This window comes from Leucopleurus acutus (assembly GCF_964270905.1).
Source record: "Leucopleurus acutus genome assembly, chromosome: 3".
Lineage (NCBI taxonomy): Eukaryota > Metazoa > Chordata > Mammalia > Artiodactyla > Delphinidae > Leucopleurus > Leucopleurus acutus.
Genome location: NC_139145.1, coordinates 58,349,838 through 58,409,057, shown reverse-complemented (window position 1 = coordinate 58,409,057; position 59,220 = coordinate 58,349,838). Strand labels below are relative to the sequence as shown.

The 59,220-nt window shown below is 41.2% G+C and overlaps 4 protein-coding genes across 4 annotated transcripts; all 4 read left to right on the top strand.

The window, feature by feature from the left end:
* Positions 1 to 9,551: 9,551 nt before the first annotated feature.
* Positions 9,552 to 16,953, top strand: LOC309958905 (uncharacterized protein; the record flags this gene model as incomplete). Its single annotated transcript, XM_082835032.1, has 2 exons — positions 9,552 to 11,935; positions 14,547 to 16,953. The coding sequence occupies 2 exons, from the start codon at positions 9,552 to 9,554 to the stop codon at positions 16,951 to 16,953; spliced, it is 4,791 nt and encodes a 1,596-aa protein (XP_082691158.1).
* Positions 16,954 to 33,116: 16,163 nt separating this feature from the next.
* Positions 33,117 to 35,501, top strand: LOC309960218 (protocadherin beta-7-like; the record flags this gene model as incomplete). The annotated part of the gene is given in 8 exon segments (XM_082836877.1): positions 33,117 to 33,383; positions 33,387 to 33,752; positions 33,756 to 34,014; positions 34,017 to 34,321; positions 34,323 to 34,574; positions 34,578 to 35,391; positions 35,394 to 35,455; positions 35,457 to 35,501. Coding segments are annotated over 8 exon segments (2,370 nt in total).
* Positions 35,502 to 38,375: 2,874 nt separating this feature from the next.
* On the top strand, positions 38,376 to 58,956 carry LOC309958904 (uncharacterized protein; the record flags this gene model as incomplete). Its single annotated transcript, XM_082835031.1, has 2 exons — positions 38,376 to 40,764; positions 56,552 to 58,956. The coding sequence occupies 2 exons, from the start codon at positions 38,376 to 38,378 to the stop codon at positions 58,954 to 58,956; spliced, it is 4,794 nt and encodes a 1,597-aa protein (XP_082691157.1).
* On the top strand, positions 44,757 to 47,156 carry PCDHB16 (protocadherin beta 16; the record flags this gene model as incomplete). Its single annotated transcript, XM_082836874.1, has 1 exon — positions 44,757 to 47,156. The coding sequence occupies one exon, from the start codon at positions 44,757 to 44,759 to the stop codon at positions 47,154 to 47,156; it is 2,400 nt and encodes a 799-aa protein (XP_082693000.1).
* Positions 58,957 to 59,220: the final 264 nt, after the last annotated feature.

Genomic DNA, 59,220 nt, shown 5'->3' with positions numbered 1-59,220 from the left:
TTTTCCTCTATATCCTAACTTAGAGTTAGTCCCTCACTTTATTTTGAGTATTTTTATTGAATTTTTAATTTTAGTGGCATATTTAAATCCCGAAGAGTCTTCTTATTATCTGATTGTGTCTTTTCCATAGTAGCACTTGGGATTTTCAAAGTTCACTTTATTTCCTGAATGATCTGTTTCCTGGAGGTTGCATTTCTCTTTTTGTGTTTCTGTGTCATTTGTGGTTTTCATATGTCTGGTGATAGATTATCTGTTCATATGTAAGAAAAAGAAACTGAGTAGCTGGTATGTAGCAATTGCTGTTTTCTCTTCTCTGCTTTGTTTTTATTCAAGATTTTTTTTGATGTGGACCATTTTTAAGTTCTTTATTGAATTTGTTACAGTATTGCTTCTGTTTTATGTTTTGGTTTCTCAGCTGTGAGGCATGTGGGTTCTTAGCTCCCTGACAAGGGATCAAACCTGCATCCCCTGCATTGGAAGGTGAAGTGTTAACCACTGGACTACCAGGGAAGTCCCAAGTCTTCTCTGCTTTTGTGTGATAAGGTGGTCTGCACCCAAGTTTCTGTCCTGAGTGGAAATTTTGACATGGTGCTCCATGTGAGGTAGTGCAGAGCCAGGTTTATAAAATATCAGACTTTACTTTAAGGGGCATTGTGATGAATGGGCAAAGAACTCTTTTCAGGATGTGGCCTGGCAAGTGTCAGGAATAAATATCCTAGTGTTCTCCAAAAAATTTTCTTTTATTTCTTTAGAAATGAGCCTTAATGTTTTTGAAGGAAGGTTTGGAGGGAAACTAATAATTATTAAAATTATATGTTACATACAATGTATTATTATTATTACTATTATACAATTTCTATGCACCTTACTGTTTTCTAAATTCTTTACCCATATCTCATTTAATCCTCAAAATAATGGTACAGTTGGTATGCCAATTTTAGAGATGAACAAACTGGACATACAGAATTAAAGTAACTTGCCCAAGGCTACCTAGCTAGTAAGTGGTGGAATCAGGATTTGAGTCCAGGCAGCCTGACCCTAAAGACATTACTTTTTTGTTTTTATTTTTTTCTATTTTGAAATCTATTAAACATTCCAAAAAGTGTATACAATGTATATGTGCAGTTTAAAATAAAAATAATAAAATGTTCATCACCGCAGCTTAAGAATTAGAACAATACCAAGACCTTGGAAATCCCTGTGTGCCTCCATGATAACATCTTCCACCCTCATTATAATCAACCACTATCCTGAATTTTTAATTAATTACTTGTTATTCTTTGTAATTATATCAGATATGCATATATAGCTAAATAATACATTGTTTGATTTTTGTCTGTCTTTGAAATTTATATAAATGGATTCATGTAGTATGGATCATCTGTGGGCTTGCTTTTTTCAATCATTATGGTATTGAATTCATCCATGTTAATGCAGTTCATTCATTTACACCACTCTACAGTATTCCACTATATAAATACACCTTCACCTTTAAATTCATTTTAATGTTGATTGACTTTTGGGTTGCTCCAAGAGTTTTGTTACCATAATAATACCGCTATAAGCATTCTTGAATACATCTCCTCATGCACTTGAGCAAGAGTTCCTTTTGGGTACAGGCACATCTAGGAAGGTACTACCTGGGTCATAACAACAACTAGAAAAATATCGAAGTGTATAAAATAGACTATTAAAAGATGCCAACACCAAGATGAAAGAGATGTTGGAAATACCTGAGAATGATTTTTAAGTGGACTGAAAAATGCCTCAATGAGCAATTATAAACATGCTTGAAACAAAAGAAAAAATATTCTCAGAAAAGAAATGTAAAGTGGCAGCAAGGAAATAAAGAAATATAAAGGAATACCAATGGAATTTTTACAAATTAAAAATACAATCATTGAAATGAAAAACAGTAGATGAGCTCAACAACAGGAAGACAAAGAGTCAGGGAACTAGAAGATAGAACAATAGCAATTATGTACCCAATTTGAGCAAAAGAGAGAAAACAGAGTGTAAAAATTAACAGAGCCTCAGGGACCTGTTGGACAATACCAAGAGATCTAATATTTGTGTCACTGGAATTCCAGAAGGAGAGGAGAAGACTTTCCAAATGTGGCAAAAGATAGAGACCCAGAGATTCAAGAAGTCAAACAAATCCAAAGCAAGATAAACAAGCAAACAAAAAATTTATACCAAAAGACACAGTCAAATTTCTGAAAACTAAAAAGAAGGAAAAGATCTTAAAAGCAGCAAGAAAGAAATGACACATTACCCATAGGGCAATAACTATCTGAATGAGAGTAGATTTCTCATCAGAAACCATGGATGTCAGAAGAAAATGGCGTATTTTCCAAGTGGTGAAAGAAAAGAAAAATTAACCCAGAATTCTATGTCCAGTGAAAATATCCTCCTGGAAGAAATTGGTTGCCAGTAGGCCTACCCTAAAAAAAAAAATTAAAAAAAAAAAGCCTAAAGGGAGTTCTCCAAACAGAAAGGAATCAATAAAAAAAGGAATCTTGGAACATCAGGACAGAAGGAAGAACACAGTAAACAAAAATATGGGTAAACACAATAGACTTTCCTTCTCCTTTTTAGAATTTAGTTTTCTAAATTATGTTTCACGGTTGAATCCAAAATTATAATACTGTCTGATATAGTTCAAAATGTATGTAGAGGAAATATTTAAGACAATTATAAATGGGGGAGAGTAAAGGGAGGAAGGTTTTCAACCCTTCTCTTGAACTGGTAAAATGACAACCAGTAAACTGTGATAAGTTATGTGTGGGCCAACCACTATAAAAGCTATACAAAGTGATACACTAAAACCCACTATAGAGAAATCAAAGTAGAATTCTAAAAAACATTCTAATAACCCACAAGAAGACAGGAAAAAGAAAATGGAGAAAGAAAAGATAGACAAATAAAAAATAAAATGGCAGACTTAAGCTTTAACATATCAGTAATTATATTAAATGTAAGTGGTCTGAACACACCAATTAAAACAGAGATGGGCAGAATGGGTTTTTAAAAATGACCAACCATATGCTGTCTATAGGAAACTTCACTTCAAATATAATGATACAGGGGCTTCCCTGGTGGCACAGTAGTTAAGAATCCTCCTGCCAGTGCAGGGGACACAGCGTCGAGCCCTGATCTGGGAAGATCCCACAGGCTGTGGAGCAACTAAGCCCGTGAACCACAACTATTGAACCTGCGCTCTAGAGCCCATGAGCCACAACTACTGAAGCCTGCTCACCTAGAGCCCATGCTCTGCAACAAGAGAAGCCACTGCAGTGAGAAGCCCACACACCACAACAAAGAGTAGCCCCCACTTGCCGCAACTAGAGAAAACCCATGCGCAGCAATGAAGACCCAATGCAGCCAAAAATTAATTAATTAATTAATTAGAAAATATATATAATGATACAGGCAGATTGAAAATAAAAAGATAGAAAAATATATTATGCAAAGAAAATGACATTGGAGATATAGTAGGACATTATATAATGATAAAAGAAGACATAGAAAGCCTAAATATGTACACACCAAACAACAGAGTTGAAAAATATGTGAAGCAGGGCTTCCCTGGTGGCGCAGTGGTTGGGAGTCCGCCTGCCAATGCAGGGGACATGGGTTCGAGCCCTGGTCTGGGAGGATCCCACCTGCCACGGAGCAACTAAGCCCGTGAGCCACAACTACTGAGCCTGCGCGTCTGGAGCCTGTGCTCCGCAATGGGAGAGGCCGTGACAGTGAGAGGCCCGCGCACTGCGATGAAGAGCGGCCCCCGCTCTCCGCAACTGGAGAAAGCCCTCGCACAGAAACGAAGACCCAACACAGCCAAAAATAAATAAATAAATTAAAAAAAAATATGTGAAGCAAAACCTGATAGAACTGAAAGGAGAAATAGATCCACAATTAAAGTTGGAGACTTAAACACCCTCTCTCAACCCTATCTCAACTGACAGAACTAGGCAGAAAATCTGCGAGAGTACAGAAAACTCAATACCATCAACCAACATATTTATAGAACACCCACCCAAGAACTCCAGAATACACATCCTTTTCAAATGCTCAGAGAACATATACAAGACAGACCATTTAAACAAGTCCATAATATAAACTTCAACCAATTTTTAAAAATTGAAATCATACAGCATGGGTTCTCCAACCACAATGGAATCAAACTAAAAATCAACAGAAAAATAACAGGAAAATCTTCAAACACTTGGAAACTAAACAACACACTTCTAACTAATCCATGGGTCAAACACAAAGTCTCAAGGGAAAATTTTCAAATATATTGAAGTGAATGATCTTCCCCAACCATTTCAGATTTCAAATGTGTTTAGCATCAAACTGTTTATATTTTAAAACTTTTCTGCTGCATATATCACATCAGTTGAAAGGTTTTCATAAGTTATTGGCTTATATATCATTTCTGTCTTTTCCCTGAATAATTGTGTTTTTCCTTGCACATAAGTAAATTTAGAAAGATTTCCAAGAGGTTCAATCCATCCTTGAAGTTTAGTCTTTATCTTTCATTTTTAATAACTTGAAGATTTTTTAAATGTTATAATGGAATGAAAGGAAAACAAACACACGTGGCATATAAATGGAAATCAGCTTGATCAGCTATGCAACAGTTATAAGTTAACTAAATAAAATTAAGTTTAACACACTTTACAATGTTTCATCAGTTAAAGTACTATTGCAACTCACTGGTAATAATACAACTAAATTAATCTTGAAATGGTCACTTCAAATTAGCATACATAAGCAAGAAAGAGCATGGGACACAGTGATTTTTTACATTGTTTACCTTTCTGTGTTGTGTCCAGAGGAGACCAATATTTTGCCACCTAATTATTAAAATTAACCTGGAAAATATAATTAAGACAGTTCCCAGTGAATCATGGAAACTTTCATTATCTTTAACACTGATGGATCCATTTGTTAAAAATGATACAGTTAAGATTGGTGCATTTCAATTTGTGTAAACATTATCTTAAGAAAAGAACTATACAGTACTGGCACAAAAACAGAAATATAGATCAATGGAACAGGATAGAAAACCCAGAGATAAACCCATGCACATATGGTCACCTTATCTTTGATAAAGGAGGCAAGAATATACAGTGGAGAAAAGACAGCTTCTTCAATAAGTGGTGCTGGGGAAACTGGACAGCAACATGTAAAAGAATGAAATTAGAACACTCCCTAACACCATACACAAAAATAAACTCAAAATAGATTGAAGACCTAAATGTAAGGCCAGACACTATAAAACTCTTAGAGGAAAACATAGGCAGAACACTCTATAACATAAATCACAGCAAGATCCTTTTTGACCCACCTCCTAGAGAAATGGAAATAAAAACAAAAATAAAGAAATGGGACCTAATGAACGTTAAAAGCTTTTGCACAGCAAAGAAAAACCATAAACAAGATGAAAAGACCCTCAGAATGGGAGAAAATATTTGCAAATGAAGCAACTGACAAAGGATTAATCTCCAAAATTTACAAGCAGCTCATGAAGCTCAATATGAAAAAAACAAAAAGCCCAATCCGAAATTGGGCAGACATTTCTCCAAAGAAGATATGCAGATTGCCAACAAACACATGAAAGAATGCTCAACATCATTAATCATTAGAGAAATGCAAATCAAAACTACAATGAGATATCATCTCACACCGGTCAGAATGGCCATCATCAAAAAATCTACAAACAATAAATGCTGGAGAGGGTGTGGAGAAAAGGGAACACTCTTGCACTGCTGGTGGGAATGTGAATTGGTACAGCCAGTATGGAGAACAGTATGGAGGTTCCTTAAAAAACTAAAAATAGAACTACCCTATGACCCAGCAATCCTACTACTGGGCATATACCCTGAGAAAACCACAATTCAAAAAGAGTCATGTACCATAATGTTCATTGCAGCTCTATTTACAATAGCCAGGACATGGAAGCAACCTAAGTGTCCGTCAACAGATGAATGGATAAAGAAGATATGGCACATATATACAATGGAATATTACTCAGCCATAAAAAGAAACGAAATTGAGATTTGTAGTGAGGTGAATGGACCTAGAGTCTGTCATACAGAGTGAAGTAAGTCAGAAAGAGAAAAACAAATACCATATGCTAACACATATATATGGAATCTAAAAAACAAACAAAAAAATGGTCATGAAGAACCTAGGGGCAAGATGGGAATAAAGACACAGACCTACTAGAGAATGGACTTGAGGATATGGGGAGGGGGAAGGGTAAGCTGGGACAAAGTGAGAGAGTGGCATGGACATATATACACTACCAAACGTAAAATAGATAGCTAATGGGAAGCAGCCGCATAGCACAGGGAGATCAGCTTGGTGCTTTGTGACCACCTAAAGGGGTGGGATAGGGAGGGTGGGAGGGAGGGAGATGCAAGAGGGAAGAGATATGGGGACATATGTATATGTATAGGTGATCCACTTTGTTATAAAGCAGAAACTAACACACCATTGTAAAGCAATTATACTCCAATAAAGATGTTAAAAAAAGAAAAAAGAAAAGAACTATACAAAAAAAAAACACTGAGTGGGAGGCATAAAGTGGAGGAAAAAGTACAGATGAAACAAGACAGAATGTTGTGAAGCTGGGTGATGTGTACATGCAAGTTTATGCTGTTTACTTTGTATATGTTGAACTTTTTCCATAATAAAGACTTGAAATGAATTATTCCTTGTGAGACGTTTGTAAAAGCAAAGTCAATTCAACTCTAGCCGATCAAATCAAAGCAACTGAGAAGCATTTTCCTGATGGAATCTAATGTAATCCACTTTCCAAAAAGGCAGTTTCTTCACATACCCAACTGATATCTTTTGGGGTTACATTAAGATACTATCTTCTTGGGGCTTCCCTGGTGGTGCAGTGGTTAAGAATCCGCCTGCCAATGCAGGGGACATGGGTTCAAGCCCTGGTCTGGGAAGATCCCACATGCCGCGGAGCAACAAAGCCTGTGCGCCACAGATACTGAGCTTGCACTCTAGAGCCCGTGAGCCACAACTACTGAGCCCTCGTGCCACAACTACTGAAGCCCGCAGGCCTGAGAGCCCGTGCTCTGCAACAAGAGAAGCCACTGCAATGAGAAGCGGGCGCACCGCAATGAAGAGTAGCCCCTGCTCGCGACAACTAGAGAAAGCCCGTGCACAGCAACAAAGACCCAATGTAGCCAAAAAAAAAAAAAAAAGTTTTTTTTTTTTTAAAAAGAGGGGCTTCCCTGGTGGCGCAGTGGTTAAGAATCCACCTGCCAATGCAGGGCACATGGGTTCGAGCCCTGGTCCAGGAAGATCCCACATGCCTCAGAGCAACTAAGCCTGTGCACCACAATTATTGAACCTGCGCTCTAGAGCCCACGAGCCACAACTACTGAAGACCCCGCGCCTAGAGCCCGTGCTCTGCAACAAGAGAAGCCACCGCAATGAGAAGCTCACGCACGGCAACGAAGAGTAGCCCCCGCTTGCCACAACTAGAGAAAGCCCGCGTGCAGCAACGAAGATCCAACGCAGCCAAAAATAAATAAATTTTTAAAAAAAGAGGAAACCAAAGAAGATAACAAAAAGATACTATCTTCTTTCTCTCTATCATAACAGGTAATGCTCTCACAGACATTTCAATGATCTAACTTGATTTTTTACACATACTGTACTAATAATTAAGATTTGCTTTAAAATGAAAAAATAATTTAATAAGCTGCATTTGAGGATGCCTGCAGGCAAAGAGAGTGAATAAAGGACACTGTGGATGCCAGCGATGCCATTAAGTTGGAATCAGAACTCAGACTGCCCACTGAAAGGAGGAAGCATTTAGGATCGAGCTAGAAATAATTTTGTTTCAGAGAAGAAACTAAACCCATCCAAGATGTTTATGATTGTTGGTTTTACTCCATCAGTGTATTTTGTTATTCAGATCCTCAAGGAAGTCTGTTCTCAGTAACATTTATCAAGTGAAACAAAATGATCTTAATTTTATCCTTCTGGGTAGATAGAGGTGCTTTTCAACTACAAAATGACATCATCTGTTCAGAGTTTAGATTTATTTACCTTTATTTATTTTAGCTAGAGTTGAAGTATTTTGAAAAATATCATTTTTAATCCTCCATATTCACTCCTTACCTGAAGTGAATTTTGCTTGAACTCGATTGATTTCACCTCTCAATAAATATGAAATCATTCTTAAATGAATTATGTTTGGTGTATTTTGTGTACTCAGATATGCACTGACCCATTTAATGTATTCTCAGGAAGTTTAGAGATACATTTTCCAATTTATCTGAGCAGAAATTGGTGAGCTGTGAATGAATATAGCCATGATGAACCATCATTGAATTCCAGGGTATCCACTCAAATATAATTCACGTTTCACACTACCTTATTTGGTCTATATTTATAGGACCTAGTGTCATCCTTGTTGTGAGAGACTGGTAGAGGTGATTCTTGAATGTTTGTTTTCTGCATTGCATATGCTCTTACAACAGGGCAATATATTTGGACCTTGATTAATTACTTAATATAGCAGGGAAGTTTAACCCAAAAGTTACAATAAAATGAAGACCACTAATAAAATCATGACCATTTCTACCCATACAAAAATGAAGGGAATCCTAAAATGCTTACTTATGACAGATACCTGATTGCTCCTAGTCCCTCTTTTAAATACTTTAATTTGATTAGATACTTCTATCATAAGTATTTCTTGGCCTCAATTTTCCTAATAGCCTAATTGTTCCCTGTACTGTGCAGGTGTGCCCACAAAACAAAGTAAGTATGTTGTTCATATCATATTATTAGCCATATAATTTAGAGAATGATTGTGTATTTTAAGATTGGTCTTGCTAACCAACTTTTACATTTTGTATAGTTTGTTGATGGGACAATTAAATAGTATACTTGGATTCAGAAATTACACTGCTCCTCAGAGATAAACTGCACTGCCAATGAATAAAAGTTGGTTATACGAAGTTTACATTACCTGAGGGAATGATTCTTAAATGTGTTAGTTCGCATCAGAATCACTTAAGAAGTAAGACTGAAGTGCAAATTTCTGTTAGTACTGCCAGAGAATTTGATTCAAGTTCTAGAGGGGAGCTCAGGAATTGACTTTGAAAAAACACCCCGAGACTCCCAGGTAAGTCTTTATGCATGTGTTTCACACACTACAGTTTGAGAAACACTGACTTTTAAAAAAACCTTTTAATGCTCAGATTTTGGATGTGGTGTTGACCTGCAGCACCCCACGAAGTTATTAATTTGAACGCATGGTGGCAGTGCAGGCTAAGAGAGTGGATAAAAGCTCTGCATTCAGTGGACTCCATTTCACGGAGAAACCCAAGAAAAAAATACAGAACACATAGCTAAAGCTAAGATAGAAGTGTTCGGGGAGTGGACGCCACCAGAGAAATTATAAGAACGAATTTGAAATTTTATAGCAGACATTTTGGAGGGTCAACGGCGGACGTGGTGATTGGGATTGGAAAAGGATTTTTCCTCTGGAACTAGACATAACAATGGAGATGGTGCAAACAAAAGTACATCATAAGAAAAGGCAAGTGGTGATCTTTATTATATTGATTCTTTTGTGGGAGGCAGGTTCAGAATCGATTCAGTATTCTATACTGGAGGAGACAGAAAGTGGCACATTTGTGGCCAACCTGACAAAGGACCTGGGACTCACGATGGGAGAGCTGGCTGCCCGGGCCGCCCGAGTTGTTTTTAAAGGGAATAGGCAGTATTTGCAGTTTGATCCAGAGACCTATGATTTGCTGCTAAATGAAAAACTGGACCGGGAGGAGCTTTGCGGCTCTACTGAGCCCTGTGTGCTACCCTTCCAAGTGTTACTGGAAAATCCCTTGCAGTTTTTTCAGGCTGCCTTGCTAATTAGAGATATAAATGACCACGCCCCAGAGTTCCCCTCTAGAGAAATGCTACTAAAAATATCAGAAATTACTATGCCAGGAAAGGTATTTCCTTTGAAAATGGCACAGGATTTAGACGCTGGTAGCAACAGCCTTCAGAGCTACAAAATCAGCTCCAATCCTCACTTCCACGTTCTCACTCGGAACCGCAAGGACGGCAGGAAGTCCCCAGAGCTGGTACTGGACAAGGCGTTGGACCGTGAGGAGCAGCCCGAGCTCAGGCTAATCCTCACAGCGCTGGATGGCGGGTCTCCGCCCCGGTCTGGGACCACAAAAATTCAGATCGTGGTCTTGGACAGCAATGACAACGCCCCCGAGTTTGCTCAGGAATTCTATGAGGCCCAAGTCCCTGAAAATAGCTCCCTGGGCTCTCTGGTTCTCACCGTCTCAGCGAGAGATTTAGACGCAGGATCCTTTGGGCAGGTATCTTATGCCCTATTTCAAGTCGATGATGTTAATCAACCCTTCGAAATAAACGCAAATACGGGAGAAATTCGACTGAGAAAGACATTGGATTTTGAGGAATTTCAATCATATCAGGTGGATGTTGAGGCCACAGATGGTGGGGGACTATCAGGAAAATGCAGTTTAGTCATCAAGGTCCTGGACGTGAATGACAATGCTCCCGAACTGACTATGTCGTCACTTACCAACCCCATCCCTGAAAACCTGCCTGAGATCATAGTGGCAGTTTTCAGTGTATCAGATGCAGATTCTGGACATAACCAACAGGTTACTTGTTCTATAGATGACAATCTCCCCTTTCTTCTAAGAACATCCGTTGAAAATTTCTACACCTTGGTAACAGAAGGAGCGCTGGACAGAGAGAGCAGAGCCGAGTACAACATCACCATCACCGTCACTGACATGGGAACCCCCAGGCTGAAAACCGAGCACAACATAACCGTGCTGGTGTCCGACGTCAACGACAACGCCCCCGCCTTCACCCAGACCTCCTACACCCTGTCCGTCCGCGAGAACAACAGCCCCGCCCTGCACATCGGCAGCGTACGCGCCACAGACAGAGACGCGGGCGCCAACGCCCAGGTCACCTACTCGCTGCTGCCGCCCCTCGACGCGCACGTGCCCCTGGCCTCCCTGGTGTCCATCAACCCGGACAACGGCCACCTGTTCGCCCTGAGGTCCCTGGACTACGAGGCCCTGCGGGCGTTCGAGTTCCGCGTGGGCGCCGCCGACCGCGGTTCGCCCGCGCTCAGCAGCCAGGCGCTGGTGCGCGTGCTCGTGGCGGACGACAACGACAACGCGCCCTTCGTGCTGTACCCGCTGCAGAACGCCTCGGCGCCCTGCACCGAGCTGGTGCCCAGGGCGGCCGAGGCGGGTTACCTGGTGACCAAGGTGGTGGCGGTGGACGGCGACTCGGGCCAGAACGCCTGGCTGTCGTACCAGCTGCTCAAGGCCACGGAGCCCGGCCTCTTCGGCGTGTGGGCGCACAACGGCGAGGTGCGCACGGCCCGGCTGCTGAGCGAGCGCGACGCGGCCAAGCACAGGCTGGTGGTGCTGGTCAAGGACAACGGCGAGCCGCCGCTCTCGGCCAGCGTCACGCTGCACGTGCTGCTGGTGGACGGCTTCTCGCAGCCCTACCTGCCGGTCCCGGAAGCGGAAGCGGCGGACGCGGCCCCGACCGCCCCGCTCACCGTCTACCTGGTGGTCGCCTTGGCGTCGGTGTCGTCGCTTTTCCTCTTCTCGGTGCTGGTGTTCGTCGCAGTGCGGCTGTGCAGGAGGGGCGGGGCGGCCTCGGTGGGTCGCTGCTCGGTGCCCGAGGGCCCCTTTCCGGGCCACCTGGTGGACGTCAGCGGCACGGGGACCCTGTCCCAGAGCTACCAGTACGAGGTGTGTCTGACGGGAGGCCCTGGGACCAGCGAGTTCAAGTTTCTGAAACCTATACACCCTAACTTCCCTCCCCAGGGCACTAGGAGGGAAATGGAGGAAAACCCCACCGTTCGGAATAGTTTCCTGTTCAGTTAAGTATCGGATTATTCTATTAAACCCTACTTAATAAGTTAGAAATCTCTTTTAAGTTAAACCTACATGTTATTAATGCATATTATTGACGGTCCGTTTTCCTGATTATTTTATTACTGTTCCTTAGGGTGAAATTTTAAAAAATCAGGTACTGGGTATGCACAGTATTTTCCCTATATTATCGTTAGTAGTTTTTAAAAATTACTCTCACTCAAGTATATTTGAAAATTTGAACAAAAGTAAATTTTTATTTGCATTATTTAAAAAATTTTTAATTGAATAATCTATCCTTTTTACAAAAATTATATTCCAAAGTCCTTAAGATTGTATTTCTAAGTAGTGGTGACAATTGTCATCACTACTGCCATGTAGGGAAAAAGTTTTAATGTATTTAATATTATTTAATCAAATATTTAAAATTTTAATGTGATTGATATTATTGAATGTATTTGATATTATTTAAAATGGAACTGGGCTTAAGTAAATTATATTTAGCTGTGTTCTGTGTCCAAATAAGTGAACTATCATGGCTCTTTTGTCAGGGATGATTACCAATCAATTCAATAAGTGTAGGGAACACTTACTGTTTTGTATTCCCAGTATAAGTTTAGGGTAACTAAAGTGTGGAAAACTAAAGATAAACACTAAAGATGACTAAATGCTAAAATAGCCATTCATATTTATGTGTATTTCAGTATACCACAATAGCCAATACATATTTTCTATGAATATAGACTTAACAAAATTGTCAACACATTAAATTAGTTTGTGAGCTTCATATAAGAATATGCTGGCCTTTTTAAAACAACACCAAGCCAATTATAAATGCTTAATAAATATTTGCTAAATGTTATTAACATACCAATAGTGAATTTAAAAAAATAATTTTCAAGGAATTAGTAATACTAATATTCTCTTTACAATATAGTATCCTTGCCAATAAGTGAAATTATTAAATATCACTGTTTTAACTTTCCTTCTAAACAGAAAACATCCTTGTTCACCCTAATCTCTATTACAGAATATAAAGTGCTTGAGAGTACATTTTATCTCCTTGTCTTTGTCTAACAGTTTGCAAGTTCAGAGGTATTTTTGGTAAAATCCAAATTATACTTTTCAAACTCCTCCTCCTTCTATATGTGTTGACACCTGCCAAGCCCTAAGTAAGTTATGAGCAGCAGGTTACTAGCTTATGTCAGATTTTCCCTTCCAGCCCTGTGTATGCACCATTTATCTTTATTAACCACAAAATCATTTACTTTCACAGTTTAACCCATATTTGATTTTATTTTTGTTGGTTATATTTGTAGTATTTTATGAAATATCCCTCTTTACAAGGTCCCGTCAAAGTCTGGCAGTGACAATTGAGTGAATATTTTCTTTTTATCCTTAATTAAAATGGAACTGGGCTTAACTAAATTATATTTAGCTGTGTTCTGTGTCCAAATAAATGAACTATCATGGCTCTTTTGTCAGGGATGATTACTGATCAATTCAATGAGTGTAGGGAACCCTTACTGTGTTGTATTCCCAGATATTTCCCCTCTCCTCCTCCATTCTTCTTTGGGGGAACTGCTTCTTCTGCTATTCTTACACCAACCACATGGCTTTACTTGTTGCAGTGGATTTTTTCAGTAACCCCATCTGCACAGTTCCAGAGGGTGTACACTGGGATGGGCCCTGTCCAATGCTGACAGGTCAAAACCCTTCCCTAGAAAGTATGTTTGACTTCATTGGCTTTATTGCCTTCTTCATGTTTGCAGAAAGACATTGCCTGAATTCAGAACTTACTGATTTCCAATAAAACAAATGGGCATTTCTTCTCAACTTTAGTGAGCTATGCACACAATGAGTTTATGAAGGAAAAAAAACTCCCCAAGGTTATGTATACAGAGACTGAAAAGAAATCACATTTTTCAGAAGTTACAGGCACACTGCAATTTGACTGGGAGTAGAAACTGGATTTAAAATTTTATAACTTCTTCTAACACGATAGAACAAATTCGTATTTTTGTAATAGAATGTAAGCTCCTGAAAGCAAGAATTTTTGTGTTTAATTTACCGCTTTATCCTGAGAAGCTAGAAAAATTCCTGCACAGAGAAATACTTATTAAATAAATAAATAAAATTATCTTGAGCCCAGTTTTGCCTACTGAACTTGTACCTTTATAGAGAAGATGAATACATAGATAAATAGGTATTACTTTGCTCTCACAACTGTTGTCAGATACTTGAACAAAACTGCATCACAGGTGAGGGGGAAAGGAGTTTATAACACTCTATGACCCAAAAGGTGTTCAATGCAGTTTAGCTATTATTACGTTACTCTTTGAAATAAAGACTACCTGAAGTTGTGAAGCAGAACGCTTGGTGGCGCTGCAGGTTAAGAGAGTGAAAAACTGTCGCTGCATGCTCCCAGACTCCATAAAAACCGATCCGTTTCTGGCAGCTCACAAAGGAAACATTCACACTGATGGGTAAAGAAGATTTCAGAGAGGCAGCTATCCCCCTGTCAACGTTAAGAGCTAACTCAAGATTACTGAACCAAGATAGCAGAGTTGGCTGCAAAACAATTATTTTGTGATTAAATACTGCATCTTTTAGACCCGAAGGAACCATGGAGACGCCGCTACCCAAAGCGACGCAAAAAAGGCAAGTGACTGCCATTATTATTCTATTACTATTGTGGGAGGTGGGTGGTGCTGTCATTAAGTATTCCGTTCTAGAAGAGAGACACAGCGGCTCATTTGTGGCCAACCTAGCAAAAGATCTGGGGTTGGGCTTAGGAGAGCTGGCCTCGCGGGGCGCCCGGATTCTTTCCAAAGGGAATAAACAGCATTTGCAGGTCGAGCACAAGAGTGGGAATTTGCTCCTAAAAGAAAAACTGGACCGGGAAGAGTTGTGCGGTGACATGGATCCATGTATACTGCATTTCCAGGTGTTACTGAAAAACCCGGTGCAGTTTATTCAAGGTGAATTACAGCTCCAAGACGTAAATGACCATGCCCCTGAGTTCCTGGAAAATGAAATCCTACTGAAAATCTCAGAAAGTAGCCATACAGGAACCGCATTTCCTTTGAAAATAGCTCAAGATTTAGATGTGGGCAGTAACACAGTTCAGAACTACACAATTAGCACCAACTTCCATTTCCACCTTTTCACTCGAAATCGCAGCGACGGCAGGAAATACCCGGAGCTGGTGCTGGCCAAAGAGCTGGACCGTGAGGAGCAGCCAGAGCTCAGGTTAACCCTCACGGCGCGGGATGGTGGGTCACCGCCAAAGACTGGGACTTCCCAGGTTCTCATCATGGTTCTGGACATAAATGACAACGCCCCTGAATTTGCTCAGCAGCTCTACGAGGTGCAGGTCCCAGAGAACAGCCCTATAGGCTCCCTTGTCATCACTGTCTCTGCCAGAGATTTGGATGCTGGGACCCACGGAGAGCTCTCCTACTCATTTTTCCAATCATCAAATCAAGTCATTCAGGCCTTTGAAATCAACACAGTAACGGGGGATATTCGATTAAAAAAAATGTTGGATTTTGAGGAAATTCGATCTTACCGTATGGAAATTGAGGCCTCAGACGGCGGGGGTCTTTCAGGAAAATGCACTGTAGCCATAGAAGTGACGGATGTAAACGACAACGCCCCTGAATTGACCATGTCATTACTCATGAATGATATCCCAGAAAACACCCCTGACACTGTGGTCGCTATTTTCGGAATTTCAGATCCAGACGCCGGGGACAATGGCAAAATGATGTGTTACATCCAAGACCATCTCCCATTCCTTCTGAAAATTTCTGTAGAAAATTTCTACACCTTGGTAACAGAAGGAGCGCTGGACAGAGAGAGCAGAGCCGAGTACAACATCACCATCACCGTCACAGATATGGGAACCCCCAGGTTGAAAACCGAGCACAGCATAACCGTGCTGGTGTCCGACGTCAACGACAACGCCCCCGCCTTCACCCAGACCTCCTACACCCTGTCCGTCCGCGAGAACAACAGCCCCGCCCTGCACATCGGCAGCGTCCGCGCCACAGACAGAGACGCGGGCGCCAACGCCCAGGTCACCTACTCGCTGCTGCCGCCCCTCGACGCGCACGTGCCCCTGGCCTCCCTGGTGTCCATCAACCCGGACAACGGCCACCTGTTCGCCCTGAGGTCCCTGGACTACGAGGCCCTGCGGGCGTTCGAGTTCCGCGTGGGCGCCGCCGACCGCGGCTCGCCCGCGCTCAGCAGCCAGGCGCTGGTGCGCGTGCTCGTGGCGGACGACAACGACAACGCGCCCTTCGTGCTGTACCCGCTGCAGAACGCCTCGGCGCCCTGCACCGAGCTGGTGCCCAGGGCGGCCGAGGCGGGTTACCTGGTGACCAAGGTGGTGGCGGTGGACGGCGACTCGGGCCAGAACGCCTGGCTGTCGTACCAGCTGCTCAAGGCCACGGAGCCCGGCCTGTTTGGCGTGTGGGCGCACAACGGCGAGGTGCGCACGGCCCGGCTGCTGAGCGAGCGCGACGCGGCCAAGCACAGGCTGGTGGTGCTGGTCAAGGACAACGGCGAGCCGCCACTCTCGGCCAGCGTCACGCTGCACGTGCTGCTGGTGGACGGCTTCTCGCAGCCCTACCTGCCGGCCCCTGAAGCGGAAGCGGTGGACGCGGCCCCGGCCGCCCCTCTCACCGTCTACTTAGTGGTCGCCTTGGCGTCCGTGTCGTCGCTCTTCCTCTTCTCGGTGCTGGTGTTCGTCGCGGTGTGGCTGTGCAGGAGGGGCGGGGCGGCCTCGGTGGGTCGCTGCTCGGTGCCCGAGGGCCCCTTTCCGGACCACCTCTTGGGCGTCAGCGGCACGGGGACCCTGTCCCAGAGCTACCAGTACGAGGTGTGTCTGACGGGAGGCTCCGGGACCAGGGTGTTCAAGTGTCTGAAACCTCTTGTCCCCAACATCATGGGTGAAGGGGTTGGTACGGACACCGAGGAAAACTCGAACTTTAGAAACCATTTGGGGTTCAATTAAGAATCTCACTTGACAAGACGTGATAAATGATCATATTCACTAATGTATTAATTTCCAACCCTTTCATTCACATAGAGCTTACATATTCACTCATTCGTAAGTTTTGTCATATTTATAGTTTGAAGTATTTTACATTCAGAATCTCTAGGTGTTTTTTATTGTTGCTGTCTTTTTTTTTTTTTTAAGCCCTTCACATTTTGCATGTGAGATGAGACATTAAATGGTGAAATGGTCTCAGGTTTTTGGTGGTCAGATTTTCGGAAGTCACAAATGTTTTCAGATTCCTGATATTTGAGCTTGTTCGTTGATATCTTGTTATGACTAAGAGAATTATGTTTTACGATTATCATAGCATGTCAGGCTATTGTAAATGATGGCTTTTAGGTTTAAAAATAATTTTCACCTATGCAAAAAATTTTGTGACCTCGAATATCGCTGGATTTCTGTAGTGTTGTTTTGAAAACACTATTGTCTTTCCTCAAATGAACTAATATTTTATCTGGATGTTTTCTGAGTATTCTCTTTTACAAAATTGATATTATTTAGACCGTCTGCCATAATTTAAAAGGACTTAATCCCAGTTAAATAGAAAAAATGTTGGTAGAGTTATGATTTCTTTTTCATAATAAATGGTTTTTAGTATGCAAATAATGATTTTCATTCTTTTAAAATAATATGTAGTCACATGATTCAAACATATTCAATAAGACCAAAAGAGAAAGTGAATTAACACCATGATTCTCCCACTCATGAATAATTATCAATGTCATCATCATTCTAAAATATTTCTATGATGCTTATAAGTTACTAGCTGGATGGAAATAATTTTATAAAACGAATGTGTAAGAAACTGCTTCTTTATAATTAAAACCATCAGATTTTACTGAAATATAATAAAAATAATATGAAACTACAGAACTTGGTTAAGCTTAGGTAAATATTCCCTATAAGGTTAACAAACAGGAGTATGGTGCATATTAAGATATTAGCAATAATCAACTGCCTGCTGAAAGACAAGCAAATAAACATTCTTACACTTCCTCCTCTCCTCACCTTACTTTATACTTTTGTTATATGTAGTTACCTTAACAATGTTTATAACACTTACAATGTGTTTTAAAAGGATAATCTTCATAATTGTTTAGACATTTTATGTTTCAAATATTTAGGTCGTCATATAACGCTACTTTTGTCAAGCTTATTCAAGTCTGTCCAGAGGTAACAACTTTTGAACCTTTTGTTTTTTTCCCCCATTATATTTGCCTCCATATTTCTAAATAATATGCTTACAAAATGCTTTTTCTCAAATTTAAGTTTTAGATATTATCCATTTACTTCCAAAGGGCACACACACAAACTTGAACATTTCTTCTACCCCATCCTCTCTCATACCTGTATCATTATTCTGTTTAAATAGTGTTTAAATAATTATGACTATGTAAATATCACTTAGACCCAAAACTCATATTGCTCTAAGATTTTGTTTCTATTTCTTTACTCTTAAGTTAATAATTGCCTCATTTTCCACTTTACTTTAAAACCCTTAGAAGAAAACATAGGTGTAAATTTTTCTATGTACATATTTTAAAGTTATCCCCATACTTTCTAAAGTCTAAAGCTCCTCATTGTATTATTAAGCCCATAAAGAAAACCTCTCAGTTCCATTATTTTTTCTTGGAGCTATTGTGGAGCCACCCAGACTCCTGCTCAATTGTACACTATTTTCTCTCTAGACCTACTCCACAGCTGGCAGTTTGGGGTTTGCTATACCCTTCATCCTGGAAATTTATTTTCTCTCTCTCATGTGTTTGATTTCATTTTCTGCATTTATTATGTCTTCCTCTTTATTGGTTTACCCCCCTAAATTCCTGAAAAATATTTGGTGACAAATTTATTCAGAACTTGAACATCTGAAAATTTTGGATGCTATAAAATCAAATGTTGATTTGTTGATTTTGTTGGATGTGGAATTATAGGTGAGGAATTATTTGCTACTAGTATTTTGAAGGCATTGCTTCATTGTCTTCTAATCTCCAATGTTGAGATATTCAACATTCTGATTACCCATTTTTTCTGAGACCTATTTTTTTCCTAGATCCCTGGTTCTCAACTGGGGGCAAATTTGCCACCCAGCAACATCTGGTAATGTGTGGAAACGTTTTTGATTGTCACAAGTGGAGGAGATGGTGCTAGTGGCATCTGGTGGGTAGAGGCCAGGGATGCTGCTAAACATTCTACAATGCACTGGACAGCCCCCTGCCCACAAAGAAGTATATGGCCCCAAATGCCAATAGTGTTGTAGCTGAGAAACCTCGCTCAAGATGAAATTAGGTCATATATTATCTCCATTGTTGTAGAATTTCTTATGTGTCATAGTGTAAGAATTTTGTCGTTTATTGTGATAAATACCCAATGAGATTTGTCAATCTTGTGTAATGTGTTCTTTAGACTAAGACAGGATTTGGGATATGTGTGTGTGTGTGTGTGTGTGTAATTTAAAAAATGATTTCCTCTATTCAGTGTTCTTTGTTTTCTTATTCTGTAACTCTTGTTAGTTGTATAGTGACCTCCTTGGTTGATATTTAATTTTTCTTAACATTTCTCTATTTACTATTTTTGTCTTTATTTCCCTGGATTCTAATAGATTTTCTCAACCTATTTTTTAACACTTCTGATTGAGTTTTAAGCTTTTGCTAGTATAGTTTTCCTCTCAAAAAGCTCTCTTGTTCTCTGAAGGTTCTTTCTATAGCTTTTTAGTTTTTAATTTTTAAATTGAGATGTAATTTACATACCCTAACAGTCACATTTTAAAGCTGTTCAGTGGTTTTTAGCATATTCAAACAGTTGTACAATCATTACCGCTGTCTAATTCCAGAACATTTTCATCACCCTGAAAAGAAACCTGGTTCCCATTAGTGGTTACTTTCCCTTCTCTCCTCCCTCTAGCCTTCGGCAACCACTAATCAACTTTATGTCTCTATGGATTTGTCTGTTCTGGACATTTTATATAAATGGAATCATACAACATGTAGCCTTTTGGGTCTGTCTTCATTCGCTTAGCATGTTTCCAAGGTTCATCCATGTCGTGGCACATATCAATACTTCATTCCTTTTTATGGCCAAATAATATTGATGTGGTATTGTACCACATTTTATCAGCTGATGGACGTTTGGGTTTGTTTCCACTTTTTCACTATTATGAATAATGCTGCTGTGAACATTCATGTACAAGTTTTTATGTGGATGTATGTTTTTGATCCTCTTGGGCATATACCCAGAATTAGAATTGCTAGGTCATAAATACAGTTACTCTGTTTAACTTCTTAAGAAATGTCAAACTGTTTTCCAAAGTAACTGTACCATTTAACATTCCCATTGACAGTGTAGAAGGGTTCCAGTTTCTCCTCACCAACACTTGTTATTTTCTTTTTGATTATAGGTATCCTAGATGGTGTGAAGTAGTATCTCATTGTGGTTTGGTTTGCATTTCCCAGATGGCAAATGATGTTGAGCATCTTTTCATTTGCTTATTGACCATCTGAATATCTTCTTTGGAGAAATATCCACTCAAATGCTTTGCACATTTAAAAATAGGATTTTGGTCTTTTTATTGTTGAGTTGGAGTAGTTCTTTATTCTGGATACTAGACCCTTATTAGACATATGATTTACAAATATTTTCTCCTATTCTGTGGTTTGTCTTTTAAATTTATTGATAGTATCCTTTGAAGCACAAAAGATTTTTTTATTTTAATGAAACCCAATTTATTTATTTTTTCCTTTGGTTGCTTATTATGCTTTTGGTGTCATATCTAAAACATCATTGCCTAATCCAAAGTCATGAAGATTTACACCTATGTTTTCTTCTAAGGGTTTCATAGTTTCAGCCCTTACACTTAGGTCTTTATCAATCAATGGCAGCCTTTTATTGTATCACAGAGGCTTGGTCTTTCCTTATACTTCTGAAGATATTAATTTTAATTAATTTTAAGGTTTTTAAAATTTTTCTTCTAATCCTAGCATTTCATTTTTCTTTAGTATTACTTTTATCCTCTCTTTGTTCTCCACTCTCATGTTAGAGACTTTCCTTTTTATGTATTATGCTGCTTGGCTGTCTGTTTTTTGTTTTTGTTCTTTTTCCATGAGACAATAAAAAGCTGATTAGGCACTGCATGTTTGGATGGGACTAGTTGAGTGGTGGATCTCACCTTAGAATAATTAAATAGGAAAAAACATTTTGCTTGGGGACCAAAAGTTAATATCTGTAAATCTCTTCTCTTGGGCCTATGTTGTTTTCCAGAGAAGAATTCAGTAAGAATGGGAGTAGTGGTGGAAGGTATTATAAAGAAGGCACTCAGCGCTCTGAGAGCTCGTTGGTTGGAAATGGGGTTTTAATCAGTATGTAGAATTTCTTTAATACTCTTCTCAATAAGGTCTCAGCCCTACTCTCAGTTGTGCTAGTGTCCCTCAGTCCAGCCCTGTCTATATAACATCTACAAATAGTGTACCTCCCATTTCCTGCCACTAAGAGAAAAGGGAGGGCACCTTGCTTCAGTGACTGGGGAAGGAATTCTCAGATACATGTAGTCCTTGTACAGATTTTCAGCCACTGTTGTTTTCAGCCTCTCCTTGGACCCTCAATATGAATCATTACTTTGGTTGGATTTGATTTTCTTATTAATCCTACCCACCTGCACTCCTACTTTCTACTCTCATTTGACAACAGAAAAAAGTAAAATCTGTCCATAACCAATTGTCTGTATACTTTGCATCTTCCAAAAATTTTAGTGACTTTTCTCCGCTGCTGTTTACTCTTCTATTTTTTTGTCTTCATAGGTTCATTTATGTTAAACCTTTGCTCTCTATTGTTTAAATGAAGTTTCAGGGGGGAATTGATATAAACTGGTATGCTCAAACTGGAAATGATGCCATCCTTACTCTCAGTTATTTTATCCCAGCTTCCCCAAACCTGAATTATTTATAGTGCATCATCTCTTGGTTTACTGGATTTCAACAGGTGTAATCCTTTAGAGAAGAGTTTATAGGTGCTGTATTTCTTGAATTATCACATGCTTGAGAAGTGTTATTTAGCTGGGTATAAAATTCTTCAGTCAACTTTCTTCAGAGATTTGTTGATACCAAATATTATATTAACCCTTTCATCAGTTTCTCAGTTCATCTATAAATTGACTGAATTTTATCCTTAAGTAGTTTTTTTCAAAATAAGCACTCATGAATGCTAATGCAATGTTTTATAAATTCTTTCCTGTTTGCTGCATTATTATCTTTGTACTTGAACATCTCGGCTAGGTATAACATTATTGAGCCATAATATCTTTCCCTCAGAACCCTGAAGACATTTCCATTATGTTCTGGTATTAAATGTTGATGAGCAGAAGTCTGAGGCTATTTTCTTCATCTGTAGATGACTTGCTTTCTACCCTTGAAATTCATTATCTTTATCAGGTTATGTCTTAATTTTGATACTTCTGTATTATCTTCCCTGAAGCTCAGTGTACCCTTTCAATCTGTTCTGTGCAGCTTCAAGTATGTCACTTATTTACTTATATATGGTAAGTATAAATGGTTTTTAACTCTGATAGTTCCCACATCTGAAGTTTGTATGGGTCTATTTCTGCTGTATTATTTCTTATTCTTCTCATTTATGTTGTCTGTTTGTTCGTGTGAATTATATGGTTGACTGCACCTGAAAATTTATTTGTAGGGTGTCCTCAAAGCCTTGGTTGCATGTTCCATCTTTCAAAAGTGGTTTTCATTTGTTTTAGCCAGGATAGAAACACTATAAATAGGGGACCATCACAAACCAAGTTATAGCTTAAGGTTTCTTGCAAGTCAACCTATGCAGATTCAAAATACAAACACACATGAGGCCCACTCGGTAGCTACAATTTCCCCCGCATGTTTTCTCTTCTCTTTCTTCTGCTCTACTTAACACCAGGGAGCCTTCTATATAATTCCCTGGAGTTGAGGGGAGGGAGCAGGTTTAGATTTTTTTGGTGTTTACACTGTGTTTATATTGTGGATGTAGCCCTGTGGGGTCCCTTAAAATGGGGAGGATCTTCATTATAATATGCTGCACCTCTGGCTGGCCCTGAGACTTGATTTGTATTTCTTTGATCTCACATCACTTCAAATCAAAGCCCAAGGGAAAATGTTTTCACATGCCCTGAAAGAATAATAAGTTTTGTTGTTTTGATATACTGTTTACCCTTCTATTACAGGCTTCCATCAAAAATTAGGCTATTGGGCTTCCCTGATGGTGCAGTAGTTGAGAGTCCGCCTGCCGATGCAGGGGACACGGGTTCGTGCCCCGGTCCGGGAAGATCCCACATGCTGTGGAGCGGCTGGGCCCGTGAGCCATGGCCACTGAGCCTGTGCATGTGGAGCCTGTGCTCCACAATGGGAGAGGCCACAACAGTGAGAGGCCCGCGTACCGCAAAAAAAAAAAAAAAAAAAAAAAAATTAGGCTATTTTCACCTCTTTAATATTTTAAGGTGATTTATTTTATTTTATTTTATTTCATTTTTTGGCTGGACCATGGGGCTTTCGGGATCTTAGTTCCCCAGCCAGGGATCCAACCCAGGCCCCTAGCAGTGGAAGTGCAGCATCCTAACCATTGGACCACGAGGGAATTCCCTAAAGTGATTTTTAAAAAGTCTTGTCCATCACTTTTTATTGTTTTCCACATGAGGTTCATCTGAATTTTCATCAGTTTCAGAAATAAAAAGCTCTGCCTAATGTCTTTTCAATTTGAAGATTCAATTTTGCCATAATTTCAATGACATATTAGGCTATTTTTTCTTTGAATCCATTGAATATAATGTTCCATTCATTGGGTATTCTGCCCAGTCAAATCAATGATCTCCCTTCCCTATTAAATTATAAGCTCCTCATGGAGAGAGCTGTTTTTCTACTGTGTTTAGAAAAATACATACTGAAGTAATTATGGATGAATGAGTATTGAATAAATTAATGAATAAATTTCAATCTGTTATTTTATTGTCTGGCTTTATAAACTTAAAAACTATAACAAGGGCTTCCCTGGTGGCGCAGTGGTTAAGAATCTGCCTGCCAATGCAAGGGACACAGGTTCAAGCCCTGGCCCGGGAAGATCCCACATGCCACGGGGCAACTAAAGCCTGTGCGCCACAACTACTGAGCCTGAGCTCTAGAGCCTGCAAGCCACAACTACTGAGCCCACGTGCCACAACTACTGAAGCCTGCACACCTAGAGCCCGTGCTCTGCAACAAGAGAAGCCATGACAATGAGAAGCCCGTGCACCGCAATGAAGAATAGCCCCCGCTCACCGCAAATAGAGAAAGCCCGCACCCAGCAACGAAGACCCAACACAGCCAAAAATAAAATTAATTTATTTAAAAAAACTAACAAAATATTTTATTTATAAAATGCTTATATACTATTTACACTATTTGATACTTGCTTCATTCACCTAACTATGTATCATTTAGGATATGTGAACCAAGGACTTCCCTGGTGGTCCAGCGGTTAAGACCCCATCTTTCCACTGGAGGGGGCACGGGTTCCATCCCTGGCCGGGGAACTGAGATCCCGCATGCTGAGTGGTGTGGCCAAAAAGAAAAAAACAATGTGAGCCAGTTATCATCTTTTAAAATGTATGTGATGTTGAGCCCTTTTCTTATTTATCCACAGATAATTAAATTTTAAAAGTAATTTTTATCTACCATGTTGCCTGTGAGGGGCGAAAGAAAGTGTTTATGGCTCACTTTTAGACCATGCTCTGTTTTGTAAAAATATACACATTAAATTTATTAAAATTTTCATCCTTAGTCTCTCAGGAGTGCACCCATAATTTTTCATTCTTCCCTATTCTTAAACCAAGACATGTTAGCTTAAGAGAATAGTGCCTTAACTGCTTAATGAGTTTATATTTTACATCTTTTCCTTTACAAACTCTAATTGAGAAGCTCCTATTCCTTATAATTCAAGTGAAGGTATAAAACTGAATTATTCAGAGTTCAAGACAAAAACAAAAAAACAGAAACCATTCTACGTACATCTAACTAAAGGAAAAAAAAGAAATTTTATAGAGGGAATTAGTTGCTTACAAAATCAGAAGAACTGGACAAGCAGAAGCGAGAATCAACACTGAACTACTGGTTTTGAAGGCATACTACCATTGTTGCCATAGAGAAATTAGGAAGCTGCTGCTGCTGCTACTACCCAAACTGCTACTCCCACAATGGCCTCTCCTCTCCCACCTCCAAAATTGGTGACTACACAGTGGAACATAGAGTCTGGCTGCCGCAATGGCCTCCAGTTCCCCATGAAACTGATGGCTAGACACAGAAATGCTGACTTGGCTGCAAGCACTCACATCTTTCTGACCTGCTGGTCAGCAGCAATGACAACATGAAGATGACCTTTGCCTGTCTTCAAAGGCTCATGTGAAGGCATCTCACTGGTAAAATCTAATTCACATCCAGAATAATAATTCAAAGGAGTCTGTAAAATGGAGTTTTAAGCTTTGCAGACCCTAAATTTTTTTAAAGTTAATAAAAAGAAGTAGGAATGGATGACAGGTGCCAATAGCACACTAGGGAAGCATCACTGGTTCAAAGGATCTTGTCCCAGAAATTGAATTTAGTACTTAATTGCTTTGAGGGCTAAACTTTCAGTGGAACAAGAATTTTTTGGCTGCAAAACACACCACCAGGACTTCCCTGGTAGTGCAGTGCTTGAGAATCCGCCTGCCAATGCAGGGGACACGGGTTTGAGCCCTGGTCCGGGAAGATCCCACATGCCGTGGAGCAACTAAGCCCATAAGCCACAACTACTGAGCCTGTGTGCTGCAACTACTGAAGCCTGCACGCCTAGAGCCTGTGCTCTGCAACAAGAGAAGCCACCAGGATGAGAAGCCCACACACCGCAACAAAGAGTAGTCCCCACTCACTGCAACTAGAGAAAGCCCGCGCACAGCAACGAAGACCCAACACAGCCAAAAATAAATAAATAAAATAAATAAATTTTTAAAATAAATAAATAAATAAAACACACCACCAATATGGAGAAATACAATCATATGCTCCTCTAAAAACCAATCCAATCAGGCAATTTATTTGATCCTATCTCCTCCTAGTGGGTAGTGAGGGCTACAGCTGTGATCTGAGTGGGTATGGCATAGACTACTAATTTCACCCAAATATATGTTCTCTCATTATTTATTATTAACAGACTTCTCATTTTTAGCTGCCCATGTGGATATGTGGGCTATAGATTATACTTTCCAACTTCTGTTGTGGCTGGGTATGGTCTTATAACTAAGTTATGGCCGGTGAGACATGAGCACAAGTGCCATGGAATACTTCTTAGAAGCAGCCTTTTAAAAAGGAAGGCACAGCTTTCCCTTTCTCCTATTTGCTGGTCTGAATGGCAATGTAATAGCTGGATATTAGGCAGCTGTCTTGGACTGTGAGGTAAAGGTCATGTCCTGATGATGGTAAAGCAACAAAATGGAATGGGACTGGGTCCCAGATATCATGCAGTGCATTTCAGCCACTAGCCTTATTTTATGAGAGAAAAATAAAATTCTATTTTGTATAAGCAGTTGTTGTTAGGGTTTTTCTATTATTTCAGGCTAAAATTATATAGAACATAATTCTAGCTGATATAGTAAGCTTTTTAAATAAGTGATATTTAAGGTAAGAACCAAAGAATGAATAGAGAAAATTGTGAGACTTACATGCATTTCTTAGAAATCAAGATTTTTTGAGAACAAATAGGCTAAGCAAACAACTCAGGATTCAAGAAAAACAATTTTAAAAATAAAGACAATAAAAGAAATGGAATTTTTAAATATAAAAGCATAAATTACTTAAATAGAATAAAAATCACATAGATTCGACCAATTAAACACAAGTCTATTTCTCTGAAAAATTCAAGGGTGTTTTGAGATAAATTGGTGGATTGGACATGCGCCTTTAATTTGGCTCTCTCTCAAAATGCACTAACACAAAAGTGAAGAGATATTTTCAAAAATATAAATCTATAAGGATAGAGAGAATAAGGTATAAGACAGCAGATAAAAATCTTAGTAGCTGGAAAGCAGATGGATAACTTAGTAGAACTGATAAACCAACTACCCATCCTGAAGTAGGAAAAGCTGAGAACCAATCATGGTTAGACTGCAGGATTTTCAGAAGTATTGGATATCAGAACTATCAGCCCTAGACACTGGAAATGATGACAGGGTGCCAAATAAGGAGAATTGTGTTAAAATTGCCTGAGAATCAGTTAAATCTCTAATGGTCAAATCACTTTCCCTGACTCCAGTCATGGAGTAACCTACTTTCCCATCCCTAGCGTAAGTCTGGAGTTTTGTTTTCTGATGACTGAAGGAAAAGAGAGTCATCATATTAGAGGGTCCACAGTCAAAACTGAGGGCAAGAGTAATATGCGTAGTGGAAATAGGTGACCATCTAAACAGTGAATGTTGATTGTTAAAATGCTATTTTAGTCACTGGGACCAATTACAAATATTTCAGTTTTCCTCCCCTCAGACACATGGTAGAATTTCAATTCTATTTCCTCTTTAAAATACATGTGGCTCATGCCACGGAGCGGCTGGGCCCGTGAGCCATGGCCACTGGGCCTGCGCGTGTGGAGCCTGTGCTCCACAAAGGAAGAGGCCACAACAGTGAGAGGCCCGCGTACCGCAAAAAAAAATTAAAAAAAAAAATACATGTGGCTATGTAATTTCATTTCACCATTAAAATGGGAGAAGTGAAATACATTATTTCTGGGCTGGAGGTTTTGGAGACAGTGCATGGTTTAACACATTTACTTTGCCCACTATAGTGATCATGAAAGCCTTTGTGGAGATGGGAGTCTCCAGAAGCCTGGATCCCTCACTGACAGCTATGAGGAGGGTCCCATGCTGAACTGTATGGGACATGTAGTGCGAGAAAGAAATCAACCTTCATTGTGTTAAATCACTGAGATTTGGAGTAACTTTTTAGTACTGAAGCATAACCTAACCTATCCTGAATAATGCAGACCTACACTCCACTTCTGCCATTCAATCCTTTACCTTTTCAATCCATACCTTTTTCTCCTGGGTAGGAGATTTTTAAAGAGTTGGGGAATCTGACCAGTCGAAGTGAAAAGACCTAATCACACTGACACTGAGGTTTCTCCAACAACAAGAGCTCCCAGTTCACCTTAGAGTAATAATCAGAATGGACAAGCCCTGATAACACGCTCAAAACTATTACTGAGCTCTTTAGTCTCCCAAACTAAATCAAGAACAGACACCTGAATGAGACTCCTAAAGAAAGTTTCTAAGAAGAAATATAGAAATAAAAACAAAGCAGTATGGTGTAAGGAATAGATCTTAATTTTATCTTTTTCCAAATAGTTATATAATTGATAAAAAACTTTATTAAAACCCTTTTCTCAGTGGAAAAAAAAGAAATAAAAACAAAGCAAAGCAAAAAAAATAGGGTAAATTGGAGAAAATAGAAAATTTCTAAGAGCAGGAGGAAATTAGTTTCCTAGATGAAACTGCTTACCAATTGTCCTGTACAATGGATGAAAATAAACTCAAAGACACATCAGTGTTTAATTTTCAAATGTTTGGGACAATGACAATATACTACAAGAAGAACTAAAAATACAGGTCTCAAAAAGAAGATATAAAATAAAATTCACTTTAGACTTCTTAACAAACACGTTGGTTTAGAGTTCATGGACAAAATATTTTAAAATTCTGAAGAAAAATTATTTCCAACCTAAAACTCTATAATCAGTCAAACTTACAATCAAGTTTGAGAGTAAAATAAAGATAATTTAATACACTCAAGGTCACAACAAAATTTACCTCTCATACACTGTTCTCTGGAAACTACTAGAAGATATCTATCAAAATGTGAGAGTAATCTAGGAGAGAGGAAGTAAGAAGAAAGCGAAAAGCGATGATCCAAAGCAGAACAAGTGAGGGACTTCCCTGGTGGTCCAGTGGTTAAGACTCCATGCTCCCAGTGCAGGGAGCCAGGTTCGATCCCTGGTCAGGGAACTAGATCCCACATGCCACAACTAAGAGCCCGCATGCTGCAACTAAAGATCCCACATGCCGCAATGAAGATCCTACGTGCCACAACTAAGACACGGTGCAGCCAAATAAATAAATATTAAAACAAAACAAAACAAACAAACAAAAACCAAAGCAGAACAAGTAAAATGAATCTCCACATGATGTTGAAGGATGATCCCAGGATGACACTTGTCTCCAGTATAGTGAACAACTAGTCCAGTTTGGAGCTGTATGACTCAAGAGACAGGCATTTCGAAGGATATCATCAGCAAGTCCCCTGACATATCTTCAATCAGATGAAACTCTTGGAGGATGTGATCTCTTAAAGCTATAGAATAAACCAAAAAAGAGGAAGAATAAAATCCTTGAAATAGGAAACCCAATCAGAATAAAAGGCAAAGGGAATTCCAAGAGTGACAGCAAAGGAAAGTTCCAGGATGAGACCTATGCAGCAGATGTAGGGAGCAACCACTCAATTTTAAGGAGAATTGATATCTCAGGAGACATGGGAATGACCATGTGGAAAATTGTATTGAGAGGAATTGGAAGTGTGAGAAGAATAGGTGACATATCTAAAGAAAACCAAGCAAATGAAAAGGCAAGGCAATCATTAACTTCAAGAAAAAAAAAGTGGGACTTCCCTGCTGATGCAGTAGTTAAGAATCTGCCTGCCAATGCAGGGGACATGGGATAAAACTGGACAGCCAAATGCAAAATAATGAAACTAGACCACTATCTTACACCATACATAAATATCAACTCAAAATGGATTAAAGACTTGAATGTAAGACCCGAAACCATAAAACTCCCAGGAGAAAACATAGGCAGTATGCTCTTTGATATTGGTCTTAATTTCTTCCTGGATATGTCTCTTCAGACAAGGGAAACAAAAAGGAAAATAAACAAATGGGACTACATCAAACTAAAAAGCTTCTGCACAGCAAAGGAAACCATCAACAAAACAAAAGGACAACCTAAAGAATGGGAGAAGATATTTGCAAATCATATATCTAATAAGGGGTTAATATCCAAAATATATAAAGACTCATATAACTCAACAAAAACAAAACAACCTGATTTAAAAATGAACAGAGGATCTGAACAGAGATTTTTCCAAAGAAGACAAAGAGATGGCCAACAGCCGCATCAAAAGATATTCAACCATCCCTAATTTTAAGGAAATGCAAATCAAAACCACAGTGAGATATCATCTCACACCCAATAGAATGGCTATTATCAAAAAGGCAAGAAATAACAAATGTTGGAGAGGATATGGAGAAAAGGGAATCCTCATATACTGTTGGTGGGAATGTAATTTGTGCAGCCACTATGGAAAACAGTATGGAGATTCCTCAAAAAACTAAGAATAGAACTACAATATGATGCAGCTATTCCACTTCTGGATATTTACCTAAAGAAAATTAAAACACTAATTTAAAAAGATATATTCACCCCATGTTCATTGCAGCATTATTCAAAATAGCAAAGATATGGAAACAACCTAAGTGCCTATTGACAGATAAATGGATAAAGAAGATGTGACACACACGCATACAATGGAATACTACTCAGCACAAAAAAGATGAAATCTTGCCATCTGCTACAACATGGATGGACCCTGAGGATATTATCCTAAGTGAAATAAGTCAGAAGGAGAAAGACAAATACTGTATGATTTCACTCATATGTGAAAAATAAAAAACCAAAAAAACAAAATAAACTAACAAACCAAACCAAACAAAAACAAACATATAGATATAGAGAACAGAGTAGTGGGACTTCCCTGGCAGTCCAATGGTTCAGACTCTGCCCTTCCAATGCAGGGGGTGTGGGTTTGATCCCTGGTCGGGGAACTAAGATCCCACATGCCACGTGGCATGGCAAAAAAAAAATTTTTTTTAATTACAAAAAAATATAGAGAACAGAGTAGTGGCCACCAGAAAAGAGGTGTAGGGGTAGGATGAAATGTGTAAAGGGGGTCAACTGTGTAGTTGAAAACTAAACTTTTGGTGGTGAACACATCATAGTGTACACAGAAGTCAAAATGTAATGTATACGTGGAACTTAAATAAGGTTATAAACCAATGTTACCTCAAAAAAAAAAGTCTCCTTATTGGTAAGGGAACTAGGAAAATGAGGAGGGAAAGTGCAGAAAACTACTGTATTTTCTTATAAACCTTTTAGTACTATTTGATTTTGAATCAAGGTCAAAGATTATTTGAAAAAAGTGTATTTTAAAAGATCAGTATAATAGAGATCTTGCAAGTCTCCTCAAGGATAAAAAGGAGGGGACTTCCCTGGTGGTCCAGTGGTTAAGACTTCACGATCCCGATGCAGGGGACCCAGGTTCGATCCCTGGTCAGGGAACTAGATCCCGCATGCCACAGCTAAAGATACCGTGTGCCACAACTAAGACCCAGTGCAGCCAAATAATAAAAAAATTTTTTAAATGTCCTATACTGCCAAAAACAAAAAAAAAGAATAAAAAGGAGATAAAGTACTAAATATTACTAATAAGAATAGAGTTATAACTAGAGATAAATAATGCAATGAAAACATAATACCAAAATGTTTGTAAGTCGAAAACATAATACCAAAATGTTTGCAAATCCAGATAAAATAAATGGTTTTTAAAAATAAACTACAAATTACTTTAAAAAGAAACAAAACCCGAACAGATTAATAACCAAAAGTAAAATGGAAAAGATAATCATAGATTTACCACCCAAACCCAACCCATTTAAAAGGCAAGTTGCAATAAAGCATGTAGAAATAGATGATAATTATAAAAACTATTCTGTTACATAAAAATAGATAGAAAGCTTCCTAATCCATACTACAAGGCCAGGATAGTTTAATACCAAAACCATAGAAGCTAAACACACACATTCATGTATACATACAGAGCAGCAAGGGCCAGAAAAATCCTAAAACTATGCTGGCTCATCAAATCCATCTGTGCATTAAAACAATAATATGTAATGGTTAAATGTCATTTATATCAAGAACTCAAGAATTAAAAAGCTGAAGAATAAATTTCAACAGATGTCAAAAATTACTCTAAAATATTAAAGAATAAAGAAAAATAAGAAAACTTTTTTGATACAAAATATAGAGCATTTACCCCAAACTGAGATCAGCCATCATAGTTAAAGATGAAATACTAGGAGCGCTTCCACAAAGGCAAGAATGACACCTACTTGCTACTATTAATTTTAAGAGTATTCATTGCATACTCTTGGAAATGCCAGTCATGTGAACACTAACATATACATAGTACTTAAATCAGGTGAAGGGTGGAGGATGGGGGGTAGAAAATGTTCCAAAAAATATTGCGGGTGAAGAGTGAAGACCTTGAAACTGGAAGGATTATTTAATTCACAAGAAACTGAAAAAAGGCCATTTACTCTGAAGGGTGTACAGCATTATTGGTAAGCAGTTTACAAATAAACAAAAGGCTCTCAACCAATATATGTTGACTTTTTGATGGAGACTTCATTTTCTTATTTATTCTTTACTATCAATCTTAAAAACAAGAAAAGGTTTTCTTAGGATTAACTGCTGGTGGGAAGCCAGAGTTTAATTTTGTGCACCTAAATTAAGGAAAAAGACTGATTTATCTTTCTGCGAATGTAGACTCACAGAGACGGATACGATGTAAGCATTTACAAACTAGGATTACTGTGGCCAGTTGAGGGAAAATATGAAATGAAATAGCAAAGACACTAAGGGGGAAAAAAAAATCCTACTCCAGCTCCTTTAATCCGCCATCTTTTTGTTCTATTCCTGAAATTGGGAGTAACATCCACAAAACGCAAGGTGGCGCTGCAGGTTAAAAAGAGAACAAAATATTCGCATAAAGAATGTTGCAGATTCCAGTGTTAAGAGGAAAGCTGACCAGACTAGAAAAGTCGAGGAAAGGAAGCCGTGGTAATAGGTGTTGGGAGAAAGTGGGGATCCCTCCCCGCAAGCATTGCTATGATCCAGCTCATTTCTAAGGATTCAGCTGATGCCATTTCTGAATTGCTCGAGGCCGAGAAAAAGTGTTTTTTGAAGACTGGTTAAACAAAGAATGGAGACCAGAGTGGAGCGTGCTGTGCAGCAAAGGCAAGTACTATTTCTTTGTGTATTTCTGCAAGTGTCTTGGGCTGGTGGGGAAGCACTACTGTATTTTGTGGAAGAGGAAGCTGAAAAAGGCACCTTTCTGGCCAACCTAGCAAATGACCCGTGGTTGGGGGAATCCTTAGCCCGGGGACCTAGAATCATTTCAGACCAGAATACAGGATTTTTACTACTCGATCCGCTTACTGGTGATTTATTTTTAAATGAGAAATTAGACTGACAGGACCTGTGTGGCCCCACAGAGCCTTGTGTGCTGCCTTTCCAGTTGTTACTGGAAAAACCTCTTCAGATTTTCCGTGCTGAATTATGGGTCAGAGACATCAATGATCATTCTTCAGTATTTCTAGATAGAGAGATTCCCTTGAAAATATTAGAAGTTACCACTCCAGGGGCAGCATTTCTCCTAGAAAGTGCACAGGATTCAGATGTTGGAACAAACAACCTGAGAAACTACACCATCAGCCCCAATGCCTATTTCCACATTAATGTCCATGATAGTGGGGAGGGGATTATCTATCCTGAATTGGTGCTGGATAGACTGCTGGATCAAGAGGAGGTGCCTGAGCTCAGTTTACTCCTCACCGCCTAGGATGGTGGCTCTCCACCCAGCTCTGGAACTGCCCTGGTATGCATCCTGGTTTTGGACATCAATGACAACGCCCATGAATTTGTACAGTCTCTCTACAAGGTGCAGGTGCCTGAGGATAGCCTTGTTGTCTCTCTGGTTGTCACCATGTCAGCTAGAGATTTAGATACCGGAAGTAATGGGGAAATAGTTTATGCATTTTTTTATGCTACTGAAAGAATACTCAAAACGTTTCAAATCAATCCAACATCTGGCAATCTTCATTTAAAGCTGAATTGAACTATGAGGCAATGCAAATTTATACATTAACTATTCAGGCCAAAGATGGCAGAGGACTTTCTGGAAAACGTACGATGGTGGTTCAGGTAACAGATATAAATGATAATCCACCAGAACTACTCATGTCATCACTTACTACAGCAATTAAAGAAAACTCACCTGAGACAGTCATAGCTGCTTTTAGGATTCCAGACAGAGATTCAGGAAACAATGCAAAGATGGTGTGCTCCATCCAAGACAATCTCCCCTTCATCCTGAAGCCATCTGTAGAGAATTACTACACCCTGGTAAAACGATAGCTCTCTGGACAGAGAGAAAAGAGCCGAGTACAACATCACCATCACCGTCACTGACATGGGAACCCCCAGGCTGAAAACCGAGCACAACATAACCATGCTGGTGTCCAACGTCAACGACAACGCCCCCGCCTTCACCCAGACCTCCTACACCCTGTCCGTCCTCGAGAACAACAGTCCGGACCTGCACATCGGCAGCGTCCGCGCCACAGACAGAGACGCGGGCGCCAACGCCCAGGTCACCTACTAGCTGCTGCCGCCCCTCGACCCGCACGCGCCCCTGGCCTCCCTGGTGTCCATCAACCCGGACAACGGCCACCTGTTCGCCCTGAGGTCCCTGGACTACGAGGCCCTGCGGGCGTTCGAGTTCCGCGTGGGCGCCGCCGACCGCGGCTCGCCCGCGCTCAGCAGCCAGGCGTTGGTGCGCGTGCTCGTGGCGGACGACAACGACAACGCGCCCTTCGTGCTGTACCCGCTGCAGAACGCCTCGGCGCCCTGCACTGAGCTGGTGCCCAGGGCGGCCGAGGCGGGCTACCTGGTGACCAAGGTGGTGGCGGTGGACGGCGACTCGGGCCAGAACGCCTGGCTGTCGTACCAGCTGCTCAAGGCCACGGAGCCCGGCCTCTTCGGCGTGTGGGCGCACAACGGCGAGGTGCGCACGGCCCGGCTGCTGAGCGAGCGCGACGCGGCCAAGCACAGGCTGCTGGTGCTGGTCAAGGACAACGGCGAGCCGCCGCTCTCGGCCAGCGTCACGCTGCACGTGCTGCTGGTGGACGGCTTCTCGCAGCCCTACCTGCCGGCCCCGGAAGCGGAAGCGGCGGACGCGGCCCCGGCCGCCCCTCTCACCGTCTACCTGGTGGTGGCTTTGGCGTCGGTGTCGTCGCTCTTCGTCTTCTCGGTGCTGGTGTTCGTCGCAGTGCGGCTGTGCAGGAGGGGCGGGGCGGCCTCGGTGGGTCGCTGCTCGGTGCCCGAGGGCCACTTTCCGGGCCACCTGGTGGACGTCAGCGGCACGGGGACCCTGTCCCAGAGCTACCAGTGTAAGGTGTGTCTTTGGGGAGGTACTGGGCCAGCGAGTTCAAGTTCCTGAAGCCGATTATCACCAATCTCACATCCCAGAGCATGGGCAGGAAAAGTGGAAGAATATCCCTCATATCAGAATGATTTCGGTTTCTGATAAAGAATGAAAAATAAATGCCGGTATTATATCTGTAAATATATTCCTATTAAGAAATTTATCTCGATTTACCTGTAGAGGAGTGCTTTCACATTATTGCAAGTATTCTTAGGGTCATAGAATAAATTTCTTGACACAGAAAAGGATTCAGCTTCAGCCCTAAGAACACTCCAAAAAGCATGGATTGTTTACTGTCACCTTTTGTCTCAATTATGCTTTGTGTGCAGTCTATTACATGACACATCTTATTTGAGATGTTTTTAAATTGGAATTCACTGTCTTCAAATATTATTGCTAGTTTTATTTTGTAAGTTGATTAGAGTGCTCTACAAGTATACCTACCCTAACTTTTAAAAAAGCACTTACTATGCATCATACACTATTTTACCACTTTTAATTTTAGAAGTAATTCTATGATGAGAGGTATTTTAGAAATGAGCAAATAGATGTTCACAGACGTTCAGTGAGTTCACTAAGGTCACCAACTAATTAATGGCAGAGCTAAGCATCTCTCCTAAATCTTCTGATTCTGGGGCCTTGCTGTGATGCTATACTGTTTTCTCTTGTTAGATATCACCTGGCAAGTTTCTCCCTAATTAAGGAGAAATCTTTTTTTCATACTCATATTCCTGTTCAGTGTTTCGTGTATTTGCAAAGAATAAGATATGTATTTGTGGTTTTATTTTCTTATAAACTAATAATCCAGTTTTTCTGGATCAATTATTCAACTATTATTTTTAAAGCTCTGATCTATCCAAATCTCAAGTACAAAAAAATGAAAGATCAATCTGTGCTTTCTCCTTGTTATCTGAATATGCGACTTTCATTTCATAGAAAAGATTAATGACCATGAATAGAAATATTACATAATTTTGATCGCTTCATTTGTTTATTTTCCTCACATTGCAGTAATTTTCATACAGTAGTCCCTACCTTTTTAACACGTTTTTCTCCTTTAATTTGAAAGTTTATTTTTTAAAGTTTCTATTCAATATACTTCAGTGCTGAATCAGAAAAGTATAAGAAAAAATACTTTTAAATATGCAATATTAAAGAGAAACAAATTATCATTGAATTACTTAAAGATTCTGGAGAGTTAAGGAGAAGCCTTGTTTGTTATAATAATCTGTAACTGCTTTTTCTTTAACAGTTATCCAGATCATTTTTGCAGAGCTGTATTCTGAATATATCATAAGCTAGTGCTGATAACTCTTAAAATAGTAATATTACTGTGCATTACTAATGGGATATAGTCTAACGACAAAAAAAAAAAGAACCTCACAGCATTAAAATCTTAAGTTGTTTCCATAGCGTCAGGATAAAATTATTTAGTTTTTCAAGCAAATCAATGGCATGGAAAAGGGGAGGAGGGAATCTTGCACAATGAGAGAAATTAAGACATACCAACCAAATGCAATGGATAGTGGATCTTGTTTAATCTTGATTCAAACAATCATAACGACTTTGAAATAATTGGAAAAATCTGAATATAGATGGAATATTGAACAATATTAACTTAATTTCTTAGGTGTGGTAAGGGCATTGTAGTGGGTTTTTTAAGACATTAAAAGTTAGAGATTTATAATGAAGTTTTATGGGTAAAAATTTAGTTTGGGATGTGAAAATGTTGGGGAGACAGGGTAAACAATTGTAGCAAAATATCGATAATTGTTCTAGCTAGTTTTGAGTACCTGGGGGTTCATCGTACTATTCTCCTTCATTATGGGGTTTGAAAATTTTCAAAATAAAAGGTTTTTAAAAATTGACACTGTAAAAAGAGAAGAGGACACCCTTCTGAGATACAGAATCATCACTACCATCACAGATTATACATGTATTAGAAAGATTCTCCAGCCTTTCCAGTTTCATCGTTTGATATGATAACTTCATTCTGAAATAATGCTGCTCATGAATTATTCTACCATGTGAATCTTGGGGGTTTTTAAAGTCATGACAATGGATTAATGCAAACTGAGCGACCTGATGGCATCACATTACATGCCTGGTGTGTGTGTGTGTGGGGGGGTTAATCTCTTTCTGCCTCAGTTTCCCCATCTGTAAGGTGAGGAACTCACAGCAGCCCTATGTAGTAAGTACCATTAATATCTCCACCTTAGACAGATGAGAAAACTGAGGCAGAGGTTAAATAACGTGTCCAAGGTTCACAGCTACTAATTATTCCCATAGTTCATGGCAATAAAAGTATATAATTCTGAAAGTTTTCTATGTTATTATATATATTTAAATTTCTGCATATAGTCTTTCTTCTCAGGCAAACTGTTACATAAATATTTTCTTTTTGCTACAAACGCAATTAGCATTATTGAAAGTAGTCTGTACTAATATCATTTCTCCTGTATGGCCCTCAGACAATTGCCTCAACCTTAAGGTTCAGAGATAGTAAAAATAGTATTGTAGCCTTACATAGCTCGGTGATACGTACTGGCAAGAGTTGGGAACATTGGGGAGTTCCCTGGTGGTCCCGGCTTCAGTCCCTGGTCGGGGAACTGAGATCCCGCAAGCCACGCGGCTCAGCCAAAATTTTAAAAAGCAAAACAAAAAGAGCTGGGAACATTGCATCCATTTTCAACCCAGAAAATGTAAGATTCTCTGAGGACGCGTGGTGGCGCTGCACGATAAGGTACAAACCGGAACCGCAGCTGCGTCTCCATTAACAGGCAAAACTCAACAGCAGAGCCTGGAAGCCCATGAGAAGCTTGGATGCCACAGAAGGAGGACTGGGTCCTCTGTAAAGGACTACTCACTGGAATATTTCTGAAGTACCTTGTGGAATAACTACAGTCTCAGAAACGTACTGAGGCCTTTACAGCTCAGCGGAACCACCCTCGCCAGAGGCTATACCGAGCAAGAACAATGGAGGTTGGCAGGAAGCTCATTTGCAGACAAAGGCAAGTCTTTTTCTTCTTTTTCTTCTTGGGCTTAGCTCAGGCGGGCTCTGAATTTAGGCGTTATTCTGTGGTGGAGGAAACTGAAGGGAGCTCTTTGGTAACCAATTTAGCAAAAGACCTGGGTCTGGGGCAGGGGGAACTTTCCAGGCGGGGAGCTAGGGTCATTTCCAAAGGAAACAAACTGTATCTGCAGCTCGATCAGGAGACTGGGGATTTACTGCTAAATGAGAAACTGGACCGCGAAGAACTGTGTGGTCAGACAGAGCCCTGTATGCTGCGTTTCCAGGTGTTGCTAGAGAATCCCTTAGAGTTTTTTCAAGCTGAGCTACAGGTAATAGACATAAATGACCATGCTCCGGTGTTCATGGACAGAGATATGTTGCTAAAAATATCAGAGAGCAGTCCTCCTGGGACTAAGTTTCCTCTGAAGAACGCTCAGGACATGGATGTAGGCCGAAACAATATTGAAAACTATACCATCAGTCCCAACTCCTATTTCCGGGTCCTCACCCGCAAACGCAGCGATGGCAGGAAATATCCGGAACTTGTGCTGGACAAAGTGCTGGATCGGGAGGAGGAACCTGAGCTCAGGTTAACCCTCACTGCTCAGGATGGCGGTTCTCCACCCCGGTTTGGCACTGCTCAGGTCTCCATCGAAGTCATGGACATCAACGATAATGCCCCTGAATTTGAGCCGCCTTTCTATAGGGTTCAGATCCCCGAGGACAGTCCCATAGGCTACCTGATTGTCAAAGTCTCTGCTACGGATATAGACATAGGAGTCAATAGAGAGATTTCCTATTCACTTTTCCAGGCTTCAGAAGAGATTAGCAAAACCTTTGAGATCAACGCCATGACAGGAGAAATTCGACTGAAAAAACAACTTGATTTCGAAACAACTCAGTCTTATGAGGTCAATATCGAGGCCAGAGATACTGGAAGTCTTTCTGGGAAATGCACCGTTCTGACTCAAGTCATGGATGTGAACGACAATGCTCCAGAAGTCACCATGTCTGCACTTACCAGGCAGATCCCCGAGAACTCTCCTGAGACTGTGGTTGCAGTTTTCAGTGTTTCAGATCTTGATTCTGAAGAGAATGGGAAAATAAGTTGCTACATTCAGGACGATCTACCTTTTTTCCTTAAATCTTCCATGGAAAACTTTTATACCCTAGTAACAGAGAGACCGCTAGACAGAGAGACCAGAGCAGAATACAACGTCACCATCACCGTCACGGACTCGGGGACACCCAGGCTGAAAACCGAGCACAACATAACCGTGCTGGTGTCCGACGTCAACGACAACGCCCCCGCCTTCACCCAGACCTCCTACACCCTGTCCGTCCGCGAGAACAACAGCCCCGCCCTGCATATCGGCAGCGTCCGCGCCACAGACAGAGACGCGGGCGCCAACGCCCAGGTCACCTACTCGCTGCTGCCGCCCCTCGACGCGCACGTGCCCCTGGCCTCCCTGGTGTCCATCAACCCGGACAACGGCCACCTGTTCGCCCTGAGGTCCCTGGACTACGAGGCCCTGCGTGCCTTCGAGTTCCGCGTGAGCGCCGCCGACCGCGGTTCGCCCGCGCTCAGCAGCCAGGCGCTGGTGCGCGTGCTCGTAGCGGACGACAACGACAACGCGCCCTTCGTGCTGTACCCACTGCAGAACGCCTCGGCGCCCTGCACTGAGCTGGTGCCCAGGGCGGCCGAGGCGGGTTACCTGGTGACCAAGGTGGTGGCGGTGGACGGCGACTCGGGCCAGAACGCCTGGCTGTCGTACCAGCTGCTCAAGGCCACGGAGCCCGGCCTGTTCGGCGTGTGGGCGCACAACGGCGAGGTGCGCACGGCCCGGCTGCTGAGCGAGCGCGACGCGGCCAAGCACAGGCTGGTGGTGCTGGTCAAGGACAACGGCGAGCCGCCGCTCTCGGCCAGCGTCACGCTGCACGTGCTGCTGGTGGACGGCTTCTCGCGGCCATACCTGCCGGCCCCTGAAGCGGAAGCGGCGGACGCGGCCCCGGCCGCCCCTCTCACCGTCTACCTGGTGGTGGCTTTGGCGTCGGTGTCGTCGCTCTTCGTCTTCTCGGTGCTGGTGTTCGTCGCGTTGCGGCTGTGCAGGAGGGGCGGGGCGGCCTCGGTGGGTCGCTGCTCGGTGCCCGAGGGCCACTTTCCGGGCCACCTGGTGGACGTCAGCGGCACGGGGACCCTGTCCCAGAGCTACCAGTACGAGGTGTGTCTGAAGGGGGGCTCTGGGACCAGCGAGTTCAAGTTTCTGAAGCCAATTGTGACCAACTTTCAGGGCCATTCCCCTGGCCCAGATATAGAAGAAACCCCCAACTTTAGGAAAGATTTTGGTTTCAGTATTCAGTGACAGCAATTGTGTTTCACGTTCCATATATTTTAAATTGATGATACTTCAAGGTGATGGTTTTTCTGGCAACCTATCATGAACTTTTAAACTACACTAAACTTGCTTGCAAATTTTGTTTTAAAGAAAGCTATCTTTTCTTCATTACTGTAAGAAGATTAATGGTCCTAAATCTTGCGTCTCAAAACACTGTTGAAGTCAATAAATGTACAGGTTCTTTCTGGCATAGCTTAGAAATGTGTTATGAAAAAAAACAGTGGGAAATTAATTCTATATAATCAGTTATATTTCCTTGAGTTTTTCTTATTAGTTTTTAAACCATTAAGTACATAAGAGCAGTGCTGCACTAACACACTGAAGCATGCCCAATCAGGAAGGAGAGAGAACTGGTACAGTGAGAATTTGGCTCTTACTTTATTCTGCTCTCATAGCACTTTATTCTTATTTTCTCTTATTAATTGTATATTCATTAATATACCAGTGTTAGTTTTAATATAGTTATTGTAATTGCTTTCCAGTTAGTTTCCCTGGTGTAAAAGGGGAGAAAAAGCTACACTGTGTTTATCCAGTGTGATGAAAGGGCATAGTAGGAAATTGGCTTTTCCCACTTGAGAAACATTGGTCATATTGTGACAGAAAATGCAGTAGCTATCCAATCTCCATTCATCTTTTCTTCTTTGGTAACACACTCCAAATTTCATTTAGAGCATTAGTGTGCTTAGTCAAAAGAACGTTTTCCCAGGCTCCTTGGCAGCTAAAACAGGACATTTGACTACATGTATATGCAAATGTTGTTAGAGACTTCCAAGAAGGCCATTAAAAGGGAGGTGACTCATCTAGGAAGGGGTCCCTTTTTGTCCTTCTCTACCTGCTTCTTGCTGCTTGGAATGTGGGAGTCTTGGTTGGAACACAATCAGTCATATTGAGCCATAAAGCAACACTAAGGATGGAAATAATGGACCAAGACAATCAGTATAGAATAAACTGATTGATGAGGACCCCTGATAATCACAGTTACCATGTCATCCCTGGATTGCTCACTTCTGAGCTTTTTTTACATAAGAAATAAAGGAACTTCTATCTCATTTAAGCCACCATCATTTTAGTTTTGTGCTACCTCCAGTGGAATCCAATCCTAATGCTTTCACAGTAAGACTTTTTGTTAAAATGTTATATAATACGGTAAAATGGACAGATCTTAAGTGTGTAGTTTGATCTAATTGATCTTTGTCAAGTTTTCCTTGATTTCTAATTTACTTAAGAGTACAGAGTGCTTTACATTCATTATCTTTTTAATCCTCTGCCAAACCCTAAGGAAGTTGGCATGTTATTTCCTCTTTTACTTGTTCACAATTCTGAAGTAATAAAAGGAAAAATTTGGAATATATTCTAAGTCTACTTGAATGGAATGTTCCAGTTCTTAACCAGTACGCTATCACAGCAGGCATTAACTGGTGGCATTGTCTTCCTAACCAAGGAAGTGAAATCCTTCTATTGCATGAATTGAACTCCTATATAGAAATGTAACTTTTAGTCTGTAGCTTGATTTTGTTTCTATACCAGAGATCACACTGCTCTGGACCAATAAACCCAAAGTTCTTACAGAAGCACTGACCTAAGTAAGCTGGGTCGAGTACCACAATTGACCTTCATCATGATCTTATCAGCCTGATTACCTTCCTGTACCTTCTCAACATATCACATTCATAATTGCAGAAATGAAGGCCTTAAACAGGGAGTAGAATTACCCTATGGTTGTATTTCTTGAGTTTTTTTGTACTATTCCTTCAGTCTTTTTCTCTCAGTCCTAATATATATTTTCTCTTTTTTTTGAAAGTTTATTATATACATTCTGTAAGTCCCTTGTTCAAATTAAATATACTGTATTCATTTTAGCGCACTATTTATTTGAAAGCAGTTGCTATTCTAGTATTAGCTCTAAATGAAATAACTAATTTCAGAAAAGTATAGGCAATGATGTGGAGGAATTTTTATCACTAAATAATTTAGAGATTCTGGAAATTAAATAGAAATAAAGATGATAGGCTCCAGTTATTTTCTATTAAAACTAACCATATGTCTTTGACAACGCCTCTTAAAAATTATGCTGAAAAAAGATTTAGAGGGTCATAAATGACTTTATTCTGAAAGGATGGCTCACAAGAGCCGAATCAGACATTCTTCAGCATTTGCTGTGATAATCCAATTTTGTACAGTGATGAATTTTTGTTGACTCAGATGCTGGGTGCATGAAATTTCATGCTTATGTATTCATTTTCTATTTCTACTATTAAAAATTATCACAAACTTGGTTGCTTAAAACAATAAAAATGCACTACTATATAGTTCTGTAGATCTGATGTCTGATATGGGTATGACTGGGTTAAATTCAAGATGTCACCAGGGGTGCATTCTCTTCTGGTGACTCTAGAGGAGAATCTATTTCTTTCTCTTCTCCAGCTTCTAGATGCTGCCTACAGTACTTGACTCATGGCCCCTTTCATCCATCTTCAAAGGCAGCAACATTGTTTCTCTTAGTCCACTTCTTCTGTAATCACAGAGGGGTGTAATCACCCCTCTGACCATAGCCAGGAAAGGTTCTGTCCCTCCCAGATAATCCAGGATAACCTACCCCCGACAAGGTCCTCAATTTACTTATATCTGTGAATTCTCTTTTGCCATGTAAGATAACATATTTACAGATTTGGGGAATTAGGGCATGAACATCTTTCGGTGGGTGGCCATTATTCTGCCTACCGCAGGTAGCTTGGAAGAAAATTATCTGGTCTAGCAGGACGACCTGTGGCCAAAGGAAGGCATACAAAGACCTTTATAACAGAAGTTTAGACCCCATTGATTGAATGCTTTAACCCCAGACAAGGTATTTATCAAAAATTGTTCTACAGATTGTTAACAAAAACACTGGATTTATAAAAACATTATGAATCTTTACTGGAATTCAATTTAAATTTTAAAAATGGAAAATCTGAACTAAAGAGTATTTTGGGGTTTTTTTAGATGATGAAAATGTTCTAAAATTGACTGTGGTGATGGATGCACTACTCTGTGAATATACTAAAAGTCACTGAATTGTAGACTTTAAACGAGTGAATTGTATGGTATGTGAATTACATCTCATTAAACCTGTCTTTTAAAAGGAATAAAACAGAAATTATTCTTGTCATGATAAAAAAAAATCCCCAAACATGGCAGGCCTAACCCTTAGACTGCCTTTTTGGGAAATAACTTTCCAATAATTTGAAAGTTTCAAAAACACATGTCCTCAGGCTTAGGTGTTGGAAAGAAGAGGAAGTAATCTACTCTTTAATAAGGCGTTGATAAAATACTCTCTTTAGAACCATCACTGATTGCATTTTTGCAGTGTCCACTCATCTGTAATTCTATAACATGTACCATGAAAATAATGTACTTGTGAAACTGTTCCCATATTATTTCAGAAATATTTTTCTTCTAAATTTATATTCTTCTCAGCTTAAATGTTAATTAAATTATTTTATTTAATTATTCACCCTGAACAGCTTTAAACAGTCAACATAATGAAAGTTTGCTCTTAGTACTCTTCCTGTGTAACAACACAGCTCTCTCTGAACTCATAAAAACCACAAGAAAATAGAACTAAGTGTTTCATGTTACAGAACACGGTTGACACAGCCTATGTGTTACATTTAGGAGAATTTTGCATCCAACGTTAAACCAGAAAAGATAAGACATAGTAAGAACGCATGGTGGCGCTGCAGGTTAAGGTGGTGAGAAACAGAATTGCAGACGTAGCTCCAGGATCCAGCCAGTTTCACACTGCCTGGAAGCTGAAGAACAGCTTTCTCAGTCAGAGTACAATGTGCGTGAAACCTCTTTAAAACTGTATTTAGAGACATAGTTCTGACCTGCTATACTGCAGGACCGGACTACCAGGATCCTGGGCATATATGAAGCTCCTGTGAACTCAGTTTTCAGGAAAGAGCAATGGAGATTGGATGGATGCACAATCCGAGACAAAGGCAAGTCCTAGTTTTCTTTGTTTTGCTGAGCATGTATGGGGCGAGCGCAGAGTTGGGGCCCTATTCAGTAGTGGAAGAAACAGAAAGAGGCTCCTTTGTGGCAAATGTAGGAAAAGACCTGGGGCTGGGGTTGACAGAGATGTCCACCCGCGGTGCCCGGATCATTTCCCAGTGGAACAAAGAGCATTTGCAGCTCAAGGTTCAGACTGGGGATTTGCTCATAAATGACAAACTAGATCGAGAGAAGCTATGCGGTCCGAGTGAGCCTTGCATACTACATTTCCAAGTATTAATGGAAAAACCGTTAGAGATATTTCAGGCAGAACTGAGAGTGAAAGACATAAATGACCATTCCCCCGTGTTCACTGAAAGAGAAATGTTTCTAAAAATACCGGAAAACAGTCCTATAGGAATTTCATTCCCTCTGAGTAATGCTCTGGACTTGGATGTAGGCAGCAACAATGTTCAGAACTATAAAATCAGCCCCAACTCCCATTTCCGGGTTCTAACCCAAAATCGCAGCGATGGCAGAAAATACCCTGAGCTGGTGTTGGACAAAGAGCTGGATCGGGAGGAGGAGCCTGAAATCTCATTAACCCTGACAGCGCTGGATGGCGGCTCTCCGCCTCGGTATGGAACCGCCCAGGTGCGCATTGAAGTGGTGGACATTAACGATAACGCCCCTGAGTTTGAGCAGTCCCTCTACAAGGTGCATATTCCCGAAGACAGCCCCGTAGGCTCCCTGGTTGTCACTGTCTCTGCCAGCGATGTAGACAGTGGAGTCTATGGGAAAATATCATACGCATTCTTTCAGCCTTCAGAAGATATTAGTAAAACTTTGGAGGTAAATCCTATGACAGGTGAAATTCGACTGAGAAAAAAAGTTGATTTTGAAACAGTTCTGTCTTATGAAGTGGACATCAAGGCCACTGATGGGGGAGGTCTTTCAGGAAAATGCACTCTTCTCCTGCAAGTAGTGGATGTGAATGACAATCCTCCAGAAGTGACAGTGTCTGCACTCACCACTCCCATCCCAGAGAACTCCCCTGACATTGTAGTTGCTGTTTTCAGTGTTTCAGATCCTGACTCTGGGAACAATGGGAAAACTATTTCCTCCATCCAGGATGACCTTCCTTTTCTTCTAAAACCTTCAGTCAAGAACTTTTACACCTTAGTAACCCAGAAAACACTAGATAGAGAAGAAAGAGCCGAGTACAACATCACCATCACCGTCACAGATATGGGAACCCCCAGGCTGAAAACCGAGCACAACATAACCGTGCTGGTGTCCGACGTCAACGACAACGCCCCCGCCTTCACCCAGACCTCCTACACCCTGTCCGTCCTCGAGAACAACAGCCCCGCCCTGCACATCGGCAGCGTCCGCGCCACAGACAGAGACGCGGGCGCCAACGCCCAGGTCACCTACTCGCTGCTGCCGCCCGTCGACGCGCACCTGCCCCTGGCCTCCCTGGTGTCCATCAACCCGGACAACGGCCACCTGTTCGCCCTGAGGTCCCTGGACTACGAGGCCCTGCGGGCGTTCGAGTTCCGCGTGGGCGCCGCCGACCGCGGTTCGCCCGCGCTCAGCAGCCAGGCGCTGGTGCGCGTGCTCGTGGCGGACGACAACGACAACGCGCCCTTCGTGCTGTACCCGCTGCAGAACGCCTCGGCGCCCTGCACCGAGCTGGTGCCCAGGGCGGCCGAGGCGGGTTACCTGGTGACCAAGGTGGTGGCGGTGGACGGCGACTCGGGCCAGAACGCCTGGCTGTCGTACCAGCTGCTCAAGGCCACGGAGCCCGGCCTCTTCGGCGTGTGGGCGCACAACGGCGAGGTGCGCACGGCCCGGCTGCTGAGCGAGCGCGACGCGGCCAAGCACAGGCTGGTGGTGCTGGTCAAGGACAACGGCGAGCCGCCGCTCTCGGCCAGCGTCACGCTGCACGTGCTGCTGGTGGACGGCTTCTCGCAGCCCTACCTGCCGGCCCCGGAAGCGGAAGCGGCGGACGCGGCCCCGGCCGCCCCGCTCACCGTCTACCTGGTGGTCGCCTTGGCGTCGGTGTCGTCGCTCTTCGTCTTCTCGGTGCTGGTGTTCGTCGCGGTGCGGCTGTGCAGGAGGGGCGGGGCGGCCTCGGTGGGTCGCTGCTCGGTGCCCGAGGGCCCCTTTCCGGGCCACCTGGTGGACGTCAGCGGCACGGGGACCCTGTCCCAGAGCTACCAGTACGAGGTGTGTCTGACGGGAGGCTCTGAGAGTAATGAGTTCAAATTCTTGAAGCCGATTCTCCCCAACCTCCCGCCCCAATGCCCTGGGAAAGAAATAGAAGAAAATCGTACCTTCTACAACAGCTTTGGGTTCAATATTCAGTGACCATAATTAACTTTTATATCTCATAGGTATGTTGTTTTGTGGCACTTCCATACCAACATTATTTCCCCCAAAATGTGTGTGTTTGAAGTTGTACTGATGTTACTTTTATATTTTCGCATGTTCTCCCCACCTTTACTTTTAAGTGAATGTTTATCTTTACCTGTGGTTGTAGTTAGATAGCAATTTATTCTCTAACCAAGGAGGTCTTAATTTGTAATTAATTTGCCTCCTTAAATAATAACACCAAATCAGTTTTTGCTCATGGCCCTCTCTCCAGTTGAACTTTCATTCACAATTATGCTTATGATAAAATAAAGCAGACCACTTTCAAAGTATTTCAAGGGTTCAAGTATTTCTTCATTTTCTTTCTTTCTTGCGGTTTTTCTTGTGGTTGAATAATGGTTGCTATTCAGAAATGTCATTCTTTCTTTAAATTCACCACTGTTTTAGTTAACATTTTAAAATGTTTATTACTGCTGAAAATATACCTGAAAAATCATGTCCTATGATACAATCATAAACACCTTGTTAGAATGGGGCAGAAGGCAATTTTCTTAGTGTCTCTTCTTTACTCATCCTGGAGGGTTATTCTGAAGACACATTAATATTGTGGCCACCCACAGAATACTGGAATATGAAGTTATAATTTTCCAGATGTCTCATTAATGTTACAAAGGTATGATGCAACCTAGTTGAATACAGGCTCCCAAGTAATCATTTGTTTATTGTAGAGTGGACTTGTTTGCTAATGTGTATAATTTTTTGCCTCCTGTGTTATCCCAGAATTTAATATATATACACTGGGCACTAATTTTCAAACTTTAAAAAATCACAGGCAACTGAAAAATTATATTGTATATATTATATAACATACATGTTTTATATGAAAGAAATGTTTTGTGAACAGTGCTTAGCTTTTTTGTGATACAATCTGAAATTGCCTGTATTATTCCATTCTGTTTAATCTTCAAATGTGGTCATGATCCACTAAATTGATTTCATGACCTACTAATGGGTAGCAATCCAAAGTTTCAAAACCACTTTTCTCAGATATTTGTAGAGTACTGAAAAGTATGAAAAGATAGTCCTTTAACATTCTAATTTTCGAACTTTTTTCAAGTCATTGTAGGAGGAAGTTTTGTTTCATGCTGTACAAGCACCAACCAACCACTCTTGCCTTTAGTAACCTGACTATATTACAGAAGAGAAAGCCTTCATTGTTGGGGGAGGATCTTTCCAATGAATTTCATCAAAAAGTCTAAAGTCTGTGTGTTGTGGAAGGAAAATGTAGATGAGCAAAATAAGTAAGGGTATAGAAGGAAAGGAAGTGTGTGTGTGAGAGAGAGAGTAGGCATGAGAAAGAGGAGGTGCATGAGGGTGAGTAAAATGATTGCTTTTATGCCTGAGGTGGGACCACAGACTGGAGTCAATGCCACGCACTGCCTCTTGAAGATATTCTAATCTTAACATTATAGAGGGACTGGGTATTAGTCAGTTAATAATGCCTGGAAGTCAAACCTCTTGCTCTAACATATCCAAAATAATCTAATGTTTACAGCCCTTGAATGCTAAATTTTCACCACCAGTTCTTTTGAACTGTGTGGACTAATTAATTACTCTTTGAATTCAAGAAAAATGGAGGGAACAAAAGTCTCTCCATGCAGGCTAACTAAATTCTAATTTTCTATTTTCAGAAGTGGAACTTGGAGTAAGTTCTTCTTCCCTAAATGAAAGCTTCCTTATATAGAGAACAAAAACTCATATTAATTAATCAAAATTAAGTATTAAGGTTACCTCCTGTGTTTACTGTTCTTAGTGGGGAAAAGATGGAGGACTACTAGCTTAAAGAGATATACAGTTATAGCTGTCAACAACCAAGGTGGGAGTGTTCTAGCAGCTTGTTTCCCCAGTAAGCTTGGTCTCTCTCATCTATAATGGGGGAGGGGGAAAGAGCAGTTTAAACAGCTCAGGCAGAAAATCTAACAGGCACAACAGCAGAGAAAAGGACGAGGTACTTGTCCTCTTGCTTAGAGTTTTTCCAGCTATCTGAACAGGAGGACTTGCCTATTTCTGGAAAGAACTATGTGTTTCCTGACTCTAATGGAGAGAGGCCAGGCCTTCAGGAGCTCAGATGCCCAGATATAAGTAAACCAACCAGTTATCTTACAATGTATTGCTAAAAATAGATTTTGCTCTTATGCTTCAGATACCTTATTTATAGTTAAATATAAACCAGTGCATAGGAATCCAACTGTATCAGCCAATTTTATATTAAAGGACTATAAGTTGTCCAATGGGAAGAGGTCACTTACAAAATGGAGATGCAAGAGACTGCTCAGCCTCCCAGAAATGATTTTCTTGAAAACCCTTACCAATAAGAACAAAATAACACTTTAGGTTGGAATTTGCCAAGAGTATGGGAAAGAAAGGACATAAGGACATTTTCACTTACAAACACATTGTTTTCCTCATTTCCTTTCTACTTCAAGTCCCTATCCTACTACTGCATTCCTGCATCCACTGATTAATATAACATGGCCTCTCAGTCCTCTGTTCCAGTTGTCATTAGTGCCTTGGCTACATGCTGTACTTTTTCACTACCCAGAACTGTTCTTTCTATGAAATATGGTTTCAGATCTCTCCCTCTGAGAACACAACCTTCTATGCCTTTAGCCCTCTCATCTTGCTACTCCTATCACATCTTGTCTTTGACCTTGTCATGACCTCCATTCCATGATGCTACTACCACCTATCAACCCCCTCCTGTTTTAATTTCCTTCCCATCCAGCTGACTCCCTGTTTAGCACTCCCAATCACTTCATGCTCATATTCTCAATTCTCTTGTTCAACTTGCCTTCACTCTAGGATTTCCTTCACCACCTGATGAAACTCCACATGAGATGAATATAGTTATCTCTTTTCTCTTACACCCGGGATGCTGCACTCTATAAGACAAACTTAGAAAATTATCAATACTATTGCTACTAAGTTTATCACACCCAAACTTAATTGGGCTTTCAAGATCAAGAAATCTTTTTGTATTTTCCTAATCAGCTTTCTCTTTTATTCTCCATAACAACTACTTCAAACCTACTTATCTTACTTTAAACTATTCACCCTACTACTTACACACCCCTTTTAGCAGACGAACTTGCTTAATACCTTAAAGAGAAAACAGAATCCATCAGATGGGAATTATCTCAATTTCCTGTCCCCAAACCTATACTCTTGATAGCATATGTACTTGGAAAATTTCCTCTGCTGAGGTCCCTTCCACCTAAGTCCAATGCCTTCATATATAGGATCCCTGGATCCTATTTTGACCACTTTCTAGGGGCTTCACATTGATTACATCCTTTCTTGTGTATCTTAATTTTCTGCCTCTTTACTCAATACTGCAAATTAGCATTTAAAAACATTTCTCTAGGCTTAAAAAACCCTCCTGAGTCTAAATTCCCCTCCAGATACCAATCTACTTCTTTCTTTTGCAGCTAAATTTCTCAAAAGGATTGACATTTTTATTTCCTTATCCCTCTCACTTTTCATCCCAGTGAAATCTAATTTTTATCACAACCACTCTACTGAAAACTGCTATTGTAAAGCGCATCAAAGATTTGTGTATAAGTTAGGTAAGGTTACACTACTGAAATAGAGCAGCACAACTACACAGTGGCTTGTAAAAGTATGTATCTCTTTCTTGTACCAGCCACAATGTAAATGATTGGGTAGATAGGGCAGCTTTGCTCCTCATGGTCCTTCTGGAACCAAAATTTGTTCCAAGTAATTCCTCTTACATTCCCTGTTTCAGTGTATAATCTACATGACTTGTAGCTGGGTCACTGCCACATCTGGGTTCTAGCTGGCTAGGAGGGAAGAGACACATACAGATGTCTTCCATTCCAGACCCAGAGGTAGCAAATAAAAATTCTGTTCACAATCTGTGAGAACTTAATTAGCCACACCTAACTACAAGGAAGGCTGAGTCACCATGTGCCTGGGTACAGTTCTATTACTATATAGAAAAGGAGAACAGATTTTGGCAGACATCTATCAGACTCCTCCACAATGACCATCTTCTTAAATCCAATGGACCATTTTAATACTTATTTTTCTTGAGTTTTCTGAAGGATTTGCTACTGTTGATCTTCCTCATCTCCTTGAAATGCTATTTGCTTTTAGTTCGATGATTCTGAACTCTGCATCTTCCTTGTCTTTTTTAAAAAAATGCTTCCTGGGCTTCCCTGCCAATGCAGGGGACACAGGTTCATGCCCCGGTCCAGGAAGATCCCACATGCCGCGGAGCACCTGGGCCCGTGGGCCATGGCGCTGAGCCTGCGCGTCCGGAGCCTGTGCTCCTCAACGGGAGAGGCCACAACAGTGAGAGGCCCATGTACCGCAAAAAAAAATAATAATAAAATGCTTCTTTACCTCTCCTTTAAATGAAGATGTTTCTCAGAGTTCTGTGCTAAGCCTCTTCTATTATTTGACACACTTTTGCTTGGTTCTCGTAGAGATCTCATGGTTTCAAACACCATACACAGGCATACCTCATTTTATTGCACTTTATTGCATTTTGCAGATATTGTGTGTTTTTACAAATTGAAAGTTTTTACAAATTCAAAGCTCTGCAATGAGCATATCTATCGACACCATTTTTCCAAAGCATTTGCTCACTTTATGTCTCTGTGTCACATTTTGGGAATTCTCACAATATTTGAAACTTTTCATTTTATTATATTTGTTATAATAAAACAAATATAATGGTGATCTGTGATCAGTGATCTTTGATGTTACTATTGTAATTGTTTGGGGGGGCACCATGAACTATACCCATATAAGACAGTGAACTTAATAGATAAATGTGTGTTCTGACTGCTCTACCAACTAGATGTTCCCCATCTTTTTCCCTCTCCTTGGGCCTCCCTATTCCCTGAGACACAACAATATTGAAAATAGGCCAGTTAAGGGACTTCCCTGGTGGCGCAGTGGTTAAGAATCCACCTGCCAATGCAGGGGACACGGGTTTGATCCCTGGTCTGGGAGGATCCCACATGCCACGGAGCAACTAAGCCTGTGTGCCACAACTACTAAGCCTGCGCTCTAGAGCCCGCGAGCCACAACTACTGAAACCCACGTGCCTAGAGCCCTGCTCCACAACAAGAGAAGCCACCGCAACGAGAAGCCTGAGAAGCCCGCGTACCTCAACGAAGAGTAGCCCCCGCTCACCGCAACTAGAGAAAGCCCTCACGCAGCAATGAAGACCCAACTCAGCCAAAAATAAAATAAATTAATTAAAAATTTTTTTTAAAAATAGGCCAGTTAATAATCCTACAATTTGCCTTAAGTGTTCAAGTGAAAGGAAGAGTCACATGTCTCTCACCTTAAATCAAAAGACAGAAATGATTAAACTTAGTGGAAAAGGCATGCTGAAAGCCAAGACAAGCTGAAAGCTAGGCCTCCTGCACCAAACAGCCAAGTGTGAATGCAAAGGACAAGTTCTTGAAGGAAATTAAGAGTGCTACTCCAGAGAACACATGAATGATAAAGTGAAACAGCCTATTACTGATATGGAGAAAGTTTTAGTGACCTGGATAGAACATCAAACCAGATACAACATTGCTTTAAGACAAAGCTTAATACAGAACAAGGCCCCAACTCTCTTCAATTCTATGAAGGCTGAGAGAAGTGAGGAAGAAGTAGAAGAAAAAATTGAAGCTAGCAGAGGCTGGTTCATGAGGTTTAAGGAAAGAAGCTGTCTCTAGGATGAGAAAATGCAAGGTGAAGCAGGTTCTGATGTAGAAGCTGCAGCAAGTTATCAGGAAGATCTAGTTAAGATAATTCATGAAGTTGGCTACACTACATCACAGATTTTCAATGTCAATGAAATAGTCTTAATATGGAAGAAGATGCCATATAGGGCTTTCATAGCTAGAGAGTAGAAGTAGGCGCCTTGCTTCAAAGTTTCAAAGGACAGGCTGACTCTTTTGTTAGGGGCTAATGCCACTGGTGACTTTAAGTTGAAGCCAATGCTTATTGACCATTACGAAAATCCTAGGGCCCTTAAGAATTATGCTAAAGCTACTCCGCCTGTGCTCTTTAAACTGAACAACAAAGCCTGGGTAACAGCACACTTGTTTACAACATAGTTTACTGAGTATTTTAAGCCCACTGTTGAGATCTAGTGCTCAGAAAAAGATTCCTTTCAAAATATTACTGCTCATCGACAATGCATCTGGTCACCCAAGAGCTCTGATGGAGATGTACAACCAGATTAATGTTGTTTTCATGCCTGCTAACACAACATCCATTCTGCAGCCCATGGATCAAGGAATCATTTTGACTTTCAAGTCTTACTATTTAAGAAATAAATATCATAAGGCTTTGGCTGCCAAAGATAGTGATTTCTCTAATGGATCTGGGCAAAGGAAACTGAAAACCTTTTGGAACAGATTCACCATTCTGGATGCCATTAGAAATTCATGATTCATGGGAAGAGATCAAAATATCAATATTAAAGAGTTTGGAAGAAATTGATTTCAACCCTCATGACTTTGAGGGGTTCAAGACTTCAGTGGAGGAAGTAACTTCAGTTGTGGTGGAAATAGCAAGAGAACTAGAATTAGAAGTGAAGCCTGAAGATGTGATTGAACTGCTGCAATCTCATGGTAAAACTTTCTCATGGATGAGGAGTTGCTTCTTATGGATGAGCAAAGAAAGTGGTTTCTTGAGATAAAATCTACTCCTGGGGAAAATGCTGTGAAGATTACTGAAATGACAACAAAGGATTTAGAATATTACATAAACTTAGTTGATAAAGTAGCGGCAGAGTTTGAGAGGATTGACTCCAATTTTGAAAGAAGTTCTACTGTGGGTAAAATGCTATCAAACAGCATTATGTGCTACAGAGACACTGTTCATGAAAGGAAGGCTCCATCGATGCAGCAAACTTCATTGGTGCCTTATTTTAAGAAATTGCCACAGCTACTCCAACCTTCAGCAACCATCATCCTGATCAGTCAGCAGCCATCAACATCAAGGCAAGACCTTCCATCAGCAAAAACATTACGACTTGCTGAAGTCTCAGATGATAGTTAACATTTTTTAGCAATAAAGTATTTTTAAGTTAAGGTATGTACATTTTATTTTTACACATAATGCTATTGCACACTTAATAGATTACAGTATAGTGTAAACATAAGTTTTATATGCACTGGGAAACCAAAAAATTTGTGATTCACTTTATTGAGATACTCGCTTTATTGCAGTGGTCTGGAATGGAACCCAAAATATCTCTGGGGTATGCCTGTACATGCTGATGAATCTCAAAGTCCATATCTCCAGCCCAGATTTGTTTTCTGTTATATATGTACACACACACACACATACATTCCACAGACACTTACCTCAATACCAACATGTCCCAAACTAACTTTATCTTTTTCTATTTCAATCTTGGTTGTTGTTTTTTTCTGCCAGCATTCCCTGTCTTAGTGAATGACGCACTAACCATCAGTACCCAACCCAGAGAGGTGTTCATTATCCTTGAGTCTTTCCACTTTTTCTCCCCATGCAAGCCATCAATCACTGGGTCTTAAATATTTTTATCTTCTAAATATCTTTCTAATCACCCCGCTTCTCCTTATCGACACTAGTATTACCTTCATCCAGGCTACCATCACCTCCTAACTGGTCTCTCTGATTCCAGTTATTCCCCCTGAAACTGATTATCATACTTCAGCCAATTTTGATTTTTCAAAACTGCAGGTATAATTATGTTAATCAACTGTTTAAGATCCTACATTGTATTATAAGTGCCTTTAGGATAAATTTTAAAATGCATGCTATAACTCATATAATTGTTTATGTCCTTACTCTGCTTCTTTCCCCCAACCTCATTTTAACATTCTCCCCCTTCCATGGTTTAAAGCTTGAGGCATATTTAACTTCCCAGTTTCCTTAAAATATCCGTTCAAAACACTTCTCCTGGGCTTCCCTGGTGGCGCAGTGGTTGAGAGTCTGCCTGCCGATGCAGGGGACACGGGTTCGTGCCCCAGTCCGGGAGGATCCCACGTGCCGTGGAGCGGCTGGGCCCGTGAGCCATGGCCGCTGAGTCTGCGCGTCCGGAGCCTGTGCTCCACAACGGGAGAGGCCACAACGGTGAGAGGCCTGCGTACCGCAAAAAAAAAAAAAAAAAAACCTTCTCCTGAATGGCTCCTCCAGATCACAACTTGTAGTTCAATACCTTAGGAAAGGTTTCAGTGATGTCCAAAAATATGGATTAGATTTTACTTATTTTAACAGGCACTTAACAAGCACTTACTAGCCACTTTGTAAAAATTAACTCATTAGATTCCTATGATAATAATCCTACGAGGTAAACACTATTATTACCCCTATTTTACAGTTAAGGAAGCAGAGGTACATAACTTGCCCAAGACTTAAGATAGTGAGTAGGAGAACTAGGATTCTAATGTAGACATTTTGGTTCCAGAATCCATGTTCATAACCACTATGCAATGCTGTCTCCTAGGTATAAGATGTCCGTTCTTGGTATTTATATATTACTATTTACCTGTGCATACATTCTGGCATATTTTAATTACTTGCCTGACAAATTTTCTAGACTGTGAGCTCCATAAAGACGCAGATATGTATTTTTAAAAATATACAAGTGAAAAAAGCAATGACATTACTAACTATAATCGACTGAAATCTATAAGTGTTTACAAGAGTGTAGGGGAGGATATATTTGCAATTACTCAATACCCTGAATAAAAATATCATTTCTTCAGTTCAGGACATTTTAATGGTTCCTCTTGTCGGGCATTCAAAACAGTGATAATTCAGTGCACTTCATGAACCTTGTTTAAATACTGATTCAAACAAACCAACAGTAAAACATATTTTGGAGGAAAATGTGTAAAAACAAACACAGATTGAATATAAATTATATTAAGCTACCAGCACTAAATTTGTAGATTGTGATAGTGGTATAGTATATATTTTTAAAGTCTTTATCTATTACAGATACTTAGTGAAGTATTTAGAGGTAAAAATACGTGATGTCTGGGATTTGCTTTAAAATACTCCAGATGAATTTATGAATTACTTGTTCAAAGAGAAAAAAAAAATTCTACTGAAAAAATTCATAGAGACACATGGTGGCGCTGCAGGATAAGATGAAAAGAGTGCTTCTACAACACTGTGGGCTCCATTATTCACGGGAACAGAGAACATCCAACCCACTGAAAAGAGAGATATTAAGGAGCTTCACCTACAGACCTGCTGGAGGTTTATATACTCTCTAGAAGTTTCCAACTAAAAAAAGAATCAGAGCCTCAGTTTGCAAAATTAGAGCTGAACTTAAATTTTTCTACAAAAGAGGTTTCTTGAAGAAACCATGGAGATCAGAGGGGCACTCGTTCTGCGGAAAAGGCAAGTTCTGTTTATCTTTGTTTTACTGGGATTGTCTCAGGCAGGTCCTGAGTCTGTGCGCTATTCTGTGGCAGAGGAAACAGAAATTGGCTCTTTTGTGGCCAATCTGGCAAGGGATCTGGGGCTTGGGGTGGAGGAGCTCTCTTCGCGGGAGGCGCGGGTAGTGTGTGATGATAATGAAAAGCATTTGCACCTCGATTTGCTGACCGGGGATTTGCTCGTAAATGAGAAACTGGACCGGGAAGAGCTGTGTGACTCCACGGAGCCCTGTGTTCTGCATTTTCAGATGGTACTGGAAAACCCTTTACAGTTTTTTCGGGCTGAGCTGCATATCAAAGATATAAATGATCACTCCCCTACATTTCTTGACAAGGAAATAGTTATTAAAATATCAGAGAGTACCATTATTGGAACCACATTCCTAATGGAGAGTGCCCAAGATTTGGATGTAGGAAGCAACAGTCTCCAAAACTACACAGTTAGCCCGAATTCTCATTTCCACATTAAAATTCAAGACAGTGGTGATGGAAAGATATACCCTGAACTAGTCCTGCACAGAGCGTTGGACCATGAGGAGGAGCCTGAGCTCAGATTAACACTCATAGCACTGGATGGTGGATCCCCGCCCAGGTCTGGGACAACTTTGGTCCTCATCAAGGTCTTGGACATCAATGACAATGCCCCAGAGTTTCCTCAGAGGCTCTACGAGGTGCAGGTCCTGGAGGACACACCTGTTGGCTCTTGGATTATCACCATTTCTGCTAAGGATTTGGATGCAGGAAACTATGGGAAAATATCTTACACATTTTTTCATGCATCAGAAGATATTCGTAAAACATTTGAAATCAATCCACTATCTGGGGAAGTTCATTTGCGATCACACTTGGACTTTGAAGCAATACAGTCACACATTATAAATATTCAGGCAACAGATGGTGGGGGTCTTTCGGAAGAATGCACTCTTCTGGTTAAAGTAATAGATATAAATGACAATCCACCAGAAGTGACCATGTCATCAATTACAAAGATAATTCCAGAGAACGCCTCAGAGACCCTTGTGGCTCTTTTTAGTGTCCGAGACCAAGACGCTGGGGAAAATGGGAGGGTCGTTTGCTCTATTCAAGATGACCTCCCATTTTTTCTGAAACGGACCTTCAAGAACTTTTTCACTCTAGTTGCAGAAAAAGCACTGGACAGAGAGGAAAGAGCTGAGTACAACATCACCATCACCGTCACAGATATGGGAACCCCCAGGCTGAAAACCGAGCACAACATAACCGTGCTGGTGTCCGACGTCAACGACAACGCCCCCGCCTTCACCCAGACCTCCTACACCCTGTCCGTCCGCGAGAACAACAGTCCCGCCCTGCACATCGGCAGCGTCCGCGCCACAGACAGAGACGCGGGCGCCAACGCCCAGGTCACCTACTCGCTGCTGCCGCCCCTCGACGCGCCCGTGCCCCTGGCCTCCCTGGTGTCCATCAACCCGGACAACGGCCACCTGTTCGCCCTGAGGTCCCTGGACTACGAGGCCCTGCGGGCGTTCGAGTTCCGCGTGGGCGCCGCCGACCGCGGTTCGCCCGCGCTCAGCAGCCAGGCGCTGGTGCGCGTGCTCGTGGCGGACGACAACGACAACGCGCCCTTCGTGCTGTACCCGCTGCAGAACGCCTCGGCGCCCTGCACCGAGCTGGTGCCCAGGGCAGCCGAGGCGGGCTACCTGGTGACCAAGGTGGTGGCGGTGGACGGCGACTCGGGCCAGAACGCCTGGCTGTCGTACCAGCTGCTCAAGGCCACGGAGCCCGGCCTCTTCGGCGTGTGGGCGCACAACGGCGAGGTGCGCACGGCCCGGCTGCTGAGCGAGCGCGACGCGGCCAAGCACAGGCTGCTGGTGCTGGTCAAGGACAACGGCGAGCCGCCGCTCTCGGCCAGCGTCACGCTGCACGTGCTGCTGGTGGACGGCTTCTCGCAGCCCTACCTGCCGGCATCCGAAGCGGAAGCGGCGGACGCGGCCCCGGCCGCCCCTCTCACCGTCTACCTGGTGGTGGCCTTGGCGTCGGTGTCGTCGCTCTTCGTCTTCTCGGTGCTGCTGTTCGTCGCGGTGCGGCTGTGCAGGAGGGGCGGGACGGCCTCGGTGGGTCGCTGCTCGGTGCCCGAGGGCCCCTTTCCGGGCCACCTGGTGGACGTCAGCGGCACGGGGACCCTGTCCCAGAGCTACCAGTACGAGGTGTGTCTCAAGGGAGGTACTGGGACGAATGAGTTTAAATTTCTGAAGCCGATTATCCCTAATCTTCCAGTCCAAGACACTGGTAGGCATATAGGAGAAAATGAGAACTTTAGGAATAGCGTTGGATTCAACATTCAATAAAATAATTTACTTTAAACTTCTAATATTTTGTCATTCTTGGCAAACTGTGGATCTATTTTGTCAATCTGTAATAGATTTTACGTTGGACGGTAGTTGCATGCATTATCATTCCTCATGTTCTCCTCACAGTTGCTTTAAAAATCTTTATTTGTGGCTATAATGACATGGAAAAATAATCTGTGTTCTGCTTTTTCATATATTTGGTCAAAATGTCATATTAATGGAGTTATTGCTAATTTTTTGTTCTGATAATGGCATAGTTAT